Genomic DNA, 72,089 nt, shown 5'->3' with positions numbered 1-72,089 from the left:
CATTTAAGATGATATATCTGCTTTGGATAAAATGCTTGGCAAGTGTTTGACAAAATTATCTATTTTGTTATAAAAATGAAAGACTCTGACCTGAATCTAATGTAAATGAAAAGGTGACTTTCACAGGTGGGTTGTAGGCACACAGGTAGATCGTAGATAGGTAGGTAGACAGGTCTTGGGTGTGATAGTGGTCTTAAGGAAACATTTCCTAGGAATTGGTCTGGATCTCAAATTCTTAAAGACCCAAAGGTTATTCTCATCAAGCAGTAGCTCCTAACTAGGGATTCACAGCAAAATCATGGGGTAATTTTTTCAGAATATTATCTTCACACATCCCCCAAATTTGAATCTCTAAAAGTAAGGCCTGTGTATGAGTTTTTAAAAATAAAGTTCCTAAAATTTTTTGATGCAAATCCTGAATAAGAGTTCTGTCTTTGTGCTGTCAAGACATAAACTGTGGCCTGAGAGTATATGATAGCAGAAGTTAGCTTCTACTCTATAGAACTCCTAATATGGTTTTTCTGGAATATTTTGTTTTGAGGAAAATAGAATTTCAGTAGTTCTTATAACTTGGGTTTACAGGAAAATATATTGCAAGACAGCTAAGTGGATTTTCTGCAGAACGGGATTTATTTAGAATTATCCCTTTGCATTTCAAATATGCCAAGCACTTCTGATTTTGGTGAAAATGATATTGAATTTGGTAAAAAATTCAGTTGGACTTGCTCTTGAATTCTACTTTTAGAATGCTGCCATAAAAATCATATGATCAGTATAGAGAATAATGTTAACTTCCTTCCCTTTAGCCTAGCAGGAAGTCAGACATCCTGTAAAGAATGATTTATATTATTTATGTAAGGTCCATTTCATTCTAAAAAAGACTTGCAGTGGTATACACATTCTTCATGAGTAAGTTGAAGAGGAGGAAGTCCAGGTAGGGTCCTGTTTTATGCTGTTTTCTTTTGACATTTAATCCACCAAGAGTCTATTTCTATTCATTTTGATTCCTGTGCTAATCTGAATATGACTATGAAAGGCTTCTAAGTTCTCTATCTACTCTCTTACCCTTGGGACCTCAGCTAGTCTCATGGCTACATATAGATAATCTTCAAATTTCCATCTTCTTCCTACAACTCTCCAACGACTGCTTAAGATGGGTCACTGCTAGGTTAAGGAGTTTAGAGTTTATCCCGAAAGACAGGAGGCTACAACTGACTCTCTCTCGACAACGTTTATTTGTTCTTGAAAACCCTTCAGCTACGTGAAAAGTCATTAACTGAAAATAATTCTAGTATTTTAAAGAGATGTGTTCCTACATATTCCATCCAAAATAAAGATATGTAAACAATTTTCACATACAGATAAACAGATATCACCTGAATACTAAAAAGACAGGCATGTCTATCTAACAAATTAAACAACATGTCCAAGACAAACCTCTTGATTCCTTACTTCTCCCACCCCAAACTATTTCTTCTTTGGTCTTACACACTTCAGTTGCTCATTCTTTTTCCTTAGTCTACTGATTTATGATTGATACACAAAAAGCTGTACATACTTAACATATAAATTTTGATGTTTGGAGAGAAGTATACATCTGTGACACCATCACTACACTCCAAGCCATACATATATCTTTCACCCCCCAAAATTTCATCTCACTCTGTTTAATTGATTATCATGATGATAACAATATTTAACATAAGTTCTACCCTCTTAGCAAATTTGAAGTGGACAATACAGTATTATTTACTACAGGTACTATTCTTCCCTGGTGGCTCAGCTGTAAATGTCTGCTAACGCAGGGGACAGGGATTCGATCCCTGGGTTGGGAAGGTCTCTTGGAGGAGGAAATGGCAACCCACTCCAGTATTCTTGCTTGGGAAATCCCATGGACAGAAGAGCCTGGCAGGCTATAGTCCATGGCAGGCTAAGTCTACAACTTAGTCATTAAATAACAACAAGAACTATGCTATACTGTATAGCAGATCTCTGGGACTTATTCATCTTGTATAACTGAAACATATCATTATCTAATAGCTCCCTCTTTCCCCCTCTCCTCTCCTCTGGAAACCACCATTCTATTCTCTGTTGCTATTCACTATCCACTTTGTTCTTTGTTTTTCAGTTGCTCAGTCATGTCCGACTCTTTGCCACCTCATGGGCTGCAGCACACCAGGCTTCCATGTCCATCATCATCTCCTGGAGTTTCCTTAAACTCATGTCCATCAAATTGGTAATGCCGTCCAACCATCTCATCCTCTGTTGCCCCCTTCTCCTAGTGCTTTCAATCCTTCCCAGCATCAGGATAGTGAGTTGGCTTTTTGCATCAGGTGTCCAAAGTACTGGAGCTTCAGGTTCAGAATCAGTCCTTCCAATGAATATCCAGCATTGATTTCCTTTAGAATTGACTGTTTTGTCTTCTTGCCATCCAAAGGACTCTCAAGGGTCTTCTCCAGCACCACAGTTCAAAAGCATCAACTCTTTGGCGGCCAGCCTTCTTTATGGTCCAATTCTCACATCCATACATGACTACTGGAAAAACCATAGCTTTGACTGTATGGACCTTTGTCAGCAAAATGACGCTTTGTTTTTTAATATGCTGTCTAGGTTTGTCATAACTTTTCTTCCAAGGAGCAAGTGTCATTTAATTTCATGGCTCCAGTCTCCATCAGCAGTGATTTTGGAGCCCAAGATAATAAAGTTTGTCACTGTTTCCATTATTTCCCCGTCTATTTGCCATGAAGTGATGGGATGTGCTAATCTGAATTTGAATATGAAAGCCTTCTATGTTCACTATCTACACTCTTACCCTTGGGACTTCAGCTAGTCTCTGAGGTCTATATTAGAGTTTGACTAGCATAGAATTTTTATGTAAGTGGTATAATGTAGCATTTGTCTTTCTGTGTCTGGCTTATTTCACTTAGCATAATGTTCTCCAGGTTCAAGCATGCTGTCACAAAAAGCAGGATTTCTTGTAAAATCTTATTTGTTCTATTTCTCTCCATCTCCTTGCCATTGGCCTAGCTAGGCTGCTCCTATCCCTTACTTGGATTATTCTACTAGCCTTCACACTAATCTCTCTGCTTGCATTCTTGTGCCCTAATAGCCGTTCTTTTTTGTTTAAGGCTTTATTTATTATTTTTTAATCACAGACCATTTTTAAAGTCTTTATTGAATTTATTACGGTATTGATTCTGTTTCATGTTTCATTTTGGCTTTTTTTTTGGGGGGGTGGTGCACAGAGGCATGTGGGATCTTAACTCCTTAATGAGGGAGCAAAGCCATTCCCCATGCATTGGAAGGTGAAGTCTTAATAACTGGACTGCCAGGGAAGTGCTCCTAATATCCTTCTTGACAAAGCAGCCACAGAGATGCTTTTATTAAATCCCAGATAATTAATAACATTTCCCCTAAGAAGGTCCTTCAAGAAAATCTTTAGATACTGCCTTAAAAACTGAAGCTCCCCAATATCGGTTAAAAACCAAACTGGATCAACAACAACAACAAAAAACTACATAAGATCTAAGGAGAGTTCTGTAATCAGCAAAACACAGGATGAATGGCACAAGTCTACAAATTGATCTTTATGAGTAGCCTACCTAACTTTGAAAGTAATAGGGATTGATTTGCAAACTTTTAATGGAGGTAGCCAGTATAACAAAACAGGGAAGTATTCTGCCTTATCATATCATCATAGCACCATGATATTTCAGGAAACAGTCAAAAAGAACATTTAGGAGAATAAGCATTTGTTGATTCAGTTAGTTCTAAAAAAAGATACCTTCTAAAATTCCTCTTTGCTGTGATGTATACATTTATTACCATTTTATGGTTTTCCCTGAATCCTCTATTATATGAGAACTTAAACTTAATCATGTCAGTCTTAGCTCTGCCAGCTGAGGTCCTTTTTAGAGAAGTACAGTTGCCGCATTGGTGCAAGGCTTCTGTCATTCCACATGGCTGGAAGGTAACATGTGAAACCATATCAGATAAGGCAGGGGTTAGGTCACCCATCCTTTCAAACTACATTAAAGAGTTCAGAGTTTATCCTGAGAGAAAAGAGAGTACAACTGAGTCTCTCTCGACGACTTTCATTTGTTTTTGAAAACTCTTCAGCTACGTGAAAAGTCATTAACTGAAAATAATTCTATTATTTTAATGCAACATGTTTTTACATGTTCCATCCCAAATAAAGACATATAAACAATCACATACAGATAAATAGATATCACATGAATGCTAAAACATTTCTATAAATATTTAAAAGGAAATTCTGAATCTCAATGTGGGGCAGGCATGTTTCCCCATACCAACATGTGCGCTCCAACAAGACCTGGGTGTCCTACAACTCAGTTCTGACACTATCTACCCAGAGATCACGTCAGATCCCACAAGTTAAGGGTTCAGACCTACAAGACTGCCCCTAGCCTCACTTCAGAAGCTAATCAAACACCCAGGTTGTCACCTGTGCTTCTTACTAACTGGCTATAAGTTGAAGGTTCCAATGACCCCCTCCTTGGGCTTCAGACACCAGTCACAGTTCCAGGTTGTGACCTGCACTCCTGACTAGAGGTTCCCAGGAACCCCTCCTTAAGTTCAATAATTTGCTAGAGCAGCTTATAGAATTTAGAGAAACATTTTACTTACTTCATCACCAGTTTAGCATGTGTGTGTGTGTGTGTGTGTGTGTGTGTGTGTGTGTGCATACTCAGCTGTCTCTTACTCTTTGCAACCACATGGACTGTAGCCTGCCAGGCAAGAACTTCCCAGGTAAGAATACTGAAGTAGGTTGCCATTTCTTTCTCCACGGGAACTTTCCAACACAGGGATCAAACCCTCATCTCTTGAGTCTTCTACATGGGGAGGCAGGTTCTTTACCAGCTGAGCCACCAGGGAAGCCCAGTTTATTATAACAGGATATAATTTGGAAAGAGCTAGATGGAAGAGATGCATAAGGCAAAGTATATGGGAGGAGGCAAGGTAAATGCTCTGTCAGCGTGCACCATTCTCCCCAAATATCTATTACTCACCAACCCCGAAACTCTGAACACCATCCATCTGGATTTTTATGAAGGCTTCATTACATAGGCAGGATTGATTAAATCATTACATGAGTACTAAATCATTTCAGTTGTGTCTGACTGTTTGTGACTCTACAGACTAGCCTATCATGTTACTCTGACCATGGAATTCTCCAGGCAAGAATACTGAAGTGGGTAGCCATTCCCTTCTCCAGGGGATCTTCCTGACTCAGAGATCAAACCCTGATCGCCTGCATTGCAGGCAGATTCTTTACTGTCTGAGGCGTCTGTGAAGCCCAGTTAAGTCATTGGCCACTGGCAATTAACTCAGTCATGTCCAGTCTCTCTCCTCTCCCTACAGGTGGGGATATAGGGGCCAGGGGAGAATTAAGGGGGGGACTGAAAGTGCCAACCCTCTAATAAGTGGCTGATTCTCCTGGCAGTTAGTCCCCATTCTCAGGGTATACAAGGACATTTAAGAAATCATCTCATTAACATAACAAAAGGTACCTTTATAAAGACACATATATATACACACTTCCCTTGTAGCTCAGTCGGCAAAGAATTTGCCTGCAGTGCAGGAGATCCGGATTCTATCCCTGGGTTAGGAAGATTCCCTGGAGAAGGAAATGGCAACCTACTCCAGTATTCTTGCTTGGAGAATCCCATGGACAGAGGAGCCTGGCAGACCACAGTCCATGGGGTCGCAAGAGTTGGACACAACTTAGTGACAAAGCCACTGCCATCATGCTTAGTCATGATCCTTTATTGGTTTATTTACATTTTATTTCCATGTCCTTCCTCAACACACACATGAATGGGTACATATATAGTTATTATCAATTTCATCTCTATTTCTGTACTGTTAACATGAATAATCTTCAAATAGCAAAATCATCATGTAATACAAATATATATTTCTTATAAGTCATAATATCACAGTGTGATGATAAATACAATCTGTAAGTATAATGTATAAATACCTGAAAATTCACTGTACTTGCTAAAGAAAGAATTTTCTTATGAGGAGTGAAGGAGAACGTCAATGAAAAAGTCTTAGGAACAGGCATATTGTTATCTTGTATTCAAATCACACTACAAATCAGGCTTTTACACACACATTCAATCAATCACAAAATAACTATAAGCTAAAGAAAAGGCTAATGTGAAAGTAGTGCATGCTTACAGCAGTTGAAAGAACCATACCTTCTCATCACTCTAATTCAGCTTATGCAAGCAAAACAACATGTTTCAGATTCACCCCAAAACTGTATTCACATCAAAGTTGTCCTTCAGTGTCACATAAATTGCTAAACGTGCCTTTGCTTAAGATTGTAACATTACTCCATATGCTATATTTATTTAGTGTGTTTGGAGGTAAAAAATAAAGATTGTTAAACTAAAAAATAAGTTTTCTGAAAAATAATTTAACTCTTCCAGAGCCATAACAGCAAATAGGCATTAACAACCATTAGGATATGCACATCTTTGGGCAAAAATGGGGGTTACTCAGCAAGGAGAGGGCATGATCAGATTTGGCGATTATGGGCAGAGTGGACTGTAGGCAAGCATTTATACAGCTGAAAGAAATGAGATGGACAGTGAATGGATGGTAGCACTGTTTAGCAGACAGGTTTAACTGGACTTACAGATGGTGTGAAAGTGAAGACTATGGATAGAAAGAGGTCGGTGGGTGATAGTGCACGTACCGAGAAATATGACAGCAACAGAAGCAGCGTCAGGGTGAGGAGAGAGAAGACAGTGTACTAAAGAATTGTTGGTTTTGAAGTCTCTACAGGAAACCTAAGTGGAGATGTCCAATAGGGAGTTACACAAGTCTAGAGCTCAGGAATAAAATCTTGGCAGAAGCTAGAGGTTTGATAGTCACTGTCAAATGATATTAGAAGGTAGAAAAATGGATGAGATTGCTTTGGGAGAGAATAAAGGAGACACAGGGCAAAACCTAAGGGCCATCACATTTTAAAAGATGAGCAGAAATAGAGTTCACAAAGAACACTAAGAGGAAGGAACTTGAGACAGAAAGAAAACCAAGAGAGTATGGGACCACACAAGCTTTTCAAGTTTTTCAAGGAGGAAGAGTTAAGTACTGAGAGGTCAAATAAGATAAGATTAAAACAATGTACATTCGATCTAGCAACAACAGGATCCAAAGTTATCTCAATGAGAATGATCCCAGTGGGAAATATTGGGAGCAGAGGCTATTTGGAAGGTGTTGAGGAATGTGTTAAGTTTTAAAGAAACTTGAGCAAATCATCTGGCAGAGTTGATATCTCTAAACATAAAAGTCACAGTAGTTATATTCAGAAACTCCTTTGGGAAGGTCTGGTAGCATCTATTATTTTTCCACAAACTGCTCAGCTGCACAATGAGAGATAAAAAGAGCTCCTACATTCATCTCACTCTGTCATTCATTTTTTGCTCTAAACAAAGGCTAAAATAGATTTTATTGGGCTATTCTCCTTATCTTAAGAGTTGTTTACATGTTTCATTAACTTGGGGGCAGCTGGAAGATGGGACACTGGATAAAATGGGACTGAATAGGTTATATAGTTCTTAAAGACTGATCAAGTTTTATCTTTTATTTTTCTGCTTACAAATTCAACCCAGGTTTTGGTATATTGCATATTCAACAAACCTATTTTGCATGAATGGGTTTTTATGCTGGCAAATTGATGGTCTCTTTTGACAGCTTATCACAAACTAACTCGGGGAGAACGAGCAATTTCTCACTCATTTGAACTCATGTTAGTATTCACTTGGACAGAATTTAAAGGATGACAAATATTTTTAAAGCAATTCTAAACAATCTCAGGAAAGAAAAATTATAAACAAATTGTTTCCTCATAATACTCTGTTTTTTGTTGTTGGTGGTTTGTTGTTGTTCATTGTCAGGCTCATGTTCCTAGATTAGCCTTGACTGCTTCTAAATGTAATTAATTTCACTTTAAAATTAAAATTTTTTTGTGTGTGTTTTCTTTAATTCTTTCAACAACCATGTGAAGTAGATAGTCAGTTCAGTTCAGTTCAATCGCTCAGTCATGTCTGACTCTTTGCGACCCCATGAATCGCAGCACTCTAGGCTTCCCTGTCCATCACCAACTCCCGGAGTTCACTCAGACTCACGTCCATCGAGTCAGTGATGCCATCCAGCCATCTCATCCTCTGCCGTCCCCTTCTCCTCCTGCCCCCAATCCCTCCCAGCATCAAAGTCTTTTCCAATGAGTCAACTCTTTGCATGAGGTGGCCAAAGCACTGGAGTTTCAGCTTCAGTATCATTCCCTCCAAAGAAATCCCAGGGCTGATCTCCTTCAGAATGGACTGGTTGGATCTCCTTGCAGTCCAAGGGACTCTCAAGAGTCTTCTCCAACACCACAGTTCAAAAGCATCAATTCTTTGGTGCTCAGCCTTCTTCACAGTCCAACTCTCACATCCATATATGACTACCGGAAAAACCACAGCCTTGACTAGACGGACCTTAGTTGGCAAAGTAATGTCTCTGCTTTTGAATATGCTGTCTAGGTTGATCATAACTTTTCTTCCCAGGAGTAGGCGTCTTTTAACTTCATGGCTGCAGTCACCATCTGCAGTGATTTTGGAGCCCAGATAAATAAAGTCAGCGACTGTTTTCACTGTTTCCCCATCTATTTCCCATGAAGTGATGGGACTGGATGCCATGATCTTCATTTTCTGAGTGTTGAGCTTTAAGCCAACTCTTTCACTCTCCTCTTTCACTTTCATCAAGAGGCTTTTGAGTTCCTCTTCACTTTCTGCCATAAGGGTGGTGTCATCTTCATATCTGAGGTGATTGATATTTCTCCCGGCAATCTTGATTCCACCTTGTGTTACTTCCAGTCCAGCGTTTCTCATGACGTACTCTGCATAGCAGTTAAATAAGCAGGGTGACAATATATAGTCTTGACGTACTCCTTTTCCTATTTGGAACCAGTGTATTGTTCCATGTGCAGTTCTAACTGTTGCTTCCTGACCTGCATACAGGTTTCTCAAGAGGCAAGTCAGGTGGTCTGGTATTCCCATCTCTTTCAGAATTTTCCACAGTTTATTGTGATCCACACAGTCAAAGGCTTTGGCATAGTCAATAAAGCAGATATAGATGTTTTTCTGGAACTCTCTTGCTTTTTCCATGATCCAGCGGATTTTGGCAATTTGATCTCTGGTTCCTCTGCCTTTTCTAAAACCAGCTTGAACATCAGGAAGTTCACGGTCCAGATATTGCTAAAGCCTGGTTTGGAGAATTTTGAGCATTACTTTACTAGCATGTGAGACGAGTGCAATTGTGCGGTAGTTTGAGCATTCTTTGGCATTGCCTTTCTTTGGAATTGAAATGAAAACTGACCTTTTCCAGTCCTGTGGCCACTGCTGAATTTTCCAAACTTGCTGGCATATTGAGTGCAGCACTTTCACAGCATCATCTTTCAGGATTTGAAACAGCTAAACTGGAATTCCATCACCTCCACTAGCTTTGTTTGTAGTGATGCTTTCTAAGGCCCACTTGACTTCACATTCCAGGCTGTCTGGCTCTAGATTAGTGATCACACCATCATGATTATCTGGGGTGTGAAGATCTTTTTTGTACAGTTCTTCTATGTATTCTTGCCACCTCTTCTTAATATCTACTGCTTCTGTTAGGTCCATACCATTTCTGTCCTTTATTGAGCCCATCTTTGCATGAAATGTTCCCTTGGTATTTCTAATTTTCTTGAAGAGATCTCTAGTCTTTCCCATTCTGTTCTTTTCCTCTGTTTCTTTGTGTTGATCACCGAAGAAGGCTTTCTTATCTCTTCTTGCTATTCTTTGGAACTCTGCATTCAGATGCTTATATCTTTCCTTTTCTCCTTTGCTTTTCGTCTCTTCTTTTCACAGCTATTTTAAGGCCTCCCCAGACAGCCATTTTGCTTTTTTGCGTTTCTTTTCCATGAGGATGGTCTTGATCCTTGTCTCCTGTACAATGTCATGAACCTCATCCCATAGTTCATCAGGCACTCTATCTATCAGATCTAGGCCCTTAAATCTATTTCTCACTTCCTCTCTATAATCATAAGGGATTTGATTTAGTTCATACCTGAATGGTCTAGTGGTTTTCCCTACCCAGGCAACAATACTAGAGTGGATTGCCATTTCTTTCTCCAGGGGACCTTTCCAACCCAGGGATCAAACTCGTGTCTCCTGCATTTGCAGGAGGATTCTTTACCACTGAGTCACCAGGAAAGCCCATTGGAGAAGCAGATATCATCTAAGGTAATTTTCCAATGGGCTTTCCTGGTGACTCAGTGGTAAAGAATCCTCCTGCAAATGCAGGAGACACGAGTTTGATCCCTGGATTGGGAAGGTCCCCTGGAGAAGGAAATGGCAACCCACTCTAGTATTGTTGCCTGGGAAATCCCATGGACAGAGGAGCCTGGCAGCTACAGTCCACGGGGTCACAAAAAAGTTGGACATGACTCAGAGACTTAAACAACAGCAATTTCTCCAACAGTTGCACCCTTAGTAAGTGGAATTAGGATGAAAATTGGAGTCTTCTGATTCCACGTAGTCTAATGTTCAGTTTTGGAAAACCTGGACTTTTATTTATATGGTCATGAATTTGCTCACAAGCTGTATCTTCTATTTTGATGGATGAATCATAGTACCTTATTATTTTTTAAATTTGTACTTTTCTGATAACTAATGATGCTGAGCATATTTTCTTGCCTAGGGGTCATTTTGATATTTTTATTTTGTGAAGTATCTTTTTGAGTCTCTTGCCCATGGTCAAAATGGCCAAGATTAGAAGTATCTATCAGAGATAATTTCTCCCAGTTTATGGCTTGTCTTTTTATTCTCCCAATAGTATCTTTGATGAACAGAAACTTAATTTTAATGATGTCCAATTTGCAAATCTTTTAAGTCACTGTCTTTTTGAGTCCTGTTTAAGAAATTTTTGCATATAATAATGTCATGTAGCTATTCCTCTAACTTTCTAGGGCCAAAAATTTTACTTTAAGATTTTTTAATGACCAAATAAGAAAAGAATGCACAAACAAGTATAGAATTCAAAGTGTTCATAAGGTTAAAAGTAAAATAATATTTAGCAATACTTGATAATAAGGTCAGAGTAAAACTTCTTCTCTAAGACTAGATTATATGTGGATTATAATGATCAACACCCTCCTCAAACATCCTGACAATATTAACAATGATGAGTTGCTTTTAATAACATCCCTTGATACAGCCAGTCACTTCATACTATAGGGTAAATGAGTAAAAATACTTCTTGAGTCAATATAAGACATTTAATTCTAGGGTAGATCACTGAGTATGTAGGCAACTTCTATAGATAGCATTTCCCTTAATAATTCATTTGAAAGGTTCTGAGGAACTCTGAGTATAAAATTTTACACTCAAAGAGATATTTGAATCTAGTTACTTCATCTTGCTGAATTATTATGGACCATGTGCTTTAACAAATGGGAAGCCCAGTGAGGACACACTGGTGCATATAAAGCTACCCTATTCTGCTAGAACTTGAATGAAGAAGTAACTCTTGTGGAGCCAAAATAGCCTACAGGCAGAGAAAACACTTGTGGCACCTATCAGTAAAGCATGGGTACCATGCAGAAAACTTTTGAAAGAATTTAATAGAACAGGTACTAAAATCATTCACTATGTTAATGGTTAGAATGTGGATAGATTATTTTTACTTTATTTTAAAAAATTAAATAGAGGTGACATGGCACCAAAAACCCTGTTCTTTGCTTTTGTCCTCTAAAATTTTCCTTTCCATAGGTCAGAAGAAACATTCTTTGGCATTATAAGGTATTTGGTTCTGGTTTTTAAGAACTAAATGAGAGTTCCCCTTAAACCTTATCTGAGTCTCACTCTGTCTCTAGAGGCAATTACTACTATAAGAAATTATTACTCCTCATAAGAAATATGTATCTGTGGTACAACTAATATAAAATAAAGAAAATAAATAAAATAATCAAGATCATTCATAATTCAAAAGCTTAGAGACAACCCCTATGATTTGATATGTTTTCCTTTAATTTTCTCTATGAATACTATATAATTGCTTACAACAAACATTTTTATGTTTCCACATGCAGCATAGCTTACTGGTTAATAACAGAGACTCCTATTTGTTTATTTTTCCTTTCATTTCTGCTGTTCTGGGAGATGGACTAAAAAAGATTTTGCTGTGATTTTTTTCAGAGAGTGTTCTGCCCATGTTTTCCTCTAAGAGTTTTGTAGTGTCCTGTCTAACATTTAGGTCTTTAATCTGTTTTGAGCTTATTTTGTGTATGGAGTTAAGGAGTGATCTAATTTCATTCTTTTACATGTGGCTGTTCAGTTTTACCAGCACCATTTGTTGAAGAGACTGTCTTTCCAACACTGTGTAGTCTTGCCTCCTTTGTCATAGATTAATTGACCATAGATGCATGGAATTATTTTTGTTTTTTTTATCGTGCTACATTGATCTATATTTCTATTTTTTGCGCCAGTACCAAATGGGACCTACTTAAACTCAGAAGCTTTTGCACAGCAAAGGAAACAATAAACAAAACAAAAAGACAACCCACAGATTGGGAGAAAATATTTGTAAACGATGTGACTGATAAGGGGTTAGTCTGCAAAATTTACAAATAGTTTAGGATACTTACTATCGTCAAAACAAACAACCCACTCAAAACAACCTGAATAGACATTTCTCTAAAGAGGACATGCAGCTGGCCAATAGGCACATGAAAAGATGTTCAAAATACCTAGTTATTAGAGAAACGCAAATCAAAACTACAACGAGATATCACCTCACACTGGTCAGAATGGCCATCATCAAAAAATACACAAACAACAAATGCTGGAGAGGGTGTGGAGAGAAGGGAACCCTCTTGCCTTGTTGGTAGGAATGTAAATTGGTACAGCCACTATGGAGAACAGTATGGAGGTCCCTCGAAAAACTAAAAGTAGAGCTACCATATAACCCTGTCATCCTACTCCTGGACATATATCTAGAGAAAAACATGGTCCAAAAAGATACATGCCTCCCAATGTTCATTGCAGCACTGTTTACAATGGCCAAGACCATTTGTTGCAACCTAAATGTCCATTGACAGAGGATTGGATAAAGAAGACGTGGTGGGAGGAGTAAAGAAGGAGATACAGTCAAGGTAATCTTCAAGAAGGGTGAGGGTCTGACTCTTTAAAAAATTTTATACAATTTTAAAGGCTCTTTTCTATTTACAGTTATTACAAAACATTGGCTATGTTCTGTGTGTTGTACTATATGTCCCTGAGCTTACCTTACTTCCAGTAGTTTGTACCTCCCACTCTCCCAACCCTATATTGTCCCATCCCCACCTCAACTGGTAACATTACTTTGTTCTCTTATATCTGTGAGCCTACTTCTTTTATGTTATATTGATTTTTAAAAAATAATCTTTTTTTTCGGACTAATTTGAACTTTACAGAAAAGCTTAAAAGATAATTCAGAGATTTCCAGTATACTCCCCACTCAGTTTCTGCTAATGCTAACATCTTATATTACTATGGTACATTTATCAAAACTGAAACTAATATCGATACATTAACAAATTGAAATTTATCCAGTTTTTCCATTAATGTCTTTTCTCTGCTTCAAGACAACCCAATTCAGGACAGCTCATTGCATTTAGTTGAACTAAGTTCTGAAGATGAATAATACCTGGAATGAACAAAAGGAAGAAAGGAAATCTCAGGATGACAATGCACCTGCAGGGTGACGAAAGCAGAGGTGTTAAATGGACTAGGCAATGACATGTGGGATAAAGGAGGGGACTGGCTGGCTAGAACAGGCTGAGAAAGAGGTAGCATGGAGTGGAAAGTTTGGGAAATTATCTGGGATACGTTAGAATGGAATTGTCAAGCAGAGCAGATGTATTTCACAGCCTTTATGGGGAGGGCAGTCAAGGGAGCAAGTATGTTCAAGGAAGTTGGGGAAAGAACATGGATTTCCAACCATTCCTATTCAGATCTGCTCCTAGAGAGAGTCAGAAAAGACGAATGTCTGGAAGAGACTAAGGCACATTTTGTCATTGAATGCTTACAGCAATCTCTCAGTTAAGTGTCATCATAATGCTCATTTCAGGAGAGGAAAGGGAGGTTTGTGAAAGTCATGTAGTTTGCACAAGATCAAACTACAATCAGGGCTGGTGCTGGAAACTGAGCCAGTGTTTGCCTTCAAAGCCTGTGTTTGATTGTCTAGTTCAATCTATTTTCTTAATTATACTGCCAGAGTCCATATTATAATTTTCCTCCTCTTTCAAATCAGTTGCTGAGTATTAGACATTTGTATTTCGTCAGCTTTTTCTGAAGGAAATCACCTGGGACTTTGATGTCCTGCAACACCCCTTCATGGCTCAGAATGTGTCTCCATTCTTTCATGGTTACACAATAAGAAAATGATTTTAAGGGATCAGTTATTTGACTAAGGGGGTCAGTTTGATCTTGGGTTGGGTTAATTATGTATTTTCAAAGTTCAACTGACTAAGGGGGTTAGATCATGACCCCTGTTGCTGTGTAGAGCTTAGGCTCTCACACTGTAGCTTGGGACTGGAGCCAGAACGAAGACAGCCAACCTGAGAAGTGGCAGGAAGCAGATATGGGCAGTGGCATCAGAGGAAAAGAAAGCCTATATGATGTTTTCCCTTGCTTTGATTCCCTTTTGAAAATTAGTGTCTCTGAGAGGGGAATACCTGAGGCGAGGTCTTCACAGCAACTTTCTCTGACTTCATCCCTCCTTTATGCCTCCCTCCTTGCCTCTATCAGTTCTTTTCAGATGTCCAGGTTTTCTCCTGGACTTTCAAAATAAAATAAGACTCATCACTCAATCTGGAAACATCATTAAAAAATCAGGATTGGTTCTATCACAATGCTGACCTTCAAGATTGATTAGCTGACATTTTCTTGACATTTTGTTGAGATTGTATTCATCATTTTTTATTAGTTGATTTCTCTCTGAATTAAAACTGCTTATCTTTAGTTTTGCCTGATTTTCTTTCTACCCAACAATTCAATAGATACTCCTCGAACTCTCCTGATGACTTCTTTCCTAATTGATGAATGCCCTGTTCTCTGGCCTTCAACCCTTCTCTAGCTTTATTCCTTTCTTAGGTGAATTTGCCCAGGCCCATGGCATTAGAAACCAACTAATGCTGCTGACCAATCAATTTATATTCTATTCTGTGACTATTCTCCCAAACTCAAGTCATGTATCTGATTGACTATTTGAATCCATCTTTTCTTGAATGTCTAATGGTCATCTCCATCTTACCAAGGTGAAAATTAAATTCTTAAGACATTTCAAATTTCATTTTCCCAAAATATTTCCCACCACAGCAAATGGCAAAAACTCCAAATCATTTGCTTAAGCCCCAACTTTAGGAATCTCAACTGACTTCTTGAGTTCTCTGACTCCTCACTTCAATTTACAATCGAGTCCCATTGCCCATACCTAACTCTGACCACTTCTCACCTCCACTGCTGCCACCTTAATCTAAACCACTATCCTATCCGTTCTTACCATATCAAGATCCTTCTAGCTGCCTCCTTGCCTCCATTTCTGCCCTTTGACAATCTATTTTCCACACAGCAGTCGGAGATATCTTTTAAATTTATAAAAGAGATCTGTCCCTCTTCTGCTCAAAATTTTTCAACAGCTTCCCATTATACATAAAATAAAGCTCAATTTACTTTTCATGGTCTACAAAAAAGGCCAACCCTACACAATCTGTTCCTGCTTTCCCTTCTGACATTGTATCACTTTAATTTAACTCTTTCTGTTTCTGACTTACATTCTTACTAGTTCTCAAACAGGCCAAGATTGTTCCCACTTATCTTTATACTTGCTATTTTCTGCCTATGATTCTTCGTTTCACCCTCCATGCAGCTGTTTCCTTCCCAAGGTTAAGCATCTACGAATTGAAACCTTCTTGGATTGATCTCTCAGCACCCAATCTGTGCTGTCTCTTTCTTGCCAAGTAAACTTGAGCACTGTCTGTGTACCTTCCTCGCTAGAATATAAACTTCACAAATTCAGGGACTCTTGACTTGGCACACAGTAAAATCTCACACTTTTGGGGGATTGTTTGAGTAAATACTAATCTCGTCCTTCTTGAATATTCCAATTCTCAAGTTCTGTAAATCTTGCATTGTACAAATGTTCATCTTATGTCATGTATATTAATCTTAGCAATTTTTATGAAAACAGAGACCCACAGAAAACTGAGAAAGGCCAATTTAGCTCTTTCAAGGTATCTATTGAAACTAACACATGGTTAATATATTTTCTACAAAGTCTCCCATGGAAGATGTTATATGACAATTCGTACCTTAAACCTGAAAATCCATAAGCATTTTTGTTTTCTTTGACACAATTGATCCATAAATGAAAAAAGAGGGAGAGATGGAGAAGAGATTAAAAATTATCAAATACCTGCAATATGAAAAGTAGTTTTGTTGAAAATGTTACATATCTTTTTTAGTTCTCCCTAAAAAACTTCATGAGAAATGCTGGGCTGGAAGAAGCACAAGCTGGAATCAAGATTGCCGGGAGAAATATCAATAACCTCAGATATGCAGATAACACCACCCTTATGGCAGAAAGTGAAGAGGAACTCAAAAGCCTCTTGATGAAAGTGAAAGAGGAGAGTGAAAAAGTTGGCTTAAAGCTCAACATTCAGAAAATGAAGATCATGGCATCCGGTCCCATCACTTCATGGGAAATAGATGGGGAAACAGTGGAAACAGTGTCAGACTTTATTTTGGGGGGCTCCAAAATCACTGCAGATGGTGACTGCAGCCATGAAATTAAAAGACGCTTACTCCTTGGAAGAAAAGTTATGACCAACCTAGATAGCATATTGAAAAGCAGAGACATTACTCTGCCAACAAAGCTCTGTCTAGTCAAGGCTATGGTTTTTCCAGCGGTCATGTATGGATGTGAGAGTTGGACTGTGAAGAAAGCTGAGCGCTGAAGAATTGATGCGTTTGAACTGTGGTATTGGAGAAGACTCCTGAGAGTTCCTTGGACTGCAAGGAGATCCAACCAGTCCATTCTGAAGGAAATCAGCCCTGGGGTTTCTTTGTAAGGAATGATGCTAAAGCTGAAGCTCCAGTACTTTGGCCACCTCATGCGAAGAGTTGACTCATTGGAAAAGACTCTGATGCTGGGAGAGACTGGGGGCAGGAGGAGAAGGGGACAACAGAGGATGAGATGGCTGGATGGCATCACTGACTCGATGGACGTGAGTCTGAGTGAACTCCAGGAGTTGGTGATGGACAGGGAGGCCTGGCGTGCTGCAGTTCATGGGGTCGCAAAGAGTCGGACATGACTGAGCGACTGAACTGAACCGAACTGAACTGAAAAAACTTCAAGGTATGTTTACATTAACTTTGTTTTTCTGATGAAGAAAATGAGGTTAACTGTTTAATAAATTGCTTGAGATCAGATAGGTGATTGGTGGTGGAATCAAGGATGTCAGTTCTATTCAACAGCTAACACATTTTTCACTGTATTACCTTGCATATCCAGAATTATACTATTTAAATATCTTATCCCTCTGGAATAACATAGTTCTATTGGACCATAAAGTTTTAGAAGTCACTCCATTTGTATTTACTTCCTGTCTTATTTATGCACTTATTAAATCCAACTGATCCAGACTTAATGAAACTCATGCTGGTGGAATAGTCTTGTCATAGGTGAGGGTAGTCTAACATTCTAAAAAGTAAGTCATATAAAACAAGACACATCAAGACCTATATATATATATATATATATATATATATATAATAAAAAGTGAAGACAAGAAAGAAAAATTTTCCCCAGGTGTATGCTTAAGTTTGGTCTTCAAAGTAACACCATCTAAATTAGTCTTACAATTAACCTCATAAATGTACTTCTATTAAGCATCTAATAAACAGTTGAGGAACAGAGAAAAAGAAGCAAAGACAATTATGCCTAAAATATTTTAGAAGTCAGTGTTCCATTGGCTCTACTATGTTTCCCTGTTTTTTTTACTGACTTTGTTTTTAGTTCAATGAACAAGTAGCTCCATGGCAAACATCTTGCAATTGTTTGGAAATGGGTGCCTATATCTTTAAAACTTTTTGCTGGCTTTCTCATTCTTTAGTCAAAGTAATAGCTTTCATTGGTGTTATATTTACGATTTGAAAAATCTCTTAGATATAACATTATATTATTATCCTAAGAACCTTGGGTTTACAAAGAGCAGAGAATTTAGGAATTGAGGTTCTGGTACCAGATTATCTAGGTTTCACTCTTTCATTCAGCAGCTGTGTAACTATGAGATTTAATGCCTTTTTGCCTCAATTTCCACAACTGGGCAATAGAGATACAGACATGTAATTCCTTTTTCATATCTTTCAATAAAGTATAAGCGGATTCACACTTGCAATTAAAAATATAATTATCATCCACTAATTCTAATCAATATTTGTTGTTGTTGTTTAGTTGCTAAGTCGTGTTTGACCCTCTGTGTCCCCATGAACTACAGCACACCGGGCTCCCCCTGTCCTTCACTGTCTCCCAGAGTTTGCTGAGATGCATGTCCATTGAGTGGGTAATGCTATCTACCCATCTCATCCTCTGCTGCCCCCTTCTCCCTTTGCCTTCAATTTAGGATATTCATAATGGAAGGTATGGCTTCTTCTCATGTTGTATATTTCACCTGGGTGTACATGAAGCTCTTTCAATCAAAATATTTAATTGACTCCTTACTTGCTGATGGAAATTACGACCAGGTTCCTCAGCACAGGAAAAGCTACTTCTGTGTGATGTGACTTTCTTCCTCAACATGGAGTGAGGACTACAAGGAGAGGTTGTCCTGAGGAAGGATGAGCAGCCTCCTGGGCTTCCCCAGTGTAATTTCACTGTGGGCTTCACTGTTTATTCATTCCTTTGTGTGATTTACATACTCAAAGGAAACCTAGAGTTTCATTCCACAGCGCTCTAAGAATGGTTTTGACTAATGATTTCTTTGGAAAAATCTAATGATGATAGCTATATGGGTAGCATATTAGAGGTTAGGATTTGTTTTCACATAGATTTCATGCAGGGTTCTTTGACAGATAAGGAAAAGCCAGAAGTTCACTGATTTTCATACATCTAGACAAGCAATTGCCACATGGGGTACAAGATAGAGTGTAAGTTCACCCATTAGCACTTTTAAATCTAAATTTCCTTATCTGTAAATTGGAGGTAATAAATACCTACCTACCTAGTGGACTATTGAGAATATTAAACAGATACTATGTAACAGGAACTGTTCCAGGCACACAGGTGAGGCTAAGTCAATGTTAATAGTGCTACTTTTTAGATAGATGACAGAAACATCTCCTTGCCTTTCAAAGGAACCCTAAGTATATACCACCTATAAATTAATCTATGGTTAAAATAAGTAATCCAAATTTGTTCGTTTTTGCCTTTGTGGCTCAATGAGTTTTACTTAACATTTTATTCCTAATATGTCTTTCCCAGAATTTGATGCTTATGATAATTTCTGTCCTCATACTTTATGTGACTGCTTTCTTAGGATACAGAACAAGTGTCCAAAAGCCCATTTTGAACTATAGTAACCTGAGATAGCAATAAAATTTGCATGAGGCAAATTCTGTCTTCTGGAGGAAGACAAGTCTATATAGGATACAATAAAGCAATTCCTTCAGTGAAGGAAGAAACAATGCACCCAAGTTAGAAATACACTGCATTTTGAACCTAATACAAAAAGTGTGAAATATAATTTCACGTTGCCTTGGCAAGATGTGACAGGATGATTCAAAGATAAAAGGTATAAATGGCTTATAAAATATTTCAAAGGAATTATAGAACATCAAAGAATTATTGCTAAATAAAAATTTGATTGAAAATGAATCAGAAACTTCAGAGCTAAATTTACTCAAGATGAACATGGCTATAAACCTATTTTTACAAAAGCAATGGTAAAAAGTGAACATTAGATTGGATTTTTTTAAAAAAATTCAGGATCAAAGATTTGGTGAATGCAAACCTAGGTTGAATCCAGTTCTGCCAATATTAGAAGCAATATTGTTCTACTTAGGCAGAGGGCTCATTAGCCCTGCACAGAGGAGAATGCTGAGTTATGATCCTGGCCTTGAGTTTGCTACCATGTGCCCTTGGATGGATCAAGGGTTCTCTCCCTGTTTAATTTCCTCATCTAGATAATGAAGATGATTATAACACCTGCTCTGCTTCCTTCCTACAGAGTGGATACCAGGGTCAAAGGAATAGGTATAAAAATAGATTCTGAATTCTAAGATGTTCCACAAGTGTTAAATAAGAGAAACAACAATGAAATAACACTGTAGGTTTGAAAAAGTTACATTTCTAGATTTGACTTAAAACAAACAAAAATAAATTGTATTTCTTTGGAAAGCCATGTGTATTACCCATTAACTATTGCTGTCTACCATCTAACAAACCATTCCTAAATTTACTGCCTTAATTTATTTCATCACAATTTGGTAGGTTAGCAATTTTGGGGTTGGGTTCACTTGGGTAGTTCTTCTGCTTTTCTCATCTGGATTTATTCATACAACTGTGGTCACGTGAAGATTTGACTGGGGTTGGACGGTATAAGCTGGTTATGTTTCTGGTGGTTTTGCTTTCAGACGGGCTTTCAGAGGGGAGGGTTCTTGCTCTAGTTCTTTTGTCCTGTTTGTTAGGTCAGATTTTCTCACAGGGTACCTCAGCACAGGGGTTCAAAGGAGTGAGAGCAGAAGCTGTAAGGTCTCTTGTAGCCTAAGCTCAAAAGTCCTCTATCATCATTCCGGCTATATGCCATTGGTCAAACCAAGTTACAGGCCAACTGAAATTTGAGGGCTGAGAAAACAGACTCTGTTCCTTGATGGAAGGGGTGGCCCAGTCACATTACAAAAGCCTACTGGTATGGGAGGAAGTACCGTGGCCATTTTCACAAAGAATTAACCACACCGCCAATTTGGTTGTTTGATTACTCATCTTTTAAACTATTGGTTAAAGAAGGATACTCCTTGAGGAAGATGCAATCATACAAATCCCAAAGAAAAGGTCACATTTTCAATAGAGACACTTAATTAAGAATGGCAAGATTGGGATTTTGGGATTGACGTGTATACACTGCTATATTTAAAATAGATAACCAACAAGGACCTACTGTATAGCACAGGAAACTGCTCAATAGTCTGTAACAACCTAAATGGGGAAAGAATTTGGAAAAGAATAGACACATGTATATGTATAACTGAATCACTTTGTTGAAACTGAAACTAACATTGTTAATCAACTATAATCCAATATAACATAAAAAAATTTGGGACTTCCCTGATGGTACAGGGGATAGGAATCTGCCTGCCATTGCAGGGGACATGAGTTTGATTCCCAGACCAGGAAGATTCCACATTTGCTGAGCAACTAAGCCCATGGGCCCACAGCTACCAAGGTCCCTGCACCCTGGAACCCTTCCTCTGCAGTGAAAGAGGCCACCACGATAAAAACCCATGCACTGCAAATGTGACCGCTGCTCACCACAGTTAGAGAAAAGTTTGCACAGCAATGAAGACCTGGCCCAAACAAAAATAAAAGTAAATAAAATTTTGAAAAATAAAAGCAAGAAAAAAAAAAAGAATGGTAAATCAATGGCAAAAGTGAATTCACTGGATAGCAAGTATAGGGATAAGTTAGAAAAAGGCAAGACAGGATGCATGGTCAAGATAACCATAACTGAGAACTATGTGGGTTAAATCAAAAGAAAAGGGCATTATACATCTGTGTCTCTTTTGCTGTCTCGCATACAGGGTTATCATTACCATCTTTCTAAATTCCATATATATGTGTTAGTATACTGTATCGGTGTTTTCCTTTCTGGCTTACTTCACTCTGTATAATCGGCTCCAGTTTCATCCACCTCACTAGAACTGATCCAAATGTATTCTTTTTAATGGCTGAGTAACAGTGTCAGACTTGGCTCCAAAATCATCGCAGACGGTGATTGCAGCCATGAAATAAAAAGACGCTTACTCCTTGGAAGAAAAGTTATGACCAACCTAGATAGCATATTCAAAAGCAGAGACATTACTTTGCTGACTAAGGTCTGTCTAGTCAAGGCTATGGTTTTTCCTGTGGTCATGTATGGATGTGAGAGTTGGACTGTGAAGAAGGCTGAGAGCTGAAGAATCGATGCTTTTGAACTGTGGTGTTGGAGAAGACTCTTGAGAGTCCCTTGGACTGCAAGGAGATCCAACCAGTCCATTCTGAAGGAGATCAACCCTGGGATTTCTTTGGAAGGAATGATGCTAAAGCTGAAGCTCCAGTACTTTGGCCACCTCATGCGAAGAGTTGACTCACTGGAAAAGACTCTGATGCTGGGAGGGATTGGGGGCAAGAGGAGAAGGGAACGACGGAGGATGAGATGGCTGGATGGCATCACTGACTCGAAGGACGTGAGTCTGAGTGAACTCCGGGAGATGGTGATGGACAGGGAGGCCTGGCGTGCTGTGATACATGGGGTCGCAAAGAGTTGGACACGACTGAGCGACTGAACTGAACTGAGCTGAATACTCCATTGCATATATGTACCACAGCTTTCTTATCCATTTGTCTGCTGATGGACATCTAGGTTGTTTCCATGTCCTGGCTATTGTAAACAGTGCTGTGATGAACATTGGGGTACATGTGTCTCTTTCAATTCTGGTTTCCTTGGTGTGTATGCCCAGCAGTGGGATTGCTGGGTCATAAGGCAGTTCTATTTGCAATTTTTTAAGGAATCTCCACACTGTTCTCCATAGTGGCTGTATTAGTTTGCATTCCCACCAACAGTGTAAGAGGGTTCCCTTTTCTCTACACCCTCTCCAGCATTTATTGCTTGCAGACTTTTGGATCACAGCCATTCTGACTGGCATGAAATGGTACCTCATTGTGGTCTCGATTTGCATTTCTCTGATAATGGGTGATGTTGAGCATTTTTGTTTCATGTGTTTGTTAGCCATCCATATGTCTTCTTTAGAGAAATGTGTGTTTAGTTCTTTGGCCCATTTTTTGATTGGGTCCTTTATTTTTCTGGAATTGAGCTGCATAAGTTGTTTGTATATTTTTGATATTAGTTGTTTGTCAGTTGCTTCATTTGCTATTATTTTCTCCCATTCTGAAGGCTGTATTTTCACCTTGGTTATAGTTTCCTTTGCTGTGCAGAAGCTTTTATTTTTAATTAGATCCCATTTGTTTAGCTTTGCTTTTATTTCTAGTATTCTGGGAGGTGGATCATAGAGGATCCTGCTGTGATTTATGTCAGAGAGTGTTTTGCCTATGTTCTCCTCTAGGAGTTTTATAGTTTCTGGTCTTATGTTTAGATCTTTAATCCATAAATATGTTCAAAATTCTTGTAAAATAGTGAGAAAGACCAAGATGAATGTTTTTCAATCATTTAAATAGCATAATGATAATAATAAATATGCAAAATAACATTAAAATTATAAATAAAAATAAATATTTTTGTGTACCTAAAAAAAAAAGAAAAGAAAAGGGCATTAAAGTCATGCAATAAATAAAGTCACCTTAGTGTAAAAGACTAGAAATCATAGTGAAAGGCATAACTGGAAAGATTTTTGGAGGAGCAGATAATACAGGTGAGAGTTCTTTTAAGGGGACTCAAACAGGATTGAGCAGGGTAGAATTCAGAGTATATTCAGTAGCATCATTTCTAGAAGCAGCAAGAGCAAGTGCTGGATTTTAGTACATGAAATTGTGTGAGGACAGGTAGGGTCAAATAACTTGAGTTAATTGGCAAACACCAATCAGGAAGACAATGAACAAGAGGAAAAGTTAGGTTCACAAATTTGAAAAGCTATATAGGAATGAAAGAGAATCTGAGCAGGATCAGTTCTAGGGTGATCTGAATAATTCTCTCAGCCTGATAATAGTACATGTGTTAATTACTTATCAGCATCCATTTAAAAGCACATATTCAGCACACACAATTTTTTTAAGTGCCATGCTAGGCTGTGGCCATACAAGGTCAAGCAAAATGCATTCAAGAGTCTACAGATATTATCAATACAAGTGATAGTAGCTGTAACAACACAGTGTCTAAGAGGAGTCATAGAAGGGGCATCTCACTCAGCCTTGGATACAGGGCAGGCTTCCTCGATGATTACTGTCAAAGCTGGGACACAAGCGTGGGAAATTATCACAGTATGGTGGGGAGAGGAGTGCTGGCTGTATGTTTAAAGGAACTTAGGCCAAGTAAACCCGGCAATATTTATAGAACTCTTGCTTGACAGTTTTGCTCTTTGAATTATAATAACCATAATTATAACATTATGAAATACTAAATTCCTATTTCATGCCATATACACTCTTTTAGGCACTTTATATTATCATTAGTCCTCAAAAAGCCAAATAGCATAGGGTTTTTATTCCATTGCACACACATATATACACAAAGACACAAATACAGAGTTGGTTAGGTTAATAAGATATAGAGGTCGGTTTAGTTCCAAACCATAGCTCTTTACTCCAGGATACCTGACCTTTTGATAAGACCGTGGCAGACAAACTAGGAGCTATGTCTACCACCATCCTTTCTACTCTCAGAAAGACCATCAGTTAATCTCAGCGAAAGGATTGCCTGGATCCCAGGTGGCTCAGTGGTAAAGAATCTGCCTGCAAATGCAGGAGACACAGTAAACATAGGTTCGATCCCTGAGTTGGGAAGATCTCCTGGAGGAGGAAACGGCAACCCACTCCAGTATTCTTGCCTGGAAAAATCCCACAGACAGAGGAGCCTGGTGGGTTACAGTCTATGGGGTCACAAAGAGTTGGACACAACTAAGCAACTGGACGCAAAGCAGTTGGACACAAACAGCACACACAAAGGACTGCTTATTTCTGAAAAGCTTATTTCTTACATTGTTTGTATCTTATGTTCTCTAATTTCTTCAACAAGAAATATTGGTCATTCACATTTACTTTCAACCAATATGTAAATGCGACTATTTAATAATATTTTTCTTTTGAAAATTGAAAGCTGTGTTTTGTCAACAGGGATGTGCACATTTCTGCATCTCTCAAAGGACAGCATATTAACTTTCAAAGCTTACTCAATATTATACTTTTAAATCTGGAAAAGGAAAGTCATACTTATTGTTTTTGTAATGTTAACAGTAGGAATGAGCACTACAGAATCTTCTGTGCTGATTGTGGAGAGGCAGATGATACTCACTCTGCAAGGGGTGTAATGGGGAGAGGAAGGTTTTTGCTGCTATGTCAGTGGAAAGCATAGTAGAAGGGATGAACATTTAAAATACACACATACAGGACTTTCCTAGTGGTCCAGTGGGTAAGACTCTGAGCTCCCAGTGCAGGGGGCCCAGGTTCAATTCCTGGTCAGAGCAGTAGATCTCTAATGCTGCAACTAAGACTCGGTGAAGCCAAATAATATATATATATATATATATATATAATATATATATTATAATATTATATATATATTATATATATATATATAAAACAAAATGCACACACTCTCACTCAAAGGGTCTGTGAACTAATAAAAAGATGAAAAATATTTATCTTGCCAAAAAAAAAAAAAAAAGAATATAACCTCTTTTTGGATACTCTCTGATCAGTTGACTTTAGCAGAATCAAGAATCTGCCTGCCATTGCAAGAGACACAAGGAACTTGGGTTTGATCCCTGGATCGAGAAGGTCCCCTGGAGTAGGAACTGACAACCCATTCCAGTATTCTTGCTTGGAAAATCCCATGGACAGAGGAGCCTGGCAGACTACAGACCACGGGGTCTCAAACAGTCAAACACAATTGAGCACAACATGAACCCAACCAATTAAATTTTAGGCTTCCACGGTGGCTCAGACAGCAAGGAATCTATCTGCAATGGAGGGGATCCAGGTTCGTTCCCTGGGTAGGAAAAATCCCCTGGAGAAGGGACTGGCCTCTCACTCCAGTTTTCTTGCCTGGAGAATTTCATGGACAGGCTACATCTCATGGGTCACAGAGTCAGATGCGACTGAGCGGCTATCACTTTCAGAACTTCAGTAGAGTAGAAATTAGACAGTTGGGGCAGACTTTTGGGGTACATTTGAACTACAATTCCTTACTTTCATTCCTAAGCTTTGCAGGAAGTCTTTCAGAATATAATAGTGAGAATCTGTAAGACAACCTTTGACTTACAGTGATCCACTGGTGAATAAGAAACCTTAAGTTTTCATAAAAGCAAATTCATACATCTTGGTCTTTTAGTTCAGTTGCTAAGTCATGTCTGACTCTTTGGGACCTCATTTGATGTAGCACACCAGGTTCCTCTTAGTCTTTTAGAAACTGGCTATAAAAAAATCTCTTAGTTTTCAGCCTTCATTTGTAAGATTACACTTGAAAACATTTGAATGATGACTGAATTTCTGAAAGCCTTGGTATATTTAATGAGAACTGAAAATTTTTCTTAGTTCATTTAAGCAAGGAAAAACCCCAAGATACAATTCTTGAACCCCACAAGTAAATCATACCAGAAAAAATTTCCTCATCCTTTGTGAATTGTGAAAGAAGTGACTCTCCCACAGAGAGTTCTCATCTTCTGCTTTGTGTGAGAAACATCAGTTTCACCTGTGTCACCAAATATAGCCTGTTTGATCTCCACAATGCCTTCCAAATCTCTAACCATTCCACTGGACACCAGGTCAAAGGTTGGTTATAAGCAGGGTAGTTGGCAGTGATCTGAAGAAGTCAAATATTATGGGGCAAGCTGAATTGACTCATTTTTATATATTGTCAAAATATAAGTATTTATTGACTTACTGGTTTTTGTTTTTATTAAGGAAAACTTTTGCTTCTGAATTTAAAAAGCTCATGTTCAGAAACTAATGTGTAGGCATTGTTATAACATATAATATATATGAAACATGAAAATCAGCATATTCATGATAAAGGTTATCAGCATATAACAATAATAGTTCAGTAACTGTTACTATTAATATTATTTGCTTGATCAGTGATGCAATATGTATATAAACATTTTTGTGGCATTTTTAAAGAGCTTTTTCTTCTGCAGAATCACATTCTTTCTTGTGTAATATGACATAGCTCAATATAACAGTCTCCAAGGGAGTAACTAAACTGTTTTGCTGTGCTATACTCTTTTGTAATAAATATTGTTTAAAAGGAAGGAATTAGTCTGTGAATTCATTTGCCTTAGCTATGATGTATTTCCCTGGGGCTAAAAATGGAGGAAGAAAGGGGAGGACTTGGACACTGGGAACAATGAAAAACAAAATTCAGTGAAGTTTAAAAATTATTCATGAAAGAAGAAAATGCAAATTTGAAGGTGAAATAATTTTAAATGACACAAAATTAAAATTCTATAAATAAATAGAGAATACTTATCTGCAGCAGATATTGTCATTAGTGGTCTTGATCTCCCCACTGCCCACTTTCCTACTTCCCCTCCTACCCACCTGCAGGTCCCATTGGCCTGCTGTGTAGGTATTAGGTTCTAAGGGCTCATATCTTTCTTTCACTTGAGGCCTGGCCTTGGTTGATAGGAGCTTCCTCATCAGGGGATACTGGAAACCCATGACCACAGGTTTGATGAGACAGGAATGTAAGAGCCCAGCTCTCTTTCCTCTAGGTGAAGATAGACTCTGCGATGCAATCCAAGCTCCAGAACTCCCTACAATATCAGGAGGCTGCACTTCTCCTAAAAGCCTTATTGACTTAACTATCCCCACATGAACTCACTCCTTTCAAACCCTTATAGGTTTCCCATAGGAGTAGTTCTTCAAACCATCACTTGCATTAAGAATCACTGTCTTTTCTCAGCATTTAAGGAGCCTGACCAAAGAATTCCCAGTGTCACATAGTTGTGTAGATGGCAGCTTGACATTTTTAGTTGTGAGACTGTGTTTTATAGAATTATTCCTCTACCTTGCATTGCTGAATAGGTATCAGTAATTTTTTATCATCTGGTTGCTTTATTCTTTGAATTTGTTAACTTCTTTTATAGCTTCTCTCACCAAAAGGAAACTGTACAGTTTTAGATAATATATTTGCATAAGATGCAAATCTAAGTGATGAAGCTAATATTTTTTTCTTTTTCCAGTAAAGGATTAATATAAAAGACAGACCACAGGATTTGGAGCTCAGAAATACTTATATACTAATCTTGACTCAGTCATTTATTAGCCATGGAACTTTGGTCAAATCACATACATTTTCTGAGCCTTATCCAACTTTTTGTTTTAATTGGAGGAATGATGCCAATGTCACTTCATTGTTATTATTACTAGCATTATGATAATGTAGATGGCATACTTAGTGTATAGCACATAGTAGTGGGACACTGGGCTGGAAGAAGCACAAGCTGGAATCAAGATTGCAGGGAGAAATATCAATAACCTCAGATATGCAGATGATACCACCCTTATAGCAGAAAGTGAAGAGGAACGAAAAAGCCTCTTGATGAAAGTGAAAGAGGAGAGTGAAAAAGTTGGCTTAAAGCTCAACATTCAGAAAACGAAGATCATGGCATCTGGCCCCATCGCTTCATGGGAAATAGATGGGGAAACAGTGGAAACAGTGTCAGACTTTATTTGGGGGGGCTCCAAAATCACTGCAGATGGTGACTGCAGCCATGAAATTAAAAGACACTCCTTGGAAGGAAATTTATGACCAACCTAGATAGCATATTCAAAAGCAGAGACATTACTTTGCCTACAAAAGTCCGTCTAGTCAAGGCTATGGTTTTTCCTGTGGTCATGTATGGATGTGAGAGTTGGACTGTGAAGAAAGCTGAGGGCCAAAGAATTGATGCGTTTGAACTGTGGTGTTGGAGAAGACTCTTGAGAGTCCCTTGGACTGCAAGGAGATCCAACTAGTCCTTTCTGAAGGAGATCAGTCCTGAGTGTTCTTTGGAAGGAATGACGTTAAAGCTGAAGCTCCAGTGCTTTGGCCACCTCATGCAAAGAGTTGACTCATTGGAAAAGACTCTGATGCTGGGAGGGATTGGGGGCAGGAGGAGAAGGAGACGACAGAGGATGAGATGGCTGGATGGCATCACCGACTCGATGAACGTGAACCGGGAGTTGGTGATGGACAGGGAGGCCTGGCGTGCTGCAGTTCATGGGGTTGCAAAGAGTCAGACACGACTGAGCAACTGAACTGAACTGAACTGAGGTGCTCAGTAAATGAGATATTTAGCAATGAAAAATGATTTAAATACAGATGTCAGCAAATCAGTTAATTAAGCCTGAGTTATCCTCTGCTTTCCATCATTTGGTCAGTTTTCTTAATTGATGATGATGAATGCTTCCTTTAGAAGCTTTCCAACAGGATCTGTTTAATCTGAATCATAGTGTTACATGAATATCCTAAGTGGAACCACGCATTCAGCCTGCTGGGGTAGATAGGAAAATGGTGGTATTCAAGCCTCCAAGTTGTAGAACTTCTAGGCCAAAAGAGATTGCAAATTAGTAACCCAGAGGGAAATCTATTTTTTTCAGGCAAATTTTGTCTTGTAAAGAAAATACAGATAAAGATAAGAGTTGTTGTTCTTGTTTAGTTGCTAAGTCATGTCCAACTCTTTGAGACCACAAAGAGAGTTGAACTAACATTAAATATCAGATGACTACATCCAAAATCCAAAGCTGGCTTCTCTTGAAAAAGCACAGATCTTTTATTTCAACATGACAGCAATTTTCTGGAGCCAAGTAGAAGCTTCATTCTTTAGGTAGAAAATGTGCTCTCTAGTTCTTCAGAGTTAGGATAGCCACATAATTTATTGCTTAAGCCATCATACTTTGGACATGATAGGTGTCAGTTCAGCTCAGTTCACTTGCTCAGTCGTGTCTAACTCTTTGGACCCCATGGACCACAGCATGCCAGGCCTCTCTGTCCATCACCAACTACCTCAGCTTGCTCAAACTCATGTCCACTGATGCCATGAGTGATGCCACCCAACCGTCTCATCCTCTGTTGTCCCCATCTCCTCCTGCCATTAATCTTTCCCAGCATCAAGGTCTTTTCAAATGAGTCAGCTCTTCGCATCAGGTGGCAAAGGATTGGAGTTTCAGCTTAAATGATAGGCGTAGAATCAATAATTATGCCAAAACAACAGTCATTAATCAGGACTGGCCCTGGGCAAACTGAGATAAGCCCTACCATAGCCACAGTCCTTTCCACTTCCTACCCCTTCTCACATGGAATCACTCTATTCTACTTTATCATTTGCCTTTCACCTGTGGGTATCCTAAGACTCTCTTCAAGAGCACCTGGTCCTTTGAGTGAGTGCAAGAATGCGTAATTAATTTATTGGGTTCAGTATTCTTCCAAGTAAATTCCTATTAAGTCGAAAGTACCTATAATAAAATCTGACTAGGATATGCAAGATGATATACAGTATTTAAATAATTATATTTTCTCTATAATTTCTTTGAACTAAAATATTTCATTATTAAAATATTTTTTAAATGTATACAGACTTATACATAATGAAAGCAGAAAAAAAAAAATAGGCACAGTTTTCCTATTAGTGGGATGTCAACAATTTCTCCAAGTCAGCAGGTTTGTGGATTTCGTTTGAAGAACACCTCTGCTGTATGTGGTGAAACGTCTTTTGAAAAGAGTGATGAGTGATTGGTAACCACAGAAGAGTGACACAGATGGCATGTAAAGTTGGAGACATGAACACAACCAGCCTCAGAGAGAAACAATGCAAGTGTATTTAGAATGGACAGCAGGCTTTGCAATCTGTTGCACTGGAGTTTTAGGGACTTACCACAGACAGTGTTTGCTATTGCAGAACATTTTGCTTCCCAGGAGGAAGGAAGATTAACCAAAAGAAATACAACATTGAAAAATACACAGATGATACAGCAAAATAAAGTCCTAAACTGTAAACCACAAAAGGCCCAATATATTTGCTTGGGAATTATTAGAGTAGCCCACAATCTAATGCTTCCATCCTAAGGATGTTTATAGAAAGAGGAGATTGGGTAATGCTTGTCCTGGCTTCAACAAAGTCCCTGTTACCACCTCCCACAATCCCTGTGCTCTTGAGGCTTCTTGGGCTTCTGTAATTCTCCTTTGACACATTTGACTTTTGTTTCCTAAAATCTGGCTTGCTTGTGGAATGTGTGTCAATAAACAAACCTTATTTACTCATTGGGAAACTGACCACTAGTGTGGAGTTGGGCATATACCTAATGGGAAGAAAGGAAGAAGGGCCACGTGCTCAGCCACCCACCACAGAGGACAGCCACTTCCAGGCAATGTACCGTCTTGTTCCTACTAAGACAGTGAAACCACAAGTCAGGCCCACTGGCATCTCAGGCCTAGAGTACACTGGTTAACTGATGTTCCAGCCAGAAGTCTTCTCTAAGTTCCAGAAATTCCTTCCTTGTATTCTGAGATATCTGAAATTCTTTTTCCCTAAAAGGATAGTCCTTAGGGTTGTTTAAAAATGTTTTGCTGTTTAATTCAACCACAATTGAGATAGTTAGTGTGTAGATAATGTTTCTATGACATTTAACCAAACTTTGTAAACCAGTAATTACTTTCATTTTTATTTATTCTTCCTAGTATAGCAACCCTATGAAGGAAGGATAAAATATAAAACATTTCAAATAGCCCTCTTTGAGGAGGAAGGAGACAGTATTATTTTTCCTTTAGGGTCATATTCGATAGCTTTGAATACTGTTATGGTAAACCTGGAGGAACGTATCCATCAACATTCCTACATGTATAGTGGCCGTTCCCAAGCTATACTTCCTACTGAATCTCCATAAAAATAACAGGAACAATAACAATAACAGCAACAATAAAAATGACAGCAACAATAACAGGACCAATAACAAAAACAAATATATAAAATATTGGAATGGATGAATCACAAGCTGGAATCAAGATTGCCTGGAGAAATATCAAACCCCTTAGATATGCAGATGATAGCACTCAAATGGCAGAAAGCAAAGAGGAATTAGAGAGCTTCTTGATGAGGGTCAAAGAGGAGAGTGAAAAAGCTGACTTAAAACTCAACATTTAAAAAACGAAGATCACGGCATCTAGTCCTATCACTTCATGGCAAAAAGAAGGAAAAGTGGAAACAGTGACAGATTTTATTTTCTTGTGCTCCAAAATCACTGCAGATGGTTAGTGCAGCCATGAAACTGAAAGATGCTTGCTCCTTGGAAGGACAGCTATGACAAACCTAGATAGTATATTAAAAAGCAGAGACATCACTTTGCTGACAAATGTCTGTATAGTCAAAGCTATGGTCTTTCCAGTAGTTATGTATGAATGTGAGAACTGGACCATAAAGAAGGCTGAGCACCAAAGAACTGATGCTTTCAAATTGTGGTGCTAAAGAAGACTCTTGAGAGTCCCTTGGACAGCATGGAGATCAAACCAGTCAATCCTAAAGGAAATCAACCCTGAATATTCATTGGAAGGACTGATGCTAAAACTGAAGCTCCAATACTTTGGCCACCTGATGCAAAGAGCCAACTCATTGGAAAAGAGACTGACGTTGGGAGAGACTGAAGGCAGGAGAAGAAGGGGGCCACAGAGAATGAGATGGTTGGATGGCATCATTGACTCAATGAACGTGAGCTTGAACAAACTCTGGAAGATAGTGAAGGACAGAGAAGCCTGAAGGTCTGCAGTCCATGGAGTCACAAAGAGTCAGACATAACTTAGCAACTGAACAAATAAATGAAAATAATTGCATTAAGAATTCTAACTAGAAAACTTCTAACCTCTCATTGAATGGCTTGCTATTGACTCATGTTACTGTACAGTCATTATAATAATTCAGTTCAACTCAGTTGTTTAGTCATGTCTGACTCTTTGTGACCCCAGCAGCACGCCAGGCCTCCCTGTCCATCTTCAACTCCTGGAGTCCACCCAAACACATGTCCATTGAGTCCACATGTCATCCAACCATCTCATGCTCTGTCGTCCCCTTCTCCTCCTGCCCTCAACCTTTCCCAGCATCAGGGGCTTTTCAAATGACTCAGCTCTTCGCATCAGGTGACCAAAGTATTGGAGTTTCAGCTTCAACATCAGTCCTTCCAATGAACACCCAGGACTGATCTCCTTTAGGATGGACTGGTTAGATTTCCTTGCTTTCCAAGGGACTCTCAAGAGTCTTTTCCAACACCACAGTTCAAAAGCATCAATTCTTCGGCGCTTAGCTTTCTTTATAGTCCAACTCTCACATCTATACATGACCACTGGAAAAACCATAGCCTTGACTAGACGGACCTTTGTTGACAAAGTAATGTCTCTGCTTTTTAATATGCTCTCTAGGTTGGTCATAACTTTCCTTCCAAGGAGTAAGCGTCTTTTAATTTCATGGCTGAAATCACCATCTGCAGTGATTTTGGAGCCCAGAAAAATAAAGTCAGCGACTGTTTCCACTGTTTCCCCATCTATTTCCCATGAAGTGATGGGACCGGATGCCATGATCTTAGTTTTCTGAATGTTGAGCTTTAAGCCAACTTTTTCACTCTCCACTTTCACTTTCATCGAGGCTTTTTAGTTCCTCTTCACTTTCTGCCATAAGGGTGGTGTTATCTGCATATCTGAGGTTATTGATATTTCTCCCGGCAATCTTGATTCCATCTTGTGCTTCTTCCAGTCCAGCATTTCTCATGATGCACTCTGCATATAAGTTAAATAAGCAGGGTAACAATATACAGTCTTGATGATTGCTTTTCCTATTTGGAACCAGTGTGTTGTTCCATGTGCAGTTCTAACTGTTGCTTCCTGACCTGCATACAGGTTTCTCAAGAGGCAGGTCAGGTGGTCTGGTATTCCCATCTCTTTCAGAATTTTCCACAGTCTATGGTGATCCACACAGTCAAATAACTGTTGCTTAATAGGGGTTTACTTTGTACCATGTGACTTTCTAAGCACTTTATATTTATTTTCACATTTAACCAATAAGATAGCCCTTTAAAATAGCATGACTAATATCTCTATTTTATAGCTTTTTAATTGATGTTTAAGAAATGAGCAGTTTAATTAGAGGTCATGTAGCTTACTAGTGACAAAGTAGGGATTACAATGTGTATATGTGTCTGACTCTAATGGCCCCAAGATCTTCAACCACGACTATACTTATTACTTCTGTTGTTCTTAGGCTCCTTTGCAAGCCAGGTTCTCTTAAGTGTTGGCCTGCTCTTTGTGGCTCAGATGGTAAAGTATCTGCCTACAATGCACAAGACCCAGGTTCAGTCTCTGGGTCAGGAACATCCCCTTGAGAACTGAAGGACAACCCCCTCCAGTATTCTTGCCTGGAGAATTGCTGGTGTGCTACAGTCCATGGGGTCACAATGAGTCGGACAGAACTGAGCAACTAACACTTTGACTTTAAGTTCAACTAAATTCACCTAAAACTTGTTGAACCCTTGCACAGTCCCAGGCATACAACCAAAATATTTCTCTAGACAGAGGTATCTTTGCCTTTCTACTTTGCAGTTTCTTTAATGTAAATAAAGATAACAGTATCTGCCTCACAGGATTGTTGAGTATAGTATCAGTAAAGGATAGCTATTATTATTATTAAAAATAAGTTCCTGGAATAAGGTGGCTAATCAATAAATATTGGATGGATTAATGAATGAATGAGTGAAGGTATAACGAGACAGAGTCTTGTATAACAAGTTAATAGTCTGGTTGTAGGAGCAACAGAAATACCTAGCTATCTGTGCTTCAGTGGCATGAGTTTTATAAGACACATAGGTACTGCTGAGGCAGAAATGAGCAAGTTAACCTTGAGAAGGAATGACAAGGCAGCCAATTCTGGGAGGTTTTTTGGAGGCGGAAAGAAAAAAAAAAAGACAGTCTGAAAATGTCAAGGTGGTTCAAGGACTAGAGCAAAAAAGACAAGAAATAGGAAAATGAATTAGAAGATTACTCGATTATTGCAATCCTTAGGACAAAAAAATTTGATAAAAATTTGAACTTGGCAATGAGAGGAAATGAAAAGATAAGGATGAATTCCGGGGGGTACTGGAGTGTTTGGCAAGGCTTCGTGACTGATTAAATGAAGGAGGTGGAGGAGAAGGAGACAAAACCAGGTTTCTGGTTTATTAAACTCAATAGAGGGTGATGTCATTGAGATAAGAAACCCAGGTTCCAAAGTGCAATTCTAGGGAATTTATTATCTTCTTAATCTTTACCTTCCTCTTCTGTAAACTTATGATTGTAACAGTCCTTATCACATTCAGTTGGGGTGACGATAGAGATATGACAACAGATGAAGAATTTAGCAAGTGGCTGGCACGTTGACGTGCTCAGGAGATAGCTCTCTTACTCTATAGGACCAGCAGGGGGGCTGGAACAGCAAAGAGCAAATACATTCAGTGTTGTGGTATCTGAGTTTGAATTACATACAAGTTATCCAAATCAGCATGTGGATCCTGAAAGACCATCTGATAGTTTGTGAATGTCAGGAAAAGAAAGACGCACCCTTCTGTCTGAAATGTGATTTTTAGAGATGTTTTCAACTTGAAAAGCGATCACAAAATCAATCATGGCACTTTCTGAGGGTTGGTAATAGGATTAGCCAGTAAGGAAGGGATGTTTGAGGAGGAGTCACTATCACCCCCATTAGAGGACAAATCTAGGACTCTCACAGTCTCTATAACTCCATCTTCAAAAGCAGACTGATTGTTCATTTCTAGAATGCAGTAGTCACCACCCAAACCGAAAAAACTATCTTCCTTCCTTCAAGTTGCACTTTGGAGGTCATAATCACTCTTGACCTACTAATGGGGGGAGGGGGGTTAAATTTACTCTTTAATCCAATTTTAGTTAATATGTTAGCATGGTCAATCTCTTGCTGTTTTGTATTTGACCACTATTTGCTCTGTAATCATTTCTCCTGCTTTCTCCGTATATTCTTTTACTGCTTGAAATTGGATTTTGGTTCATATTGCCATTTAAAATTTCCTCATGGTGTTGATATTTAAAATAGTCTATGGTCTTAGGTTCCTTTTGATGAAAGAAAATTACATCTAGCTTATTCCTTAGTGAAACTCATCTGCTTTACTCAGGAACTGGAGTGGGAGGTAATGGATCCTTCTATTTTGTGGGATTTTTAGTGAGTGACTGTATTTTAAGAGTATATTGTGTGTGTGTGTGTGTGTGTGTGTGTGTGTATGTGTTGTGTGTTAGTCCCTCAGTTGTTTCTGACTCTTTGCAACTCCATGGACTGTAGCCCACAGTCTCCTCTGTCCATGGAATTTTCCAGGCAAGAGAACTGAAGTGGGTTGCCGTTTCCTTCTCCAGGAGATCTTCCCGACCCAGGGATCAAACCTGAGTCTCTTGCATTGCAAGCAGATCCTTTACATTTGAACCACCAGGAAGCCCCTATTGTAAGAGTAAGTAAATTGCAAAGATGAACTCTTTTTTTATTCTATATCTGACCATTTAACTCTCAGCCAAAGAAAATTTATGATATTCTATAGTCAGTTATTTGCCAAATCAGTGAAGTATCTGGCTCTAGGATGTTTATGTCATTTTTTGATAGTAAATAACTGACATGTATATTAACTTCAGTTCCTAAGGCAGCATGTAGACATGATATACTCCTCTTTTTTTTAATTATAGTGCAAACTAACTCAAGTCAGAAAAAGTACAATTCAGTTTCTTCATGAGGCAAAGTGAAGCACAGTTATATATATATATATATATATATATATATATATATATATATATATATATATATATATATATATATGGATCTTCTGAGGAAAGTAAAGCAGAACTATTTCCTGTTAATTGAACATTCAACAAACACAAAAAACAATTTGAAGAACATTTTCAGCTAAGGAATTTGGAGGAGTAAATCAATAGCTCAGCTTGTTGGATCTTTGCCTGACGTGTATTGTTTATGCAAAATGTTACTAGTAAACTCATATCTTAATCCACCAACACCAAATGCAGCCCAGACTGTTTATGTAACCTAAGAACACACTCTATAAGTGACTGCTTCTTCTTGAATTAGTATTTATGAAGGAAACCACTTAACTATTCATAGTAAATAAGAAAGACATTTTAAACATTTCTTCGATATGGAAGCTGTTTAATATTTAGAGAATGGAATATACTCCAAAGATGAGGAAGTGAACATCATTGACTCTCTTTGGCAGTCTGTACTAAGGCACAGAGTAGATTTCTGATTAGATTTTACACACTTGGAATATTTTAGAGTGCACATTCATTTTGTCAAAATTTCAATCCATTTGTTAAGTTGCAGAATATGTGTCTCATTGAAGATTTATCTTGTAGAATGTTTTCCCTTTTTCTTTTCATAACCAGAGACTCACCTTGCTGTTTGCAGCATGGTAAGCTACCTTTGAAAAAAATAAATTATTCCCTTTCTGACTCTGTGTGTGTGTGTGTGTGTGTGTGTGTGTGTATGTAGGTGCACACAGTGCTCGCAGAGGGGAGGAGGAAATTATAGGGTTCTTTGAGGCAATCTGAATTACCACCTCAGGTTACCCCACAGCAGTGCTTATTGAAAAAAGGTGTCATGATCATCTCTGTCTTTCAAGAGCATGAAAAGAATAATCTAAAACTTTGGGGTATGACACCCCAGTGAAAGAAAGGGAAAGGTGGTTTTAAGTTTGCAGATGGACACATGAATTAATTCTGACACTCTTGAAGCAGCATTTTAAGGGACTGGCCAGCCTGAAGTGTTGTAAACAATATCAGGCTGAGACTGGCTTGGGAGAAAATTCATGTTCCTGTCCAAGTACCTGGATCCAGGGCACATCAGTATCACCTCTGTGGCCGTAAAGCTGTTAGAACCAAAGGCAGTGACAGTCTTCTGTCCCTGGGGAGTGGAGGTCAGTTTTCCAACCCTTCAGATTCCTTGGACCATGGGCTTCCTACCAATCCAACAGGTGAGGATTTGACCGGTTTTATTAAATAAGCAAAACTACCATAATTTGAAACTTACATAGCAGTTCATAGCAGCTTTATTTTAGGTGACTTCAGCATTTTGCATTTCTTTTGCAACATGTACCAGTATTAAGCACTATGTCCTAATGTCAGAGCCAATTGCATTTGGCCATAAATCATTGGGTAGCTTCCTGTGCAGAGTATGAACTTGCTCAGGACTGATTTGGGGGATTACAGGGACTGTTAAAAGAATGAGCCTATCAAGATGTCATAGAATGCTTCCCTGTCTGGATAGCAGAGTAGTCAGAGGGGAGAAGAGGGGACAGATGAAGACTAATGTGAGTTTTCTAAATATCTGAATTTATGTTTTGCCTGTAGAGCACTACCTAAAAAAAGGAACACCGAAAGTAACTCTCAGACTTTATTTTCTAAAAGGAAAAACAAAGACTAAAAAAGCGAAACTTCCTTATGGAGAAAGAGCGGGGTCATACCATGTCAACCATCATCAGATCCCTTAATCCTAGAGTATAAGGTCACCCTTATTGTTCTTGGCCCAAAACAAAGAAAGCTATCAATGATATGGGTTACCACATTGGGGGCAAGTGATCAGAAATACAAAATGAGAAGCAGAAACTGAGGAGTTTGTTTTTTAATATAGACTTTCCTTCTCACTTGAAGATATATTAATCCCTTGGGTAATTCAGAGTACTGAGCTGTCTCTACAATGGCAAACAGAATGAAATAGAGACAACTAAGGGATAACTTATGTAGTTGTGTCTGGAAGGAACTGAAGTGTTCTGAGACAAGGTCACAATGACTATAACACGAATTTTTAAAGAGCTAAAACTGCTTGGAAATATAAGCCATGCTGGTCAAATTTCTTAAGTCTTAACAAAATATATCAAAATTAAAATGCCTATATACACCCTTTAATCTAACAACTCTGCTATTGAACATGTTTCCTAAAGAAGTAAAAGCACTATTATGTGAGAAGAAATGTAAATGTAGGAAGGGGTGGAGATAGAGATGTTTATATTAATTTACTGACACACATAGAGATGTTATGGAGAAGGCAATGGCACCCCACTCCAGTACTCTTGCCTGGAAAATCCCATGGATAGAGGAGCCTGGTGGGCTACAGTCCATGGGGTCGCTAAGAGTCGGACACGACTGAATGACTTCCCTTTCACTTTTCACTTTCATGCATTGGAGAAGGAAATGGCAACCCACTCCAGTATTCTTGCCTGGAGAATCCCAGGGATGGGGGAGCCCGGTGGGCTGCCGTCTCTGGGGTCGCACAGAGTTGGACATGACTGAAGCGACTTAGCAGCAGCAGCAGCAGCATAGAGATGTTAATGGAAGGATTTTTATGGTGGACAAAACAGACTGGGAAATTGAGAATGTCAGTATAGGAATGGTTGAATACATTTTGGCACATAATATTGCATGACCTACAATTATATGCATTGCTCCAGATGGGCATAATATGATAACATTATCCTTTTGTACTACATCAAAATAAAGCTGTGTGTGTGTGTGTGTGTGTGTGTGTGTGTGGTACATATGTGCAGGTGTACATAGAGAAAGATGTAAAAACATACACCAGACTGTTATTGGTTATCTCTGTGGAACAGGATTAGAGGAGTTGATGGAGTATGAGGTAGGATCTAGAAACTAAGTCACTTTTAATGATGATTTGTTTACAGTTGCTTATTTTCAAACTTAGTTTTCACACTCGGTCTCTTTAAAATGAAAAACAAAACCAACACACACACACACAAAAAAACCACCACAAAAAATGGGCCTTGAGTTGCCAATTTTTTTTTTTACTTTATAAAAATAGAACATTTTAAAATGCATCTCTATTTTCAATATTTTATAAAAGAAAAGACATTTAAAACAAAAAAGAAGAAAAGGTATGAGCTAGAGGTGTTCTTTCCAAAACAGTTAACTTTCTTTCTTGGAAATATAACCACATGGAATATTGCTGCTATTTTTCTCAACAAGATTCAGTGCAAACCTTATCATGGACCAAGTTTATGATCTTTTGTCTAGTGCAAAGCGGTGCACTCAGTCAGGACATTCAGATTCTAGCATGCGCTTTCTCAGCTTTAGACAACTCCTCTAGGTTATCAGGAAGGTTCCTCAGATGAGCTTCTAAAAACCCCTTTGCCTTGTAACATCCTATTATTCATGATGATTTTACTTCTCACTTTTCAAACAATTCCTCTGTTCTTTGTTTTTATTCACTCATTTAGCAAATGTTTATTGAATGCTTATCTATATATCAGGTATTTAATTGCCACTGGGAATGTAGCCATGAACAGGATAGGCAAAGTCCTTTTTCTCCTAAAGCTTACTTTCTCTTGAGGGAGACAATAAGGAAGCCAATGAGTAAATATACAGAGAATTGTAGATTATGGCAAGTGCTTCAGGGACAATAAATTGACTGGTGTGATGGAGTGTGAATGTGGAGGCTTTAAGGAGAAATAACCTGAGCTGAGTTTCCACAGAAGAGCTTTCTGTGGAGTTGAGCTGAAACCTGAAGAATGAGTAGGCATCAGCCACATGAGGTCTGGATAGAGAGCATGTCACACAGAGGTAACAGTTCACGAGCTGGTAAAGGGCTTGGTTATTTCAGGGACAGAGAGGAAGCCGGTGAGGCTGTTGCGTAATGAGCAAATGGGAGAGGGAAGTGAAGGAACAGGTTTGACAAAGAAGGATGAAGTGGGCATGCATATCACAGATTGAATTTTCATGTAAATGCAATGAGAAGCCATTAAAAGGTTCTAAGCAAGGGGACAATATGATCTGATTTATACTTTTAAATGACCACTGACTGGTGCGTGAACAACGGATGGTTTTGATGCAGGAAGCAAGGACAACAATTTGGAAGTTATTGCAGCAGTCCAGGTAAGATATAACATTACTTTGGATTAGGACTGTAATGAGGAAAATAGAGCGAAGCCGAACAATCCAAGACTATTTCGGAAGGCAAGCAGACTAGAATTTCTGGATTGAATGCAAGGGATGAAAGGAAAGAACGAACCAAGTTTCACTCCATTGTTTCTAAATTAGGAAATTAGCTAGAAGGTGGTACCACTTACTGAGATGGAGAGAGGACCCAGAGGGTAGCAGGATTTTTTTTTTCTTTTTTTCCTTATTGGGAGCTGGGTGTGGAAATCAAGAAAGTGGTTTCAATTGTGACGAGCTGTAACTTCTGATTAGCTGTCCCAGTAGAGGTATCAACTAGGGGTTAAGGGGCTCAGGGGAAAAGTCAGGGCCAGAGATAGACACCAAGATTCTTCAGCATATGGGTGGTATTCAAAGTAATTTAAAGAGAAAGAGGGTGTTAAAGCTTCAGACCCAGGCAGCTCAACACCTGTAGTTACTTCCAGATCTACCAGCAAAACTACCAAAGAAACAGGGATCAGTGAGGTAGGAAGGAAATCCATGGTGTGCTATAAAGTCTGTAATTTATTTTAAAATACCTCAGCTTAGACATTGTAATATAATATGTGTGTCTTCAGCTGCCTTACTTAGGAGTTCGTGCAGAATAGTAGATTCAAGACTTAATCGGAAAAGATTCCACTCTGGGACATCTCTGTCTTGTGCTGACATGAGCAATTCTGCTATTATTGGAAGAGTTGTTTCATTGATGAAATTCACTTTTCAATTAGCAAGAGGATGTTTATAAAAGGGTTTTCATTATTAAAAATTAGTTTTGTTTGAGTTTTGTGAGATACACAGGATGGAAGCTATCAATAATTGTCAGATGTTTGTTTTTTCATTCCTTTGAAACCAATATTTCTCCAAGATTCCTAACTTGTACAAAATTTCCAAAACTCTTCTTTACCTGTTTTCTTACTCTGAAACTTCTACCATGTTATTTGATATCTTTAAGGCACTTAAAAAATTTACTTGCTTCTTGGAACAAGAATAGTTAATAGCAGACCTATCTTTATAAATCATCAGAATTAAAAGGTCTTAAAACATTTGAGAAGGCATTTCCTCCCAGGGGCCTATTATTAAACACTTAAAATATTGAAAGACTATTTGATGTCAATTATGGGAGGAAAAACTTAGAAAAAGATTTAAAATAGTGAAGTAGAAGAGCAGAAAGAAGAAACAAGTATGGTCTGATGAGGTGAATAGACTGAGGAGCATCACGCACACACATGCCAAATATAAACTATTTCTGTCAATGGTCATTTTTGCTCCTGGGCCACAGAAATGGACCGCATTGTTGCCCGGTGATCTTTAGTCAGGGTAAGGAAGATGGTTTGCTGGTATTCAACCACACTAAAATATTGCCCCAGGAGAGCATGTTTTTGAAATTTGTAAGAGCTCCCATCACACTGTGGTTTGTGATTTGTACACACTGCCCTAGAATGAGCTCTGAAACAGCTCAAATATTGCAGCCTGACTCATGTTCTGGTCCAAACTGCTCGCGGTAAAAGACAAGCAAAGTACCCCCAAATACCGCAGAGTAGGCCCTTCAGATAACACAGTTTTACTGGTGGAAAATATAAACACTGTTTTTGCCCATATTTCCATTGTGATCAAGGAACATTTGCTGAGAAAGCACTACTAATCTACAGAGAATTGTGAAACTGATGAGAGATTCAAATTACTCACGATTTGCCTTTGAGCCAAAACAAATGCAATATTTAGAAGCTCTTTCCCATAGGTATCTAAGGGAAAAGGGGAATTTTCACTGTGATACAAATGCTTTTTTTTTTTTTTTTTTTAGGAAAAGGATATTGTGATCCTGGTAAGAGAAAGCTTGTTCTTAATTTGTGTCTCTAGATTACTTACATGAGATGAAAAAATTAATGAGTTATGTTTTTTTAACCTAAAGTAACTCTTTATCCCATACCAATTATCTACAGGTTTTCTAATTAGGTGAAGCAAAATTGTAACTTAGCCAGATTCTGTGCTCAAGTCTTTTCATTGGATTAACAATGAATTTAACAAGAATTTCTGTATCAAAGCTTGTTCAAAGAATCTTGCTAAATTTTTAGGCCACAAAAGTAAATCTAATGAAAGTAAATACGCATTCTATGTACCCATAGAAAACCGCTTCTTTCTGAAATCATCTGCTGCTATTGCCCTATAGGAATGGTCTTAGGCTGTATGTATGCAAAGTCACAGATTCATTCACCAAAGTAAAGGCAGTTTATTTGCTGACATTGGGCAAACTTTATGGGTTCAGATTAAGATACACTGACAAACCCAAAAGCAAAAAGAAAGTAAATGCTCCTTTGTAATATAGAATTCCAGGAAGAAGACTGAGTATAAATACCGACGGATCATTCTAAAATTTATAAAACACTATAATCCACATACAGACATATGCTTTATAATACAGCAAGTATTAGGGGCAGTTCTCATGATACTCCTACTGGAGGTAGGTAGTGAGGTGGTTACGTTCCTGAGGAGAAAAGCACCTGTGTTTACGTGGAATCTTTTTCAAAATTTTCTTTCTCTGGTCACTTTGGGAAGGAGTATGAAGTAGTAGTTAAGAGCATAGACTCTGACGCCGCACTGTTTTCTTATCCCAGGTCTATCACCTGCTCACTGCCTGGTATTGATCAAATTACTCAATCTCTCTGACCTCCACCTTGCATCTATACAAGAAAAGTTACAATAATTTTTAATTCTTAGGGCTATTTTGGCATAGTTGAGATCTACCTCTTTAGGAAATTCTTAATAGACTACTTTTAAAGATCAGATTTAGATTCACAGCAAAATTGAGAGGAGCAAGGTACAGAATTCTCTTTATTGCCCCTGACCACACATGTGCATAACTTCTCCCATAATCAACATCCTTATCAGAGTGGTACATTTGCTACAACTCATAACCCTACACTGACCCACTATAATCATCATAATTTGCATTGGGAGTCACTCTTGGTGTTGTACAGTCTATGGGTTTTGAGCCATGTGACATATATAATGACATGCATCCACCATAACAATATCATACAGAGTAGTTTCACTGCCCTAAAAAACATCTGTGCCTCGTTTAATCCACCCCCCTCCCATCTAACCCGTGGCTACCCCTGACCCTTTTACTGCTTTCATACTTTCACCTTTTCTAGAATTTCATATCATTGGAATCGTATAGTATGTAGCCTTTTCTAGATTAATCTTTTTTAAAACTTAATAATATGCATTTAAAGTTCATGTCTTTTCATGTCTTGATAGCTCTTTTTTCTTTGGCTCTCCTGAGCTATAATTGACAAAATTATAATATATTGAAAGTGTACAATGTGATAATTTGATATATGTACACATTATGAAAGGCTTCCCACAGTAGAGTTAATCAACACATCCATCACCTAACATAGCTACCTTTTTCTTGGTGAGAACCCAAGTTCTACTCAGCAAATTTCAATTACATAACATAGTGTTAGCAACTATAGGCACCGTGTTACACGTTTGATCTGTATTCATCTTATAACTGAATGTTTGTATTATTCTACAGTGTTTCTATGAGCTCTACTTCTTCTCCTTTCTTTTAAAAAAATGTTATTTATTTATTTTTTAGATTCCATGTCCAAGTGATGCCATACAGTATTTGCCTTTTACTGTCTGGCTTATTTCACTTAGCATAAAGTCCTCCAGGTCCACCTATGTGGTTGTAATGACAAGATTTCCTTCTTTCTCACAGTTGAATAATATTTACTGAACATACACTGTATTTTCTTGATCCATTCATCTGTTAACAGATACTGAGGTTGTTTCCATACCTCGATTATCACTAATAATCCTGCAATGAACATGGAAGTACAGATAGTTCTTTGAAATACTGCTTTTGTGTCCTTTCGATATATACTTGGAAGTGGGATTACTGGATCACATGGTAGTTCTAGTTTTAATTTCTTTAAGGAAACTGCATAATACTTTCCATAGTAGCTGTGGTAGTCGTGGTTATTTAGTTGGCAAGTCGTGTCCGACTCTTTGTGACCCCCATGGACTGTAGCCCTCCAGGCTCCTCTCTGTCTATAGGGTTTCCCAGGCAAGAATACTGGAGTGGGTTGTCATTCCCTCTCCAGGGATCTTCCCAATCCAGGGATCCAAGATGTATCTCCTGCATTGCAGGTGGGTTCTTTACCAACTGAGCCACCAGGGAAGCCTAGTATCCATACCAGTTTGCATCCCCACCAACAGTGAAAAGGGTTCTCTCTTCTCCACATCCTTGCCAGCATTTGCCATCTCTGAATTTTTGATTATACACAGCCTGTGTATACACAGCTGTGAGGTGATATCACATTATCGTTTGCATCTCTCTAATGATTAGTGATATTAAGCAGTTTTTATATACCTGTTGACCACTTGCATATCTTTTTTCAAAAAGTTGGTTTATTTTTTCATTGAAATATAATTGACATATAACATTATATTAGTTTTAGGTGTACCACATAATTCAATATTTGTACACACTACTAAATGATCAATAAATCTAGTTAACATCTATCATGACACATAATACAAATTTTTTTCCTGTGATAAGAACTTTTAAAATCTATTCTCTTAGCAATATTCAAAGATACAATTCAGTATTGTTATACTGTAGTCATCATGCTGTACATTATATCACCCAGACTTATTTATTTTTATAACAGGAAGTTTGTATCTTTTGACCACGTTCACCCATTTTGTGCACCCCTACCTCTGATAACCACCAGATCATTCTCTGCATCTATGAATTCATCATGAGGGGAGGTTCAATTAGACATATAAGTGAGATCGTATGGTATTGACCTTTCTCTGTCTGACTAATTTCACTTAGAATAATGCTCTCAAGATTCATCCATGTTGCTCCCAAAGGAAAATTTCCTTCTTTTTTATAGCTGCATAATATCCCATTGTTTATATATATTTATCACAATTTCTTTTTTATTCATTCATTCATCAGGGGACACTTAGGTTGCTTCCGTGTCTTGGCTGTTCTAAATAATTCTCTAATGAACACGGGGATTCAAATATCAAGTTAGTGTTTCCATTTCCTTTAAATAAATACATACAAGTGGAACTGCTAGATTATATGTAGTTCTATTTTTAATTTGTTGAGGAACTGCCATGCTGTTTTCCGTAGTAGCTGCACCAATTTACATTCCTACCAACAACAGTGCAGGAGGGTTCCTATTTCTTACAACTCTTGTTATTTGTTGTGTTTTCAATAATAGCCATTCTAACAGTTGTGAGGTTTGGTTTTGACATGCATTTCCCTGATGATTTGTATTGTTGAGCACTATTTTATGTACTTGTTGGCCGTCTGTATGTCTTCTTGAAAAATGTCTGTTCAGATCTCTGTTCACATTGCAATCAAACTGTTTGAATTTTGTTATTGAGTTGTATGAATTCATTACATATTTTAGATTAGTAACCCTTTATGAGATATAATATTTGCAAATGTTTTATTCCTTTTGATACACTGTCATTTCATTTATTACCTTTTCTGTGCAGAAAATTTTTAGTTTCATAAAGTCCTGCTTATTTATTTCTGGTTTTGTTGCTTTTGCTTTTGGTGTCAAATCCAAAATATCCATTGCTAAGACCAATGTCAAGGGGCTTAGCTCCTATATTTTCTTCAAGGAATTTTATGGTTTCAGGTTTTACATTCAAGTCTAACTTATTTTGAATTAATTTTTGGGTATGGCATAAGATAGTGACTCAGTTTCTTACTTCTGCATGTGGCTATCCATTTTCCCATAACTATTTATTGAAGATACTGTTCTCTTCCCATTGCGCATTTTTAGTTCCTTTGTCATTAATTATATATACATATGGGATTATTTCTGGGATCTCCCTTTTTTCCCATTGATTTATGTGTTGTTATATGCCAATAATATGTTGATTACTACAACTTTATAATATAATTTGAAGCCATGAAGCATGATGCTTCCAGCTTTGGTATTTTTTCCAAGATTGCTTATCTGTTTAATGTTTTTGTTGTTGTTGTTGTTGTTGCTATACATATTTTGCATTGTCCTAGTTTGTGAAAAATGTCAATGGAATTTTTGTAGTTATTACATTGAATCTATAGATTGCTTTTGGTAGCATGAACCCTGTAACAATATTAATTTTTTCAGTCCATGAACATAACATATCTTTCCATTTGTGTCTTCTTAAATTTGTTTCATCAATGTCTCATCATTTTCAAAAATGTCTTATTTTTTAACCTTCTTGGTTAAATTTATTCTTATGGGTTTTTTGATGCACTTATAAATTATATTGTTTTCTTAATTTCTCTTTCTGATAGTCTATTATTACTTTATACAAGTGCAACTGATTTTTGTATATAGATTCTGTGTTTTACAATTTTACTGAATTCATTTATTAGTCCTAACAGATTTTTTCTGGTGGGCCTTTTAGGGTCTTTTATCTATAATATCATTCCATCTGCAAGTAATGACAGTTGCACTTCTTATTTCCTGAGTTAGATTCATTTTATTTCTTTTCTTTTTTTTTCTCTAATTGCTTTGGCTAGGAATTCCAGTATTACGCTGAATAAAATTGGAGAGAGTGAACATCCTTATCTTGTTCCTGATCTTAGAAAAAAAGTTATCAGCTTTTCACTGTTAAGTAGGATGTTGCCTGTGGACTTGACACATATTGACTTTATTATATTGAAGTATGTTCCCTCTACATTCACTTTGTTGAGAGTTTTTGCTACTCCCTCTGTGCAGAGCCTGGGTATATAGCTAGGGTAGCATTCTCATTCCTATTTAACAAACTGCTTCTTTGCTACCTTATGAAATTCAGAAAAACAAGCACCTTTGGCTCTTAGTTCAGTTCAGTCAGTTCAGTTGCTCAGTTGTGTCTGACTCTTTGTGATCCCATGAATCGCAGCATGCCAGGCCTCCCTGTCCATCACCAACTCCCGGAGTTCACTCAAACTCATGTCCATTGAGTTGGTAATGCCGTCCAGCCATCTCATCCTCTGTCATCCCCTTCTCTTCCTGCCCCCAATCCCTCCCAGCATCAGAGTCTTTTCCAATGAGTCAACTCTTCGCATGAGGTGGCCAAAGTACTGGAGTTTCAGCTTTAGCATCAGTCCTTCCAGATAACACGTAGGGCTGATCTCCTTCAGAATGGACTGGTTGGATCTCCTTGCAGTCCAAGGGACTCTCAAGAGTCTTCTCCAACACCACAGTCCAAAAGCATCAATTCTTCGGTGCTCAGCTTTCTACAGATACTTTAAAACATACTTATTGACTTCCCAAAGTTGTGGGACAGCAATAGCAGTTTTAAAATCTTCCTTCAACTGAATTAATGAAATTTTGTTTCAAAAAACTACATTTGTGAACACTCAGTGAATGGGATTGTATTTCTTTCCACCTCTGCTTGCAGACTGGCTGGCTTGACTGTGCACATACATTTGTTATGGAACTGTGCTTTTAATTGTCTCTCCCATTTCTCTTAATGGTCATCACGTTGAGCTATAAGAAACAAATGTATTGTTTTACCAAAGTATAGCAAAGATTATCATCTCTTTAGAATATAACATCTGAGTACTCCCCATCTTCCATTCATTTACTTAATAAATGCCAAATATAGTGGCTCAGTGGTAAAGAATTTGCCTGCAATTTAGGAGACCTGGGTTCTATCCATGGGTTGGGAATATCTCCTAGAGAAGAAAATGGCAACCTACTCCAGTATTCCTTCTTGGAAAAATCCCATGGACAGAGGAGCCTGGAGGGCTACAGTCCATGGGGTCATGAAGAGTCAGACATGACTGAGCAAGCACACTTCTATTACATGCAACCCTCAATTTCAATTTCTAAATGCCTTTGCATTCAACGTTTACTCACAGATTAAAGAAGTCACTCTAGCTAGTTTAAGCTGAAAAAGATTTCATATAGGAAATTAGGTGCTTGGAAATCATTTGAGGGGGTAAAAAGCCACCTTTATGTTGAACCTCCAGAAACAACTCCCAGAGCACCTCTATAGAATTGTGCCACCAAGCAAGTCTCTACCTTCATCATGATCAAAAGATCAAGGAAGCAAGCATGATTACACACGTCTTCTCCCAGGATATAGGAAAAGTGAGGCTCCCACCATATCCAGCTCCAGGAACAATCTCACTTAGACAAAATTCAAGCCAGTAAAGAGGATGCCAAGGACCCTGCCTAACAATACCTATGAAGTTAGGCACCATGCATAGGCCAGTAATTACTGTTTCATAAACCAAATGCCACAACTAAAGTCACTAACAGAAACAGCATAATTACCAACCTGCATTGCCAATAGAAAAGTGTATCTGCTCAATGAAAGCTAAGGCCATTTGGAACCTGAGTTGTGAAGGAGTCTGAGAAAAGCAGTCTGTAATTTTTCAACCTTTATCATTCAATTAAGCATGTTCCAAGACACCTGAAATGGACTGAAGTCAGTCAATGTGCAATATAGGTCGTAAGACCTAAGAGTCAATCAGTAAAAGGAGCTTAATGAACAAAAGAACATTTACGCTAAAGAAATTAACATGCTATTATAAGGAATACATACAATGAAAAGGAAAAACCTATAGTGCATATATTAAGTATAAAATCAAATGCCAGAAAAACTACATACACATATATTCAAATATATATGTATAATTAAATATATGAGCATATATAGCTATATTATGTAAAGATACAACTGAATAAATTCAAATCTGTAGAAGACAGAAGTTTGCATAACAAGCTACTTATAGTGTTACTTTTGGAAAAGGTGGTAGAAACATGAAAGAAGTAGCCAAAGTGACAAATGTACACTTTTCTATCAATATTTCTCTATTGTTTAAATATAGATAGAAGAAAGCTTTTTAATATAACTTTACAAAGTTGGAAATTATATATTGAGATATATACTGACATAAAAAGACATCTATAATATATTGTGAAACTAAAAAAGTATACTGCAAATTATTATGTTCAATATGATCTCATTTGGGAAAAAATATGTTTTTTCTACTTTATATATTATATACTCGTACACATATATAAGATATATGGTGGTGATGGTTTAGTCGCTAAGTTGTGTCCAACTCTTGTGACCTCATGGACTATATAGCCCACCAGGCTCCTCTGTCATGGGATTTCCCAGGCAAGAATACTGGAGTGGGTTTCCATTTCCTTCTTCAGGGAATCATCCCGACACAAGGATCAAATTTGCCTCTCCTGAATTACAGGTGGGTTATTTACTTCTGAACCACCAGGGAAGCCCATATAATACATATACAATAATGTTAATAGTATATATGTTATTATCAATATATACATGATTGTATATACATATATTATATACATGTATATATATACATATTTTATATATACACACATATGTGATGTGCATATATATATATATACATTTATACATACTTTAATGCTTCTATATACATTGAAAAGATATGGATGTATATACATCACTCAGTGTGTACCTTTGGGAACCGGGCTGTCTGGAGTGAAACTTTCACATTTTCCTATCTGCGCTTTCATGTTATTTGACTTTTTCAAATGTAATATTTTTAGATTAAAGCCTATTATTTTCATAAAATAACAGGTATTTGTTATTTAAAAAATTAAAGCAATGTGGAAAGACAAAAAAGGGAAGTAAAAATCAGTTTCCCAAAATCCACTCCAACTCCTACTCCCTAGAAATAAATACTAAAATTTGGTGGATAACATTGAAAATATCATGATTTGCCTTTGTTCATATGTGATAATGATATAGATGGATATGTAGATAGAAAAAAAATGGAATCTGCTTCTGCTAATGTTACAATAATATACTAAATTTAATTTTGCTTGATTTAGAAATGAAAATTAAGCATTAAGATAAAAACCAAAGTAACTACTTCTCAAATAAGTATATTCACAAGTATTATTTCTCTCAGAGTAAGACAATATTGTATTGGAGGTTCTTGCTGTAAAGATACTAAAACATAATTACTTATTTAAAGACTGGAAAAGAGGAAATGAAAGTCATTATTTCTAATGTGTGATATAATTATCCTCATAGGGAAACCCATAGACTCTCATCCAAGTATCTAGAAATAAGCAAGAGTTAACTAAACTAACTGGATGTAATATCAACATATAAAAGTCAAGTAATTGGACATCTGCTTCTGAGCATAATGGAGAACATGGGCCATAGATAATATTTTCCATAAATCATTAGAAAACTGGACGAATAGAGAAACAACTATTTTTGGACACACAGGCAGTACTGTGGTCCATGAGAGAGAGGAAGCAGCTGAGGTGAGCCTGAATAATCACGCTGGCTTTCTCCCTGGAGGCAGTATCCAGACCATGGGCACAGGAAAGGAGAATCCAGTCAGCCTTGCAGTTTAGTGATGGAGAAGGAACTCAGGAAAGTTGAGACAGCTGTAAATTGCATGGCAGAATTTTATAGAAGAAGGAGATATTTAAGGAAAAAAAAAAACCTTCAGAAACAGGCATTGAGGTACCTTGAGTCTTTGATATATACTGCTAGTCTATGCACATGTAGGTAAAACTCAGTGAAGTCAGACAAAGAGTTGTGAGGTGAACAATCCTTAGTTCCTGCATAAGCCAGGAACGCATCTGCGCTTGACTAGCCAGTGCAAAGATTCTCCAGTCATCATTAAGGTATCAGGAGATCCCAAGAGGGGTCACATCTTGGTAAAGAAATCAAAGTGTACCCCAAAGAAAAAATATACTATGCATATATACTAAATATATAGCATCTATGTACTATATATATTAAAATATATACTCTATCTATACTAAAAATGTATAATATATACATGCCATAGAAATGCTTAAAAGTAAAAACTGAATGGATTAAGTTAATCTTCAAGTAAGTTAAAGAACAAAGCACAATACTCTTTAGATAGTAAGGAAATTGAAACAGTCAATCCTAAAGGAAATCAACCCTGAATTTTCTTTGGAGGGACTGATGCTGAAGCTGAAGCTCTAATCCTTTGGCCACCTGATGCGGAGAGCCGACTAACTGGAAAAGACCCTGATGCTGGGAAAGACTGAGGTCAAGAGGAGAAGGGGTGACTGAGGATGTGATGGTTGGATGGTATCACTGACTCAATGGACATGAATTTGAGCAAACTCCGTGACATAGTGAAGGACAAGGAAGCCTGGTGTGCTGCAGTTCACAGGGTCACAAAGAGTCTGACACAACTTAGTGATGGAACAGCATAAATCTATGACATTATAGATATTCAACAATATAACTTCACCATGTCTAGCACACAATTTAAAAAGTTACTGCACCTGCAAAGAAGCAGGAAGTTATAGCACACAGGAAAAAAATCAGTGACTAGAAGCGGACTAAAATATGATAGGGAGGATAGATTAGCAAATAAGGACAACAGCTATAATAAATACGTGCAATATGTTCGGAGATTTAAGAACAAAACAGAAATGATGAAGACAGAAATAGAAGCTACAAAATATACCAAATAAAATGCCTAGAGATAAGAGAAATGTGAAATAAAATTCACAGGATGGGATTAAGAGAGAATTAGACTGTGCAGACATTGCAATAGAATCAATCCAAACTGAAGAGCAGAGAAAGAGAAAATAAGACTAAATACTAATGGATAGCGCTTCAGTGACCCGTGGAACAATAGGAAGCAGTCCAGTATACCTTTATTTGGAGTCTCAGAAGGAAAAGCAATAAGTGAATTAAGCAAGATCACAACATAGAAGGTATAGTCAAAATCAATTTCACTTTTCTATACTAGCAATAAATAGCTAGATGCTTAAGTTTAAAAACGTTATTTATAATAGCATAAAAATGTAAACTACTTCAAAATACATTTAGTAAAAGATACATACATCCTGCCCACTAAAATTATAAAATATGGTTAAAAGCAGGCAGACTCTTTATGATCTGAGCCACCAGGGAAACCCTGGACAAAAAGAAGTTAAGAGACCTTAATGAATGTTGAAATATGCCATATTCATAGGTTGGAAGATTCAATAGTGTTAAGATGTCAGTTCTCCAATTGGTCTACAGATTCATCTTCATTTACATGAAACTATAGGAAAGACAAATTTTATTCAAAATGAAGACAGCACATCAATGGTAACCAGAGCAGATATTAATAGAATGACTGTTAAAGGACACAGGTTATATGAGTGCATGCATTTATCAATACTTACAGAACTGAGCATTTGAAATGGGTACATTTTCTTATACGTAAATTATACTTTAATAAAGATAATTTAGAAATAAGTCAACTGACTTTCAATATGCTAGCAAAAATTGGAAGCCTTGAAAAAAAACCCATTTATAATAGCAACTAAAATTAAAAATTATCTAGAAAGAAATCTTCCAAAAGTCTATAACCCTTATGTTTGCACAAATGTCTGTGTGTGTGTGTTTTCCTATAGTCAATCAACCTATGTTTGATTGTATTTTCAGTTATTAGCATTCTGTTTTGTTATGGCCTCTGTATTAGTAATGCTTTATTTCCTGTAAAGGGTTTTTTTTCGGTTCTATTTCTTTTTCAAGATTTACAAGCTTCCTTTCCAAATATTCTTATTATCTTATCACATTTTGGCTGCTTTATTCTTTGAGATTCTGTTTGTTCTTGTTGCTATGTTATTTTACTGTTTTTGAAATGATGAAGAACAATGTATCTGAACTATTTCTATCTCTCTTTGGTTAAGCCTTTGTATGATGTCGACCTTTTGCTTGCTTTTAGCTTATGTATACTTCCTGGATTTTTATATAGTACTTATGTTTAGGTTCTGCATTTTGTTTTTGATAATTACTCATTTTTATATTTCATAAATATATATTTTACAGTAATATGCTTTATGTTTTTCTTAAAAAGTTTTTATTTTATATTGCAGTATAGTTTATTGACAATGGTGTTAGTTTCAGGTGTACGGAGCATCCACTGGAGAAGGAAATGGCAATCCACTCCAGTATTCTTGCCTGGAAAATCTCATGGACAGAGGATCCTGGCAACCTACAGTTCATGGGGTCGCAGAGTCAGACATGCCTGAGTGACTGAGCACAGAATATTGAGCACAGTTCTCTGTGCTATACAGTAGGTCCTTGTTGGTTATCTATCTAAAATAGCAGTATGTACATGTCAATCCCCAACTCTGTAACTATTTGCTCCCCACCAACCCTTCCCCCTTAGTAACCATAAATTCATTCTCTGTCTATGAGTCTGTCTCTGTTTGAAACAGGGTGCGTAACATATGGAAAATAAACAGAGTACTTAATCAATTTCTTTCCCATTTATTGTTCTGAAACCATCTTAACAAATGCTTTATTTCCTTTGCCCTGATAATTCATTTTTCCTTAGTGTTTGATGTTTAAGATATTTAAATATTAATAGCTTAAAACAAAGCCTTAAGTCATAGGATTTCTATGCTGAAGTATAGGAATCAGTGCCTCCATAACTTACCCCACTTCTCCTCGGGAAGTTTCCCTTGTCTAGGGTTACAACTCATAGAAAGTGTAAATGAGTAGTAAATATCATTTCTTTTTTTTTTTTTTTAATTTTAGTTTTTTATTTTTTAAATTTTAAAATCTTTAATTCTTACATGCATTCCCAAACATGAACCCCCCTCCCACCTCCCTCCCCATAACATCTTTCTGGGTCATCCCCATGCACCAGCCCCAAGCATGCTGCATCCTGCGTCAGACATAGACTGGCGATTCAATTCACATGATAGTATACATGTTAGAATGTCATTCTCCCAAATCATCCCACCCTCTCCCTCTCCCTCTGAGTCCAAAAGTCCGTTATACACATCTGTGTCTCTTTCCCTGTCTTGCATACAGGGTCGTCATTGCTATCTTCCTAAATTCCATATATATGTGTTAGTATACTGTATTGGTGTTTTTCTTTCTGGCTTACTTCACTCTGTATAATCGGCTCCAGTTTCATCCATCTCATCAGAACTGATTCAAATGAATTCTTTTTAACTGCTGAGTAATACTCCATTGTGTATATGTACCACAGCTTTCTTATCCATTCATCTGCTGATGGACATCTAGGTTGTTTCCATGTCCTGGCTATTATAAACAGTGCTGCGATGAACATTGGGGTACATGTGTCTCTTTCAATTCTGGTTTCCTCGGTGTGTATGCCCAGAAGTGGGATTTCTGGGTCATAAGGTAGTTCTATTTGCAATTTTTAAAGGAATCTCCACACTGTTCTCCATAGTGGCTGTACTAGTTTGCATTCCCACCAACAGTGTAGGAGGGTTCCCTTTTCTCCACACCCTCTCCAGCATTTATTGCTTGCAGATTTTTGGATCGCAGCCATTCTGACTGGTGTGAAGTGGTACCTCATTGTGGCTTTGATTTGCATTTCTCTAATAATGAGTGACGTTGAGCATCTTTTCATGTGTTTGTTAGCCATCCGTATGTCTTCTTTGGAGAAATGTCTATTTAGTTCTTTGGCCCATTTTTTGATTGGGTCATTTATTTTTCTGGAATTGAGCTGCAGAAGTTGCTTGTATATTTTCGAGATTAGTTGTTTGTCAGTTGCTTCATTTGCTATTATTTTCTCCCATTCAGAAGGCTGTCTTTTCACCTTGCTTATATTTTCCTTTGTTGTGCAGAAGCTTTTAATTTTATATAGAAAACTATAAAACACTGATGAAAGAAATCAAAGAGGACACTAATAGATGGAGAAATATACCATGTTCATGGATTGGAAGAATCAATATAATGAAAATGAGTATACTACCCAAAGCAATTTACAAATTCAATGCAATCCCTATCAAGCTACCAGCCACATTTTTCACAGAACTAGAACAAATAATTTCAAGCTTTGTATGGAAATACAAAAAACCTCGAATAGCCAAAGCAATCTTGAGAAAGAAGAATGGAACTGGAGGAATCAACTTGCCTGACTTCAGGCTCTACTACAAAGCCACAGTCATCAAGACAGTATGGTACTGGCACAAAGACAGACATATAGATCAATGGAACAAAATAGAAAGCCCAGAGATAAATCCACACACATATGGACACCTTATCTTTGACAAAGGAGGCAAGAATATACAATGGAGTAAAGACAATCTCTTTAACAAGTGGTGCTGGGAAAACTGGTCAACCACTTGTAAAAGAATGAAACTAGATCACTTTCTAACACCGCATACAAAAATAAACTCAAAATGGATTAAAGATCTAAATGTAAGATCAGAAACTATAAAACTCCTAGAGGAGAACATAGGCAAAACACTCTCAGACATAAATCACAGCAGGATCCTCTATGATCCACCTCCCAGAATTCTGGAAATAAAAGCAAAAATAAACAAATGGGATCTAATTAAAATTAAAAATATCATTTCTTATTTAGCTCTACTTCCTCGCCTTTATGCTGTGTCCAACCAAGTTTAAGTGATGATACTCCTTATTTCTGTTGTGATCTAACCACACCTCAAAATCTTGTCAGTTTAATCAAGATATTTGGATAGGACTAACACTTCATGACCAAGGTAATCACGATGGTGTGATCACTTACCTAGAGCCAGACATCCTGGAATGTGAAGTCAAGTGGGCCTTAGAAAGCATCACTACGAACAAAGCTAGTGGAGGTGATGGAATTCCAGTGGAGCTGTTTCAAATCCTGAAAGATGATGCTGTGAAAGTGCTGCACTTAATATGTCAGCAAATTTGGAAAACTCAGCAGTGGCCACAGGACTGGAAAAGGTCCGTTTTCATTCTAATCCCAAAGAAAGGCAATGTCAAAGAACACTTAAACTACTGCACAATTGCACTCATCTCACATGCTAGTAAAGTAATGGTCAAAATTCTCTAAGCCAGGCTTCACCAATACATGAACTGCGAACTTCCAGATGTTCAAGCTGGTTTTAGAAAAGGCAGAGGAACCAAAGATCAAATTGCCAACATCCACTGGATCATCGAAAAAGCAAGAGAGTTCCAGAAAAACATCTATTTCTGCCTTATTGACTATGCCAAAGCCTTTGACTGTGTGAATCACAATAAACTGTGGAAAATTCTGAAAGAGATGGGAATACCAGCCCACCTGACCTGCTTCTTGAGAAACCTATATGCAGGTCAGGAAGCAACAGTTAGAACTGGACATGGAACAACAGACTGATTCCAAATAGGAAAAGGAGTACGTCAAGGCTGTCTATTGTCACCCTGCTTATTTATCTTATATGCAGAGTACATCATGAGAAAGGCTGGGCTGGAAGAAGCACAAGCTGAAATCAAGATTTCCAGGAGAAATATCAATAACCTCAGATATGCAGATGATACCACCCTTATGGCAGAAAGTGAAGAGGAACTCAAAAGCCTCTTGATGAAAGTGAAAGTGGAGAGTGAAAAAATTGGCTTAAAGCTCAACATTCAGGAAACGAAGATCATGGCATCCGGTTTCATCACTTCATGGGAAATAGATGGGGAAACAGTGGAAACAGTGTCAGACTTTATTTTTTTTGGACTCCAAACTCACTGCAGATGGTGATTGCAGCCAAGAAATTAAAAGATGCTTACTCCTTGGAAGAAAAGTTATGACCAACCTAGATAGCATATTCAAAAGCAGAGATATTACTTTGCCAACAAAGGTCCATCTAGTCAAGGCTATGGTTTTTCCAGTGGTCATGTATGGATGTGAGAGTTGGACTGTGAAGAAAGCTGAGTGCTGAAGAATTGATGCTTTTGAACTGTGGTGTCAGAGAAGACTCTTGAGAGTCTGTTGGACTGCAAGGAGATCCAACCAGCCCATCCTAAAGAAGATCAGTCCTGGGTGTTCTTTGTAAGGAATGATGCTAAAGCTGAAGCTCCAGTACTTTGGCCACCTCATGCAAAGAGTTGACTCATTGGAAAAGACTCTGATGCTGGGAGGGATTGTGGGCAGCAGGAGAAGGGAACGACCGAGGATGAGATGGCTGGATGGCATCACGGACTCGATGGACATGAGTCTGAGTGAACTCCGGGAGTTGGTGATGGACAGGGAGTCCTGGCATGCTGTGATTCATGGGGTCGCAAGGAACTGGACATGACTGAGTGACTGAACTGAACTGAACACTTTTAGCGGAACTTGATTCCTCCTCAAGTTTTGAAAAATTATGTCAGCTCTTACTTTTGTCCATGGTAGTCCAAATTCAATGTAATTGACTGGAGTACTTTATTATACATTTTTTGTATGTAGTCAAATACTAAAATATGTAAATCAATGCCTTCTTCATTGACGACAGTGATTTTGGTGAGTTCTAGTATAAAACTGTCTGCGATTTTCATATGCCAATTTAAAAAGTTTACCAACTTCATAAAAAAGAATTAAAGTATTCCCAAAGTAATTTCACACTAAATATACAGGTAGGGAGGAGTTACCCCAAATAGATTAATTCCTCTTAGCTATGTCTAGACTATATCGCTTAGATATAAAATGCTTATTTATACCCATTCTAATCAAAATTTCCCACAAACAGGATGTCCCTTAATAATTCACAGGAACAGTAACCAAGGGATCTCCAGAAAGTAATTCCAGTTGTTTACATGACACACAAACTGAGTGGAGAATAAATGTTAAAAGCCCTATTTTTATTATTATAACAAACCAGCTCTGCTGTATCACTTTTATTTCTTCTCATGTGAGCTTCACTGATCCTTTAGGAAAATTCTTTTTATCAGCATGTGCCACAACAAGTGGATATACCCTTGAAATGATGATGTAGCTCATTTTTTAAAGAAGCTGTCCAAATCATTAGATTCAGTTATTTCTAAATCTACTTAATTGTTATGAATCCAACATAATTCATTTTTATTAAGCAAAAGAAGTAATGTTACCATGTCTGGCATGTATCTTTTCCTGTAGATGGTAGTCATTAGGGACCCAGGGTGAAAGACTAGCCAACATCTGAAATGTCATTGTTAAAAAGGAATTCTGGAGGATCCAAAATTAGCTATTGGTCCAAAATTAGCTTGGTCTAGAAATCCCACACATAACTTTTACTTAAAAAATCACTAGTCAGAACTAGTCACACAGTCCCATTCAACCATAAGATGGTCAAGACTTTAAGCATACCATTGCCCAGAACTTTGAGAACTAACTTTAATGACTATAGAGTGAATCCCCCAGGAGAGAAAAAAAAAATAACCTATGACTATCCAAATATGAGTTAGTTACCAAAAACAACACATTACCTAAACTTCCTGAGGCTGCTTATTATCCCATTGAGCCAATATTATGTAAAATAGACAGTAACATAGACAGTTATATAAGTAAACTAGGCTTCCAATGAAGCCAATTCAAGGACTTAATCATTTTTTTATTATGCTATATAATTTATGTAAAAAAATCTTTGGCAGAGACAAACATTGCATATTGACACATACTGCCAAAGTTATTATTAAGGCTACTCCCTTTTATTTTTGGCACTTATTCTGGAAGAAATTTTCCACATTTTTATTGTTATTGTAAAAGTTTTACAAGCTTTTCATTTTTGGCCAGTCAATTTCTGCTTAACAAATGTCTTTCATAAATGAAATCTGCTTATCTTCTAGAGAGTTTCTAAGACATCACATTAATTTTAAAAACAAATGTTTGCTATGTCATACTGCTTTTTAAGATCAACTAACTTATTTGAAGTTCCTAATAAACAGTTTCATACAGAAAATAGGTCTTGTGACTTTGATCATCAGAAACGGTTCATTTTCTGGCTGTTGATTTGTTTCTTTTTCCCACATCATGAATTGGACCTCTCCAGAGTAATGCAAGCTGCTTTCTGTGTTATTCTTCATTATGGATGATAAATGTGGAACTTTACTTGTATTGCGATCCTCAGTCTTTTTCAAAGTTAATACTTTCTGGTAGTTGAAAAGAGAGATGCTGATGGCAAATCAGAAGCCTGCTTGAGCATATCCGAGGGTGTCCCTTAGATTATGAAAATAAAGTATCCTGCTGCATAAATTTGAATTCTGCTAAAATTACTTATTGATTTATAACCCTACAGTCCAAAGAGCTACTGAGGAAACACAACAGGGTCATTTATATATCGTGTAAGTGCTTAAAAAGAAAAAGAACCATCAAGTTTTTAAAAAGTTAATACTTCAAATTGTAAAAACAAAAAGCATGTCTAAAAAAGGCAAAGATTTCTCAAAAGCCTGTGGGAAATTCTATGTTCATAGAATTTCCACTGAAAGTATTTGTAGACATTGATAACCCTGAACTTTCAGAAGTGTTAGAAAATACATCATCACCTTTGGGGCTTGTTTAAAAGCAACCCAAATATGTAAAAATAGAGTCATCTTGTTAGTAGAGTATGTAATGGTGAAAAGTTCACAAGGGTAGCGTTAGTTGTTTAGTCATTTCTGACTCTTTGTGACCCCATGGATTGTACACTGCCAGGCTCCTCTGTTTACGGGATTCTCCAGGCAAAAATACTGGAGTGTGTAGCCATTTTCTTCTCCAGGGACTCTTTCTGACCCAGGGATTGAACCTGGGTCTTCTGCATTGCAGGCGGATTCTTTACTGTCTAGGCCACCAGGTGGACTATAGCCTGCCAGACATAAGGGTAAAGTCCATGCTTATTTTATAATTACTCTATACATGGTGTTACATGTAATAGCCTCTAATAAATGTTTGTTTATTAAATGAGTGAAATGTCCAACGATCGCATAATTAAATAAATTAAAAAACTGACTAGGACTTCCACTGTGCTCCAATGGTTAATAATCCGTTTTGTAATGCAAGGACACTGGCTCAGTCCCTAGTCAGGGGACTAAGATCCCACATGCTATGAAGCAACTAAGTCCTCCAGCCACAACCACTGAGCATATGCATTCCAAAGCCCTCGTGCCACAACTACAGTCTGTGAACCTTGAAAGATCCAAAGTGCTGCAACTAAGATCCAAGGCAGCCAAATAAATAAATATTTTAAAAAATAATACATTGCTCAATAATTCACTCAGCTGACTGTCGTAAATGCTTTAGGAAAACAGTTTCATTAGGAAACAGATTCTCATACAATAATGGTGGAATATAAAGTGATATATTATTTTGGGGAGAGCACTTTGCCTTTGTGTATCAAAAAGTTTTTTAAATGGGCCTACTTGTTGTTCTATCAAGTTTATTTCTAGGAATTTATTCTAAAAATATAATTATAATTTGTGACATCACTTTGCCCTAAAGAGGTGTATTGAAGAATTATTCAAATTAGCCAAAATTTATGGAACTATGCTTATTTTTCTTTTCTTTCTTTTCCATATTTTCCATAATGTGCTTATATTATTTATACATCATTACACATTTTAAAATTATGTCACAGAAAAAGATACTACTACGACAATGGAATTTAACTATTCTATAGGCTTTAAAGTCAAGAAGAAAACAATAAAAAAATTAAATCATTATTAAAATGGTAAAAAATATTCTGACAACTCTTCAGTTCAGTTCAGTCACTCAGTCATGTCCCACTCTTTGCAACCCCATGAATTGCAGCACGCCAGGCCTCCCTGTCCATCACCAACTCCCAGAGTTCACTCAGACTCACGTCCATTGAGTTGGTGATGCCATCCAGCCATCTCATCCTCTGTCGTCCCCTTCTCCTCCTGCCCCCAGTCCCTCCCAACATCAGAGTCTTTTCCAATGAGTCAGCTTTTCACATGAGGTGGCCAAAGTACTGGAGTTTCAGCTTTAGGATCATTCCTTCCAAAGAAATCCCAGGGCTGATCTCCTTCAGAATGGACTGGTTGGATCTCCTTGCAGTCCAAGGGACTCTCAAGAGTCTTCTCCAACACCACAGTTCAAAAGCATCAGTTCTTCGGTGGTCAGCTTTCTTCACAGTCCAACTCTCATATCCATACGTGACCACTGGAAAAACAATAGCCTTGACTAGACCTTAGTCAGTAAAGTAATGTCTCTGCTTTTGAATATGCTATCTAGGTTGGTCATAACTTTTCTTCCAAGGAGTAAGCGTTTTTTAATTTCATGGCTGCAGTCACCATCTGCAGTGATTTTGGAGCCCCCAAAAATAAAGTCTGACACTGTTTCCACTGTTTCCCCATCTATTTCCCATGAAGTGATGGGACCGGATGCCATGATCTTCGTTTTCTGAATGTTGAGCTTTAAGCTAACTTTTTCACTCTCCACTTTCACTTTTATCAAGAGGCTTTTTAGTTCCTCTTCTTAAAGATCATTAAATAATTTTTAAATGATGCTATTGAAGGCCTACAGAACTGTTTGGGAAAAATTGTTCCAGCCCCTCCCTTAGCCTCACTGCCATGCTACAAGTCATTTACTTTTCCTTCAACCTCAAGTAATTGTTTTTCTGTCCAGTTATTCTATCAATTACTAATATCAAAGTATGGGCAACTTCAGCTATTAATATTGACTTGTCTGTTTCCACATTTCCCCCTTCTATTTGCCATGAAATGATGGGACCAGATGCCATGATCTTAGTTTTTAGAATGTTGGTTTTAAGCCAGCTTTTTCACTCTCACTCTCTTTAGTTCTACTTCAATTTCTGCATTTTGAGTGGTATCATCTGCATATCTGAAGTTGATATTTCTCCAGGCAATCTTGATTCCAGCTTGTGATTCATCCAGCCTGGCATTTCTATACATATGTGTACTATACATATAAATATATATGTATACATATGTGTACTATATATATAAATTAAATAATCAAAGTGACAATATACAGCCTTGTCATACTCCTTTCCCAATTTTGAACTACTCAGTTGTTTCATTTCCAGTTTTAACTGTTGCTTCTTGACACACCTATGGGTTTCTCAGGAGACAGGTAAGGTGGTCTGTTATTTCCATCTTTTGAAGAATTTTCCAGTTTGTTGTGATCCATACAGTCAAAGGCTTTAGTGTAGTCAATGAAGCAGAAGTAGATGTTTTTCTGGAATTCTCTTACTTTCCCCATGGTCTAATGAATGTTGGCAATTTGATCCCTGGTTCCTAAGCCTCTTCAAAACTCAGCTTGTACATCTGGAAATTCCCAGTTCATATACAGCTGAAGGTAACTTGAGAAATTTTGAGCATTACCTTGCTAGCATGTGAAATGAACACAATTGTATGGTAGTTTGAGCAGTATGGCATTGTCCTTCTTTGAGGTTGGAATGAAAACTGACCTTTTCCAGTCCTGTGGCCACTACTGAGTTTTCCAACTTTGCTGGCATAATGAGTGCAGAACTTTAATAGCATCATCTTTTCAGGTTTGGAATAATTCAGCTGGAATTCGATCATTTCTGCTAGCTTTATTTGTGGTCATGCTTCTTATAGCTCATTTGAATTCACACTCCAGGATGTCTGGCTCTAGGGAGTGACCACACCATCATGGTTATCCAGGTCATTATGACCTTCTTTGTATACTTCTGTGTATTCTTGCCACCTGTTCTTAATCTTTTCTGCTTCTTTTAGGTCCACACCATTTCTGTCCTTTATTGTGCCCATCCTTGTATGAAATGCTCCCCTGATATCTCCTTGATATACACGTACATATCTCTATGTGCATGCTAAGTCACTTCAGTCATGTTTGACTCTTTGCAACCCTTTGGACTGTAGCCCACCAGGCTCCTCTGTCCATGGGATCTTCCAGGCAAGAATACTGGAGTGGGTTGCCATATTCTTCTCCAAGGGATCTTCCAGACCCAGGGATCAAACCTGCATCTCCATTGTTTCATATTTTCTTTAATTCTTAAAACATGGTTTCCTTTAGTGAAACATTTAAGTTGCCTCAAAGACAATTTCTATTGACCACTTTCATTTTTCTGTATATTGGCTAAACTTTCCTCTTTATTTGCTTGTGTCTTAATTTGTTGTTCAAAACTGGAAAATTTAGATAATAGAGTGGATGATTTTTGTTCATGGCGGTTATGCTGTATAAAGCCACTGCAAACCTGAATTAATAAATACTGAACTGGTGCATATATATATCATATAACTTACAGTCTTAAATCCTGAAAGCATCACATCCTGGTAGACTTTTATTTTACAAAGAGAAAATAATGTTTAGAAATGTTACTAATTTGCTTGAGGTTGCTCCACTACTGTCTTCATCTTGTGGTCACCTCTGATGAGAGCTAAAACAAGAAGGCAGAGAACCACCTTATTTGACCTCACCTGAACATCTGTATCAGGTGACTTTAAATTTTTGCTACTCTGTACACTCAATTTTTGAATACTCTGTGCATTCACACTAAATATCCATGTGAATGACTGTAAAATACCATGAGTACTTTGGTGTCATAAATCAGTTTCAGTGAGTAGGCAACAAATATGGAATCTGGGAATAATAAGGACCAACTGTACAATGTAGCAACTCTGGAGTCAGACACTGCTTTCTACAATTTCGTTTTTACTCTTTTATGTGCTGTTGCTGCTGCTGTTGTTTGGTGACTTTTCACGGCTAATTCAAGGGTATTCCTGGCAGTGTGTGGCCACTGAATCTTTGCTTTTTAACTTTCTTTTTTGTTGTTTGTATTTTTAAGCCTGGATTGGTTGGGTTTACCCCTGGGTTAGCATAGCTTACTGGTCAGTCATTGGTTGGTCACAAGTTTTCCATCAGCCAACAAATCTTCCGCCCTTTCCAAGGGGATCTGTGTGCACATGGAGAGAAACCTGCAGGCAGTTGACACATCCGCTTTCACCTTTATTCTTGCTTGCTAAGGGCATCAAGGCCAGACAGATATGAGTAAGTAACTGGGTCTTTCTCCAGTTTTTCTGCACATGTGCACAACCTACACATGTGTGTGGATCCTTAGCAATATTTGGCGCTTCTCCAACCCTCCAAAATCACTGCAGATGGTGATTACAGCCATGAAATTAAAAGATGCTTGCTCCTTGGAAGAAAAGCTACGACCAACCTAGACAGCATACTAAAAAGCAGAGACATTACTTTGCTGACAAAGGTATGTTTAGTCAAAGTTATGTTTTTTTTCAGTAGCCATGTATGGATGTGAGAGTTGGACCATAAAGAAAGCTGAGCGCCGAAGAATTTATGCTTTTGAACTGTGGTGTTGGAGAAGACTCTTGAGAGTCCTTTGGACTGCAAGGAGATCCAACCAATCAATCCTAAAGGAAATCAGTCCTGAATATTCATTGGAAGAACTGATGCTGAAGCTGAAGCTCCAATACTTTGGCCACCTGATGCGAGGAACTGACTCATTGGACAAACACTGATGCTGGGAAAGACTGAAGGCATGAGGAGAAGGGAAAACAGAGGATGAGATGGTTGGATGGCGTCACTGACTCGATGTACAACAGTTTGAGTAATCTCTGGGAGTTGGTGATGGACAGGGAAGCCTGGTGTGCTGTAGTCCATGGGGCTGCAGAGTCGGACATGACTGAGCAACTGAACCGAACCATAGTCACCATGCTGTCCATTATAGCCCTGTGACTTATTTTTATAATGGAAATTGTGTACCTTTTGACCCACTTCACCCATTTCATATCCTACCTCAGACACTTTTCCCCTTGTGACCATCAATCTATTCTGTGTATCTATAAGCTTGGGGGTCTTCGTGATTTTGGTTTTTTAGATTCCACTTATATAAAGCTGAGATTATATGATATTTATTTCACTTAGCATGATTATCTCAGAATCTATTTATGTTATCATAAAGGCAACATTTCTTTCTTTAAAGGCTGAAATACATACACATAAACACAAATATATACCATATTTTTTTTAATCCATTCATCCACCGATGGACACTTAGACTGTTTCCATATCTTGGCTATTGTATATGACACTGCAGTGAACATGGGGGGTGCATATATCTTTTTAAGATGATGTTTTCATTTTCTTTACCTAGTAGCTTTTCTTAAATAAACATTTTCTACTTTGAACTATACCTCTGGTTAATTTCTAAGGTTCTGTAATGGTTGATGTAGATAATTTTTGCTAGTATTTTCTTTGTTCTTCTGGAGGGAATTTACCAAGGTTATTTCTCTGTCATTCTGAAAGTTTCACCTCAAGCAATTATTTTTATCACTTTTCTTGGAAACTAACTTTTGTAGTGGCAACCTATACCTTTTTTTGCCATCATATTATGCTTACCTGGTATGCTTTCCCAAGCTCAGCTGATAGGGTAATCAATTTTAATATAGTCATTTCTTTTTTTATTTATCAGCTTTTTAAGTATCCATAATATACACAATCCTTGGTATTTACTGTGGAAAATTTAAAGAAAACTTCACAAACCCACTTCACTTCATCCTGAAGGATCTTACAGTCAAACTGAATAAGACAGACATAATACAGATAAAATTGTATTGGTGATGGACAAGGGAGCCTGGTGTGCTGCAGTCCATGGGGTCACAAAGAGTCAGACATGACTGAGCAACTGAACTGAACTGAATACAGATAAATATAAAACCTTAAAGTATGTAATAAGTTCTATAAAATGATTAGAGCACACAACTCAAACACTTTTAAGTAGTAAGTGATATTTCACCTAGAGGCATCATGAAAAGCTTCATGAAGTCATGGCATAAAAGTCCATGTATTCATGGTGATAACATTATCCTTTCTAGTTTCTAAGTTTTTTAAGATGTCAGCTTACCTGCAGTGTTATATGAATTTAAGTGCTTTAATCATGGAGACAGGTCAACAGAGCAAGCAGGTTTTCACCACCCCTCTAATCTTGCTATCTCAAAAACTTTCTATTCCAGCTGTGCTATGGCATAACTTTCAGTATTTGTCATTACAGTGTTTTATCTTAAAGGCTACAAAATCATCTAGCATTTGCCTATGTCTATCATCATCACCCTTTTGAAAATTATAATGAGAAACAGATTTTTTGTTGGAGGGCAAGGATAGTATTCCTCATAGAGAACACTAGAAAGCAGATCATATACTAACAGACCTACACTGCTGCTATTTTCATGATCAGACAGTGTGAACTTTCATCTGTGAGCAGGCTGGTCGTGTCCATATTTGGTGCACTAGAGATGCTGAATGAATAAGTGGGGCATCTGTGGAAGCCCAAAGAGAACGAACATCTTCCAAATAAATGTCCAGGTAAAAATAAACAATCAAAGCACAGGTCTGTTAAATTCCACTGTTCGCTCTAAAAATAGCTATACATGAAAATAGAGTCAAGTGTTTTACAAAGTACCTTGGCAATAAGAAGTGCTATTCCAGTGAAGTGTAAGTCCTAGGAATTCAAAAGAGTTGGGCAAAGCAACTTAAATGGTGAAGTTATAAACACAGGTTGCTAAAGAAAGAAGCATTAGTAATAATGACATCCATGTGGGAACCCCTGCACAGAGCACCATAAATCTGACTGACTCATGTCAACAAGACAGAAAACAGTGACTGAAACAAAAGATCTGAAAAGCTTGCTGCAAAAAGGTCAGTGGCGGACTGTGAATAATTTAGGACAAATAGTAAAGGACAATACCAGCCAGTCTTTCTACGTGACTAGAACATTACAGCTTGAAAGTACTCAAATAAAGATGAAATACTAGATGTTAAAATGCATTCTGTGTGTTTACTGGAAGGTGGTTCATGTTAATCCTTTTAAATCTCTGCTCAGTATTAAAGCCTAGAGAATCCTTCATAGGGCAGCAAGGAGTCGTTTTTCAAAGGGAGTGTAATGGAAGGATAATCCTAATATTTGTTGCTTGATTTTTAGTCCTCATTCAGCTCATGTGAAATTGGGACTCGTTTTGTAGGTTGATTATAAAACATTATAAATCTCAAAATTTAGCCAAAACATATACAACAGTGAGTTCCAAGTTATCAGTCATATGAAGTGGGGGAGTAGGGAGCATGGAAGCACAGCTTCAATAATGATGCTGCCATTTTCTATAAATGTGCTACTTTTTGGATGTTTTAAGCTATTAAGAACTTTTTACAATAACATATTTAATAAGCCAAATAAATCTGGATACCACAACAAAGACTACTGCTTGAGATTTCAACTTCTGCATCACTCCCCTGGGGACACTCTGTGTCATATAAAATAGCACAGCAGCCTCCTGGCCACTTAATGTGGCACAATAACACTTGAACTGAAAGCCAGGTCAACTGATGCTAATTTGTAATTCTTTTAAGCATGGCAGGTGAGTTGGTTAATTTTATGTATTGACTTAGCTAGGTCATGGTGATGAGTTTTTGTTAAACATCAGTCTAAATATTGCTGTGAAGGTATTTCTTAGCTGTGATTAATATTTAAAATAGTAGACTTTGACTAAAGCAGATTACCCTCCATATGGTGGGTGGGCCTCGTTTAATTTGTTGAAGGTCTTAGGAAAAAAGACCAAGGGTGCCCAAGGAAGAGAGAATTCTACCTTGGACTTCCCTTGGACTTGAGATCACATTATCAACTCTTCCTTCAGTCTCCAGCCTGCTGGCCTGCCTGTGTGTATGTGTGTGCTAAGTCATTTCAGTCATATTTGACTCTTTGTGACTGCATGGACTGTATAGCTCACCAGGCTCCTCTGTCCATGGGATTCTCCAGAAAAGAATACTGAAATGGGTTGCCATGCCCTCCTCCGGGGGATCTTCCTAATCCAGGGATCGAACCCACATCTCTTATGTCTCCTGCATTGGCAGGTGAGTTCATTCACAGGTAAGCACCACCTGGGTCTGCCTATAGATTTCAGAATTACCTACTCCTACAAATCATGTGAGCCAGTTCCTTAAAATATCTATCTATCTAACATCCATCTATCTACACACATCCTATTGGTTCAATTTCTGTGGAGAACATTGACCATCATACCAAACAAAATAGAAACCCAACAATGTCTTCCATGTTTGGCCATCAGTGTGTCTAAACTACCTGTAAATGCAAGTTGGTCAACACTCACTAGAAATGTTGAAGACTGTGGTATACATACACATGCTGAACAGAATTCCTGTAGCTACTGACTTGAAGTAATAGGCTTTTCCTAAAACATTGACACGAATAGCATACCTCTGAATGCTTTATTTTTTTCCCTAGTTGCCTACCAGAAGTGAAAGCAATTCATTATACACATTGGAAATTCAACTGCAACATAAATCTGATGGCTTTCTGTGCAAAAATGATGATCCTATTCCAAAACCAACACAAAGTGTTTTGGTATGATTTTACAGTTGTGATGGTCTCTTAAGACATGCTATATCTCCATATTTATTTGGTTCCCTCTTATAACCAATAAAATTTTTGAAAAATATAACCCTCTCTACCTCAATCCAAAAACATCTGTTGAGGACCCACTATGTTCAGTGCTAGAGATAAAAAGATGAAGAATAACTTTAAAGAGGTCAATGTTCAATAGGAACACAACATATAAATAATTATTTAAAAAATGTCTAAGTAAGGCAATGTATTAAAGACACATTTACTCTACCCTTCAATCTCAAATCCCATCAAAAATAGCAAAAAAAAAAAAAAGACAAGTAAATATAAAACATTCATTAAGATGAAGAGATTCCTGTGACTTCTCAGACACATTAAGGATCACACCCAGAGAGAAGAGAACATGCTTAGTTCCAACAAACTTTGTTTTGGATTTTGAGTTAGAAATAAACCACCCCCCAATTTGTTACATAACGGCAACCCACTCCAGTATTCTTGCCTGGAGAATCCCATGGATGGAGGAGCCTGATGGGCTACAGTCCACGGGGTCACAAAGAGTCAGACATGACTGAGTGACTTAACTTTCAACGGGCATATACAATAATATTTTTTATTAGAATGCCATGTTAGACCAATTTTGAACTGTGATTTAGACCAATTTTCAGAACTGTGAAACAGGGAACACTTAAGGAAAATTTGTAGTGGTGCTCATGTCATTTCTACTGTTAGTTTCTCTGCCAAAAGGGAGGGGTAAGTCAATGGAAAAGAAGATTAAAGAACTTTTAAAAAGACTATTAAGTAAAGTTTCTACACTTTGCAAGCTAAGGAGACATTTATTCCTTGGGTAAAGAAAATAACTTGAAGATAGCAGTGTTTGAAATAAATCCCCAAACTGTTCATCAGCAGGTACTTACCACCACTCAAAGCTCAGAAATGTTCAGAAAAGAAATTATCATGGGACCTAAGCCAGAAAACTTAAGAGGGGAAAGATAGACTGGAAGCAAACAAGAAAAAGAAACATGAGGAAAAGAGAGCTGAAAAACACAAAAAATAGTTAAATCACATAATTCTATGTAGTAAAATTGTAGAGAATGATTTTAAGAAAAGATATTGAAAAGTTCAAAATAGTTATATAAGTGTACAAAGAAGCACTCAATGAGCATGGAAAAGAATATGAAGCAACTTATAAAACTCAGGCATTAGAAGAAGACAAGTAAAAGCATCATAATGATGAAAAATATTCTAGAAACAACCCTCCTAAATGGAATAAATGCAACTTAAAAAGTCAGAAATATGGAGACTATGTTTGAGAAGCTAACCTCAAATGAAGTGGAAGAACTAGGCATGCAGGATTTCAGGCAAGATAATTGGGGACTTCCCTGGTGGCTCAGATGGTAAAGCGTCTGTCTACAATGCGGGAGACCCGGGTTCAATCCCTGGGTTGGGAAGATCCCCTGGAGAAGGAAATGGCAACACACTCCAGTACTATTGCCTGGAAAATCCCATGGACAGAGGAGCCCGGTAGGCTACAGTCCATGGGGTCACAAAGAGTCGGACACGACTGAGCAACTTCACTTTCACTTTCAATACACACATAATGTCAGTTTCTGAAGAAGAGAAAAGTGTCTTGGAAGCCAATAATGCTCTTCATGTAGATTCTGATTTTTCACTCATTCCAGGAACATAGCAAGATTTCCTTTGATAGTCATGGCCATGTGACTAGACTGGACCCCATAAATGTGAATGATAAAGGCTTTAGGAGTTAGCATTCAATTTACTACATTCCCTTTTCTCTGCATTTGGTCAACCTTGTAAATGTGTCAGCAAGGAGACTTCAATACTGCATATCAGTAATATGTGAATTTTTTTTTAAGGTCAAACTCTTAGAAACAAAGAGAAGAAAAGTATCTAGATGTGGGGTAAATACAAGTTGGGATCAAGACTGCTGGGAGAAATATCAATAACCTCAGATATGCAGATGACACCACCCTAATAGCAGAAAGTGAAGAGGAACTGAAGAGCCTCTTGATGAAGGTGAAAGAGGTGAGTGAAAAAACTGACTTAAAACTCAACATTCAGAAAATTAAGATCATGGCATCTGGTCCCATCACTTCATGGCAAATAGATGGGGAAACAATGAAAACAGTGACAGACTTTATTTTGGGGGGACTCCAAAATCACTGCAGATGGTGACTGCAGCCATGACATTAAAAGACACTTGCTCCTTGGAAACAAGCTACAAAAAACCTAGACAGCATATTAAAAAACAGAGAGATCACTTTTTCAACAAAGGTTCATATGGGTTTTTCAGTAGTCATGTATGGATGTGAGAATTGGATCATAAAGAAGGCTGAGTGCCAAAGAATTGATGCTTTCAACCTCTGGTGCTGGAGAAGACTCTTGAGAGTGCCTTAGACAGAAAGGAGATCAAACCAGTCAGTCCTAAAGGAAATCAACCCTGAATATTCATTGGAAGAATTGAAGCTGAAGCTGAAGCTCTAATACTTTGGCCAGATGATGTGAAGAGCTAACTCATTGAAAAAGACTCTAATGGTGGAAAAGATTGAGGGTAGGAGGAGAAGGGGGTGACAGAGGATGAGATGGCTGGATGGCATCTTTGACTCAATGGACATGAATTTGAGCAAATTTCAGAAGATAGTGAAGGACAGGGAAGCCTGGCATGCTGTAGTCCACTGGGTCTGAGTCAGACACAACTAAGCAACTGAATAGCAAAGTGAAAGGGTATAAACACTCAACTATAAGATGAACAAGGTCTGAGGATCTAATGAATAGTATGATGATTATAGTTAATAATATGACATTGTATAATTGAGAGGAGGGAATGGCTACCCATTCCAAAATGTTTACCTACAGAATTCCATGGACAGAGGAGCCTGGCAGGCTACATACAGACCATAGGGTCACAAAGAGTCAGACATGACTGAATGATGAACACTTTCTCTTTTTTTTTTTTTTCAAGAGAACAGAAATTAAATGTTATCACTGGAAAAAAACAGATAAAAAAAGATGAATGTGTTATTAGATGGTGGGAATCC

General features: G+C 37.7%; 1 long non-coding RNA gene across 1 annotated transcript; it reads left to right on the top strand.

Annotated features, from left to right (window-relative positions):
* The first annotated feature begins 35,932 nt into the window (after positions 1-35,932).
* On the top strand, positions 35,933-65,814 carry LOC138437238 (uncharacterized). Its single transcript, XR_011255838.1, has 3 exons — positions 35,933-36,177; positions 36,398-36,489; positions 64,902-65,814. It is a non-coding gene; the product is annotated as an uncharacterized lncRNA (long non-coding RNA).
* Positions 65,815-72,089: the final 6,275 nt, after the last annotated feature.

Source organism: Ovis canadensis, chromosome 3, assembly GCF_042477335.2.
Source record: "Ovis canadensis isolate MfBH-ARS-UI-01 breed Bighorn chromosome 3, ARS-UI_OviCan_v2, whole genome shotgun sequence".
Taxonomy (NCBI): Eukaryota; Metazoa; Chordata; class Mammalia; order Artiodactyla; family Bovidae; genus Ovis; species Ovis canadensis.
This window is presented reverse-complemented; position numbering and strand designations above follow the sequence as displayed.